Source organism: Typopeltis vanoorti, chromosome 21, assembly GCF_054136105.1.
Source record: "Typopeltis vanoorti isolate ZY-2024b chromosome 21, IOZ_Tvanoo_1.0, whole genome shotgun sequence".
Taxonomy (NCBI): domain Eukaryota; kingdom Metazoa; phylum Arthropoda; class Arachnida; order Uropygi; family Thelyphonidae; genus Typopeltis; species Typopeltis vanoorti.
The window spans coordinates 69607085-69669221 of NC_143569.1; the positions used below are offsets into that span (position 1 = coordinate 69607085).

At 34.3% G+C, this 62137-nt stretch overlaps 1 protein-coding gene across 5 annotated transcripts; it reads left to right on the plus strand.

Annotated features, from left to right (window-relative positions):
* The first annotated feature begins 19627 nt into the window (after positions 1 to 19627).
* Positions 19628 to 59544, plus strand: LOC150094954 (folate receptor gamma-like). Of its 5 annotated transcripts, none has more exons than XM_090411371.1 (6): positions 19628 to 19700; positions 33272 to 33435; positions 38401 to 38595; positions 45833 to 45968; positions 55460 to 55539; positions 59062 to 59544. In XM_090411371.1, exons 2-6 carry the CDS (start codon positions 33286 to 33288, stop codon positions 59257 to 59259), a joined length of 759 nt encoding a protein of 252 aa, XP_090267497.1. In that variant the 5' UTR covers positions 19628 to 19700; positions 33272 to 33285; the 3' UTR covers positions 59260 to 59544. The 5 variants fall into 5 exon arrangements, with proteins under 5 accessions (XP_090267497.1, XP_090267501.1, XP_090267499.1 ...); XM_090411375.1 differs by lacking the exon at positions 19628 to 19700 and adding an exon at positions 23706 to 23827; XM_090411373.1 differs by lacking the exon at positions 19628 to 19700 and adding an exon at positions 23888 to 23973.
* The last annotated feature ends 2593 nt before the right edge of the window (positions 59545 to 62137 follow it).

A 62137-nucleotide genomic window follows, 5' to 3' on the forward strand; every position in this document is an offset into this window, starting at 1 on the left:
TCCGAAGTCGGCTTTGTGTTAGCCAGATCAGCAGTTACAGAGGGGGAAGTGACTCATCTCGTTCTTTGAGACAGCACCAAAATTTATGGTGGATCACCTGTAAGTACAAACCAGGGGATGGCTGAGTTTTCTTGAAGCAGACGCTGAAATCTCGGATTGGCCATCAGGAAAGGAAGAAAATAAAAAAGAAAAAAGGATGCAGCACCTGAAGAAACGTCATCTGATTAAAAGGTGACGCCGTCGTGGCACCACTACTATGACCTTAATGGGCAGATGACCTGCCTGGTCGACGTGACAAGGTGAGCAAAATTACGGCCCTTTGTTCCGACAGCCCTGAGATCGATGATCATAGTAGAAATTAATGTTCAAGATGACACTTTGCAGCTACTCTTTAAAGCTTTTGTAAAAGTTGTTGCTAGAAGTAGGGGGTGAGGAAAAGACCTTGGGAGGGTTTCATTTACACGATGATCTTTGGAACTACCTGCATACACAGCAACTGCCACCTGACAACACAACCGCTCATATCTTTGGAGTGACGTTGAAGGTCGCTCGAAAGAGTGCATTATATACGTGACGAAAAAAAGAAAAAAACACCCTGTGATTGTAATTTTTATAGTTAATTACAGTCGCGTTGATAACACCTGAAAAAAGAAATCAATTGATGAAGTTAGTTGTCGATGTCTGGTTAGGTATGCTGATATTGAATACGTATAATTTGATTTGACGCCTTTATTGAGATATTTCAATTAAAAAAACAACAACTGTTTATTTAACGACGAGATATCTGTACGAATGTAAATATTTTGCAGCTATTTCGATCTGTTTATTGATGAACGAATATTTTATCCAATGAATATATTATAGTATTAATATATCAAGTTGTTTCGCTCCTCCATGTGGCGCCATCTATTGAAAAGCGTTGTTAATTCAATATTATCGCCCAATTTAACGTAAGAGAACTGATGATTTTAGTGGCGCCAAAATCGACTTGAATACTGTCTTGATAAATAAATATATATGTGCATAAATGAGTCAATCAATGAATAAAAATTATTTATAGCTTGACATTCAATAATAAGAAGAGTCTGATTCTGTAATTATCATCTACTTGTAGTGGACAGAAGAAATTTAAACTATTTATTACTGGCCCACACGAACTTTAACGTTTTAACTAAGGAATCACATGATCTTCAAGCGCAACAGTGTAATGCCTACTAGTATCATCTATATACAGATAGCGCTTTTCTAGTCAAATGGATTACCAGTAATTTTAAGTCATTTTACATATACTTTCTTTTGTCCTATTAAATGACATGAGTTAATGTAGCATTTTATGCTGAAGTTTAATTAAAGGCTGCTATGGGGGGGGGGAGTTCAAACAAATAACACTTTATAAGGAAATAAGAGGTGTAAGTAGATTTATTTTATTTTATTTATTTACTTATTATTATTGTTTTTTTTAAATATCAAGCTGGTTCTTTTGTAATAATAATTCTACTTTGAAATTGATTTTCGTATAAAAGAATCTTCGGAGGTTAATCTAGATACAGGATCTCATCTAATTTTCTTGTTTTATAAAAGTTTAAAATTGATTAGTCGATCTTAATTATTTTGATCTACTTTATTTATTTTTTTCCAGCCTTTGTTTTAAAATGTAATTCATGTATGTTCAATTACTTACACGAAATCTGCTTGTGACAATAACTGCACTGATTCTTTTTTAGTTTTACATTTCTTAAAGTTTCAACTTCCTATTTTTAAATATTAAAATTATAATTACTGATATACAGAGCCGAATGAATTTAATTTAGTATAAGTAAGAGGAAAGAATTGGGTATATTATGGATCCATTCATATTTTATAGATAAATATAGAAAGAATTATAAAAAAACTTTCGAAATTTAGCAGGAATATACTCTGCACTACTGTGTATTTTGAGTAGTGCAGAACAAAGCAATTCCAATTCCGAAGGTTAGATTCCTATACGCTCTTTGTTAAATTTTCCAAACTTTCTGAAGAACCTTTTTTAATTTAGCTATAAAATATGGATCGATCTATAATATTCTCTATAAGTACTTTATAAAAATATAAAATTATAAAATAATAATTTTTACCTGACCACAAGTAATCAAGTATGATTCAAATTTAAAAAAAAATTAAAATAATAATTTCACTGTATTTAATTAAAGAAAACACGCAGATGTATAAAGTAACGAATAACATTATATTTTTTATTGCAGTCTTTGAATAGTTTCATTAATTCGTAATAAAATTTTAATCATCGTCTATACTCGTTTTATTAAATTTAAAATTATAATAAATTAAACAAGTTTCGATTTCAAATGTATATTTGAAATCGAAATTTCAAATTTAAGGTCTCGAATCTAGAAATTTCCGGACACAGAAACCCTGGGGGAACTACGATGTAGATTATTTGCGTCAGTCTGACATTTATTAATGAGTCTAAATTAAACAAATTTAAGTTAATATTTGTGTAATAAGTTTATAGTTCAGGTTGTAAAATATAAACGTATTACTTCAAACATATTTTATGCAGAAAAAAGACAAGAAAGAATAAAAAGAGAAAAATATGCAAATCATTATTATTTAATATCTTTTATAAACGTTTATCATTAAAATGAAATATTTATTTTCTTTCTTTAAGCAATTTTACGAACGAATTATCATTTTGTTAAGGATATGAGTTATGGCAAAGCTGTGCGAATTTGTATGTTAAGAATGCTGTATTTTGAGAAATGTTGTAAACAAGTCCAAATGTTAATATATTTCATATGACTAATAACAGGTGATTAGGGTTAGAGTTATATTATTCGATATAGGTGTTATGTATTTTCATGCATTTGCTTTCTTTGTATATTTTAATACTTTAGTCTTAAAACGTGTTCATTTATTAATACTTTTTTATATTAATAAAAGACTGAGATAATAATTTGTAAAGGTGATTTAATGAAAGGTTTCAAGCACTAAAATGATTTCAAGATTGAGGTGGATGGCTGAAAACAATCGAATCACTATACAGTATAGGCAAAAATGACAAATCAAGGCATGCGTAACATCGTAATTAATTATAAAAAGCAAGCAAAAATAATTACATGTAAATACTTAACTGCAGAATTAACTGTTATATGCTAGAGCATCTGTACTTTTTTTTTATTTTTTATTTATTTTATATTGAAGCGATGAAAGAAAGTTCTCCTCTAGTTGGTGCATGGTATTTCAAACAATGGCGTGATGTGCAAGCATAAATTTTTATTCACTTCGTTCTATTAATCATTCTCTTCCACATCGCTGAGATATTCATTCTGTCTTATTTCAAAATTGCTGCTTGTCTGACCTATGTAGGTCAGACCGTAAGAACATGGAATTCTTATAAATATCCTGTGATCTAAGGCGGCTATGGATAGCTTGGATAGGCTTGCAAGAAATGACTTTGAAATTGTGCCTCTTAAGTAGATATTCTTTTGGGGAGATATTCTTAAAATATCCTGTATTGTATATCCGTTAATAAATTTCTTTTAATTTTTCATCTTTTAAAGTAGAAACTGCTTATTTTTACAGTGTGAATTATGCATATTTTTTGGATGTGGTGGTGAAGAGATGATTCAGAGAGGAAAAAGATTCGTTCCATTTCAAGAAGTTGGACTGAAGGCAGTTATTCAAGTTTTGTGACAAAATGTCATTGATAAGGCTCAATACCTTCGTCTATGGATCCATTGGTGAAAAGAGAGACTGTTTAAATTTATAAGGATGTAGAGATGCTGAATGACAAAATGGAAATATTTGGCAATTTCGGAACAAAATGGACTGAGTTCTTAATGAAAGAATATTCTGTTCGTTCATCAAAAACTCAGTTTGTTATTTGCTTTTTTTTAAAGTAATAATGTTTGGATGACAAATGAGTAGGTGAATCTATTCAACTATGAGTCTAAGAGGAATATCATTCGTGCGAGTCATATAATTTGGAACTCGTGGATGAATAGATTTCATCTTCCGTTTCGATCACGTTGACCAGTTCGGCATGTTGCGAAGCAAATTCTGTTGGGTCATGAAGAAACCATTGATTTCCTTTCTGCATGCTAAATTGGAATCCATTAGGATACCAGCAACGTTTTAAAACAGTTACACAAGTGCCGATAATGACAACAATACCAATACTAGATATTAACTCGATGCTCGGCTGAAATTAGGTCGTTCAGAAAATATTCCTCTACGACGTGAACAAAACTTTTAATGATCTTTCTTCTGAGGGGAGAGGGGGGGTCGATCTTCTATCAGTAACGTTGCCATATATAGACATTCACAATAATAAATAATAAATTGGGAATGACATGAATCGACCTTTACAAAAACGATCGAGGTTAGCCGATAAACATATTTGAAATATCTCAAACATATAAAATACAGATTCCGATATTCTGGAACATCTTTCAGTAAAGAAGTGATATTTCTTTCGTTAACTCATGCTTATACTTTAAATATTCTTTGTCCTTATTCAGTAATGAAAAACAAATTATTATTATTATTATTATTATTATTTTATTCACATAATTGATACACAGTCAAAACAAGATATTATATAAACAAAAATTTGACTGGTGATTCAGAACAATTCAGATTCTACCCAAGAATCTAAGAATAGTCTGTCAATAGCGTCGCAAAATATGGACTGTTCCAAGTAATGCTATTTTTTGTAGCTCATATGGGATCACGTTGTTGATGTTTAATTGCTGTAAATAGATGGATATGGATAGCTTCTTTGAAGTTGCACCAACTGCTCCGATAACTATTGGGATGACTTTGGTGTGTTTAAGCCACAGTCGGCCATCTTCGATGCCAGATCTCGATATTTAGTCATTTTTTCCAGTTCTTTGTTGTTGATGTTGTTATCAGTGGGTACTGCAATATCGATAATCCAAACCTGTCGATGTTCGATAATTGTGATGTCAGGTCTATTGTGTTCCAAATGCCGATCGGTTTGTATCCTAAAGTCCCAGAGAATTTTTCCTGTTTTGTTTTCCAGTACAGTCTCTATTTTATGCTGCCGCCAGTTATCAGAAGTAGGAAAGGCATATTTTTTGCATACATGCCAATGAATTATTTTGGCCACTTGATCATGGCGGTATTTATAGTCAGTTTGAGCTATCTTGCTTCAGGCACTGATTAGATGTTCTACAATCTCATCTTTCTGATCGCATAATCTGCATTTGCTATTATTATTGTTGTTCAAAATTTTAGTTTGTAATGCCTGTTCTTGAGCTGCTAGAATAAATCCTTCTGTTCTTTTTTAATATATCCATATGGTAGCCATTGCCACGTCTTGTTTACGTCAATTTTGTCCTCAGACTCGAAGAAATTGGCCATGCAAGGGTTTATTTTTCCAGCGCACCTGTCGGTTATTTTGTTATTTCTTTTTGTAATCGGAATTGTTTCCTGTTGCTTTTAGAAGGCCCGCTTGTGTAATTGCTTGAAGCATTTGATCAGAGCTATTCTCGATGTAACTTTTTAAACTAATTTCTTCTTCTTCTATAGTCTGTCTCACTTGCAGCAGACTCCTTCAACCTATTCTCCTTTGTAGGTATAACCGGTCAACATCACTTCGTAGATGTAATGCATGATGGACAAATTAGAAATTATTATTATTATTATTATTATTATTATTATTATTATTATTATTATTATTACATATGGACACCTCCATGAAGTCCATAGACTCATCGCGGGAGGTCTCCAATCCAAAAACATTAATTATCAATCATCAATAGCTCTCATATTTTGCACTGAATTCATTTACCAACAAAGCACACACAATTGACTCTGGCAATCTATTCCACTCATTCAGTATTTTCTAAGCAAAAAACTAGTCCTGACTTCCTTTCTAACTAGACTCTTCTCAATTTCCATGGATGACCTCCAGTTTTCTTCACATTATTCATGTACTGAAATATTTCCTCCATATCCATCCTATAAATCCCCTAAGCAACTTATGTGCCTATCATATCCTCCCTTATCTGTACCTCAACTAGCTTCTGTAACCCACAAGTCTTCAATCTCTCCTCATATCACACAGTCCTGCTACCATCTTGTTCTGAATCCACTGTTCTTCCACATCTCCAAGAAATCCACGCTACCCGATTTGTGCACAATAGTCCAGATGAGGCCTTATCAAATTATAAAGAAATCTAATAACAGTATCTCTGCAAGTCAAAGTGTTCTTCAATAATCAGGTAATCCTATGAGCTGTTTTAGCCACCTTTGCAAATGACCTCTGAACTTCAACTTCCTATCCACCAACATCTTCAAACCCCTGGCTTCATCAAGTTCCTGGAGTACAGTTCCATATGTACTCCATCAATATGGTACATAGCTGGTAATCTTTTCGCTCAAAAATATATGACCTTACACTTTGCCACATTAAATTGGTATAATCTTCTTTGCCCATACTGCCAGTCAATTTAAATCATCCTGTAGATTATCAAAATTGTTTTTATTGACTGTTGCGCTACCTAATTTTGCATCATCTGCAAAGAACTGAATATATTCCCTCAGATCATTTCCTGTATCGTTAATGACCAAATTAAATTGTAATGGCTCATGTACAGCGCTCTGTGGTACGCCACTGGTCACAGGCCTTCTACATGCTCCTGATTGCTCCTGTATAATCTATTGTCTGCTATCTTTCCAACAACCACCTATCAACAACACCAGATATTAATAAAACGAAACTAATAAATGGAAATGAAAATGTGTGGTAAAGTATAATTTCAGTTGCTAACGGATCCAGAAGTCTAATAAAATAATAAATAATACAATATAAACGTCATTGCATCTTTTATAACAGCTATTATTCGGACTATTTTTTCTGTATTGTAGATGGCGCATTTTATCTGTTATTACATCTCGTATTGGAGTATTTAAGCGCATGCGTCATCTGCGTTATTGGTAGTGATCTTTAACTAATTTATTAAGTTCGTAAAATGTAACTGACTGGTCATAACATAATATTATGATGGAAATAATATAATATAATATAATATAATATAATATAATATAATATAATATAATATAAACGTATCGGTAGTTGAATACGAAAATATACACTTTTAAGGCAGTCTACGATAAGAATAGTTCCCGAGTATGTTAATATGCTACGATGCAGCTATTCTCAACGGAGATTGTTAGTATTTTGCTATCACACATTGATAACAACGACGCTATTATCCGTTTCACAACTATCCAACATTTTTACAAGAACTACCGTCTGCACCACTTGTAAAATCAGCCGCTTTATATTCGTTAAATCTGCCGGTCAGGGATGCTTATTCTCGTGATCTTCGACTTTTGAATGTTTTTTTTTTTTCTTCTCTTCTCCTAATCTTACAGTTCCGATGTATGCGGGGTTCGAAAATGAGATCCCCTAGAGTTGTTCTTGTGGTAGTTTAAAGGAAACAATGACGTTAATACCTTCCTCAGAGGATTATGTTGCTTTTACATATATGGTCTCGGGATATTTACATGTTAAATGCAACGACAGCTTCTTCACTCGCTATATCGCCCCACCTCCAGAGAGATCTTAAGCTGGGTTCGGTGCTCACATGAAAACTAACAAAGCGAAGATGACTTGCTTCTAACGAGGACTACAGTGAAATACTACTGTCGCTAGTACTTATTCTAACCGTTAGATGGCGGCACAATTCACCCAATTAGAAGAGCCTAAATTCAGATCGCTGCATAACCACAAACCGTCGTATCTTAAAAAAAAAAAAAAGCGCCAGCACTTTACAATATTATCACAGTTTTAATACCATTGGGAACCCTTTTGCTAAAGGGACGTCGTTTATTCGAGACACTAACAATAAGAAGATATACATCTCAATTTAATGATTGACGGCTTTTCTTCTCGTTTTTTGCTTAATGCGATTTATATTTCCTGAGAAGTCTTAGTTATTTCTTGTATATACTTGTTGTTCATACAGTTCGATTTAAATGATGCATGCTTCATTGTTATAAGAAAAAAATGAGTATTCTAAATAAGCATTGGGAATTGGCTGGTACGTCGTAATATTCATTGAAATTTTTAAGCTACTAGAGGGGCAATATTAACTGATATTAATTAATGCCCAGTCATGACGAAGAAAATATTCTTTTTCATTATATTTACTGGGTGAGCTGATTGCATGAAGAATTGTTGTTGTTATGGTAACGGACTAAAGACAATATTGCCTACAGCATTTTGTTGTCTTTTACAAGTAGAAATTTTAAAATTGGAGGACTTTTTATTATTATTATTATTATTATTATTATTATTATTATTATTATTATTATTATTATTATTATTATTATTATTATTATTGTGTGTGTGTGTGTGTGTGTGTGTGTGTGTGTGTGTGTGTGTGTGTGTGTGTGTGTGTGTGTGTGTGTGTGTGTGTGTGTGTGTGTGTGTGTGTGTGTGTGTGTGTGTGTGTGTGTGTGTGTGTGTGTGTGTGTGTGTGTGTGTGTGTGAGTGCGCGCGCGCGAATTTCTCAATCATAGATTTCGTAGCTTCCCAACACAGCAAAAAAAAAAAAAAAACAATACGTAATAACCAACTGGTGTCATTTTCAGATAAGCTTACATATAAGCTTTGAGGATGAAAGCAAAGAAATTAGTTCTCATCCAAGATGTATCATATGTAACCAAATGCATGTAATGTACGTATCATGAAAACCAATGTATGTAACGTATGTATTATATGTAAACCAATGTACGTAATGTAAATATCACATGTAAACAAATGTAAGTAATGTATCATATGTAAACAAATGTATGTCATGTATATAATAACTGTAACAAATGTATGTAATGTAAAAAAAAAAAAATTATTTTAAAAGTAAATCATGAGTTTACACCGTATGTTTGTGAAAATAAGGACACATAATATTCAGATTGCATATCTGTAAATACTGTTGTATAATCACACCTTTTCAAACTTGAAAAAAAAATAGTAAACCACAACATGTAATATTATACAACTTATGTAACTCTGAACAATATAAGTGTAAATTATTATTATGTTTGTTATATATATAAAAAAAAAACTGTTATCATCATTACTACTATTTAAATCTCATTATATGTAGCACAAAGTGCTGAACCTTGTAAAATAATATATTGAATAGATGATCATTATACATATGTAAATATTTGAAAGAACAATAAAAAAAAAAAACATCCCATACATAAACTAGCAACAACACAAATAGTGAAGGCTAAATCCCACTCTCTTCATAAAAGCTAACCCAACCTTCGAAGTAGGTGGGATTAACTTGCCTCACGCATCTACAAGTAATCCTTATAAGCAAATGCAGAAATTTGTATGTATAATCATTCTTTCTCAAACTTAAAAAAAAAAATAAAAAATAAAATAAAAAAAAATAAAAAATTATACACATTTTTTATTTGTTGTAAATACATAATATAAAGGCAAAAAAGTATTATTAAAAATTTTCATTGAAATCCAATGTAGGAATTGCAGCACTTAGTGCTGAACTCTGTAAAATTATGAGATGCAAGGTCACACAAGATGTTTATTGTATGTATAAATATTTTAGCAATCAATAAATTATTATTATTATTAAAAATTATTATTATTATTATTATTAACCTTTATTAACATTATTATTAACCTATTATTAAACTTCTACATACCTGACATGATAAACAAACTGCCGTTCGACAACAGAAACCTAGGAACATACAGAGAGCTGAAACAGGCACTATATAAATATTATAGCGAGAATGAAAATTAGAGCAATTCCTGTTTCTCTCTCCCCCACCACACATACACACACACACAAACCACGACAACCCCCCCCCTCTCAAAAAACCACCACTACAAGAACACAAAGAAACAAACACACCATGTCTGAATCCAACCCTATTTGCACAAAAAAAAAAAAAGTTAAACTGTAATAGCAGTCGAAGTCTTTCAAGCACGTACCAACAAACAGTAAAATCAACACCTGGCTTGTGACCAGTATAGGAACACAACCATGAAACCACCACCCTCTGTCATCTATTATCTTCCTCAGATAAGCTCTGCTAAGCTTCGAGGAAGAAAATTACTAACTTGCAAGTATCTACTATACACACTTGTAATGCGTTATAAATATTATATACATATAATTACTACAGCAACTATGTATGCAATTCATCTGAGACATAAAAAAAAAAAAATTCTGTATAATCCTTATTGTAAATACAGTAAATATTATTATTGTATGTAACCTATACTGAGACATAATAAAATGTAAAAAAAAAAAAAAAAATTATTATTACTACTACGGGCAACTCCAATGAGTCCTCAGAATCTTCGAGGGAGGCCCTACATCATATCAAGAACAACTATTCGGCATTCGCACAGTATCTATCATACTTTGCTTTGAACTCATTCACAGTCATAGCACCCACAACAAACTCTGGGGTAGCTTATTCCACTCATTCAACACTCTCCAAGTAAAAAAACCTAGTTCTAACACCCTTGCTAACTAGACTCTTGCTCAGTTTCCATGGATGGCTCCTAGTTCTCCCATCACCAGACCTGTTCTCAAAAGTTTTCTCTGAATTAATCTTGTAAAAACCCTTCAGTAATTTGAATATCTCAATCATATCACTCCTTTATCGCCTATCAACCAATTTCTGTAACCCACAGATCTTCAACTTGTTCTCGTAAGGTTCATTCCATAAAATAGATACCATCTTGGTCACTCGCCTCTGGATCCTCTCCATCAAGAAGAAACCCAGGAACCCAGATATGGGCACAGTAGTCAAGATTGGGTCTTATCAAGGCGCGATCTTATCTCTGCTCGTCAAAATATTCTTCAATAACCAAGTGATCCGATGAGCTGATTTAGCTACTTTTGCTATGTGCTCCCTAAACTTCAACTCCCTATCCGCCAACACACCCAAATCTCTGGTGTCGTCAACTTCATGGAGTACAGTTCCACCAATGTGATATACTGCTACTAATTTTTCACCCCAAAATGCATAACCTACACTTTGCTTCATTAAACTGACATCCATTCTCATTAGTTCAGGCTGCCAATCTATCCAAATCATCCTGCAAAATTTTGACATCATGTGCATTCACTATTGCTCTACCCCACTTTGCATCATCAGCAAATAAATGAACAGTTCCTCTCAAATCCTTTCCTATATCATTAATAAACAAATTAAATAGCAGTGGTCCAAGAATAGAACCTTGTGGCACACCACTAGTAACAGGCCTTCTTTTGAACTCCGCTCCTGAATAAACTACTCTCTGATATCTCTCCATCAACCACCCTCCTATCCATCTCACCAACCCTATATATCCATCCCCATGTGCTGCAGTTTACTGATTAGAAATCCATGTGGTATTCTGTCAAAGGCCTTAGCAAAGTCCAGCAGTATCACTATAAATACATTACCCTTATCCAATTCACCTATCACTGTATTATAAAACGTGATCAAGTTACTGAGGCATGATCTATCCTTCACAAAACCATGCTGTCCTCCATACAGTATCCCCTTTTTATCTATCCATTCCTGTATTTGGCTCTTGACTAATATCTCCAAAACCATGACAACGACTACTGATATGCTGATCGGTCGGTAATTTGCAACAGCAGTCTTGGAACCTCCTTTATGCAATGGAACGATCTTCCCCTCTTCCAACCTCTTCGGAACTAACCCAGAGCTGAGACTTAAATTAAACAATATGATCAAGGGAACTGATAATTCCTTTGCCGCTTCACGTAAGATTCGAGCTGGATTGAATATACCATTGTGGTATATTGATCAGTAAATATATTTGTAAGTTTCTGAAAATAGAGAAAGTTTAATGTATATATAACATATAACAAGTAAGGTTCTGTAATATTCACCTCCATTTTATTCACTTCAATTCCTGTATCAGCCATTCGTTCTCTCATTCCTGCAATATCACAGCCTGGATGATATACTATTGGAAAGCGTCCTCTTAGTAATTCTACTATTTCAGCTGATTCAGTTACCTCCCTGCCATCAGCATTCCTCAGAATCATTTTGTCGTATACATTTTTTATTTTACTTGCAGCATATCGAAAGAACTGTTTGGGATTCACTTTAGCTTGCATTACTAATTTCCTTTCATAATCTGCTTTTGCTCTTCTTACCACACTGGTTACCCTTCTGGCCTGTGCTTTATACTTTTAGTGTGCCTGCAGGTCACCTTTCTCCTTAAATTCCCACACAGCTTCTGTAATATCCCACAGTTTCTTTTTTTGCAGCTCAAGCTTAATGTGTTATTCATCCATTTAACCCCTACTTGATTTACTATCCAGACTCTAGGTATACAGTCAGCCATTACCTCCTGCAAACCCTCCTTAACCACTTCCCATGCTCTATCAACATCCAGTCCTTGCAGTTTAACATGCCACGGCACTGATCCGAGCAATCTCCTAAGCTTGTCATACTTAACAGCCAGATAATTCCACATGCACCCTATCTTAGCTGAAAATTTCTCACATTTACCACTTCCCAGGTCAAGACTATATGATCACTCTCACCAATTGGTGGCAATATGATCATGTTCACCATAGTCAATTTCTCAGATGTCATTACTAGGTCAGGTACTCTCGAACCCCTAGTACACCATTACACGTTGTCTCAGTAAATGCATAAAATTCATTTCCTTCCTCCCATTTGTCCTCTTCTACCTCCAATCAATGTTACCATAGTTGAAATCCCCCATAATATTTACTTCTCCTCCATTCATTGGGTCCATTTGCTTATGCTTACTGTCTCCATCTGTCTCCATCATCTATTCCATCTCCTGGTCTATAGCAGCACCCAACTGTATATTTTGTTCTGCCAGTCTCAATCTCACACCAGATAGCCTCAAATGTGCTCTTTTCACTATCCTGAAGTTGAACTTCTATTCTCTTTGGCTGTAGCTAATCAGTTATCATCAATAACTCCTCCACCCCATTCTTTTCTCTCTGTCTTTCCTGAACAACTATACCTCTCACATTCTATCCCGCTAACTATATCATCTTCTGTTACCCATGTCTCACTAATGTCAATCACCTGTGGCCAGGAAGAACTAACAAGACCAAAAATTCCTCCTTCTTATTCCGAATACTCCTGGCATTAGTGTACATAAAATGCAGACGTCTCCTAGCCCCCAACCCTATTTTGACACCTTATACTAACAATCCCATTTTGGTTTGTTATCCTTCTTCCTAACTCAGGCATATTATACACATTCTTAAACTCAACTGTCTCACTGATATCTGCATGTCCACTTAACAGCATCCCTATCCTCCCTAAAAGCTCTAGTTTTCCTGATTCTGCACATCCACTTTCGCTTCATTCAGCAACAATTTTTCCAGTCTCCGAACACCAAATCCATTCAGATGCGAACTATCCTTCTTGCATAAGTCTTTTCACCCATCAAACTCACTCCACACATCCACAAACTCCACACCACTCCTCGTGCATAACCTACGCATAGAGACATTCGCAATTATGGCCCTCCTTCTCAATTCTGCTCTGTCATACCGCGGCCACAGACTAACTCTCTCACTCTTTCCTTTTGCTAGCTCTAGTAATTCTTTCAAGTCCTCTCTCATAGCAAATTTTTTCCACCTTTTAAATCATTCGTTCCGGCCACTACTATCATTTCTTTCACCTCATGCTAAATCATATTTTTAATCATATCATGTACTTGTTATTGCTTATTATAATTATAATAATAATAATAATAATTATTATTATTATTATTATTATTATTATTATTATTATTATTATTATTATTATTATTATTATTAAAGTGCATTATTGTTATAAGAAAAATATATTATTCTAAATAATCAATCATTATTATTCAAAATTTTATAATAATTTATAAATGTACTTACGAAGTACACACATGATATATACTTATGAACACGCACGCACACACACACACACACACACACACACACACACACACACACACACACACACACACACACACACACACACACACACACACACACACACACACACACACACACACGCACGCACGCACGCACGCACACACACACACACACACACACACACGCACGCGCACGCACGCATTATTTTATTTTGTTTTGTTTTATTTTATTTATTTATTATTTTGTTTCTGTGTCTTCTTTCCTTTGTTTTTGTGTCGACTCTTACTGTTGCAAGAGTCATTACGAAAGGTGTGTGTGTGTGTGTGTGTGTGTGTAAGTACATATCATAAACAGTTTACGAATATTACGTAAATATTCACGAAAGTACTAGATGCTTACGCTTTTAATTTTAAGAAATTGTCCTTTGGATCATTTAATTGGAATAAAACATGATGCTAGGATCACAGTAAATTCGCCTTTCAGGCGAATTTGCTGTGATCATAGATATATTAGAATTATATTAGAATCACATTTCTCTTCATAGACATTAGAATTATATTAGAACCATAATCATATTAGAATTATATTAGAATCATAATTCTAATAACATTAAATTATGATTAAAATCATAATTCTAATATGGTAACTGCTTTGACCAAATACTTAAGAGTAAAACCCTAGTTGATATGGCATTCGCTTGTAAGGTACTGACCTTAAAAACTCATAAATTAGTTCAGTTTGCGATTATTAGTTACCTCTACAGCTTATTTTTAGAAAACCATTTTTAATATCCTGTTTAATATTCCGAGGTTTATTGACTTGAAGTCGATGGTAGAATTTATTTTCTTCTCTTTGATTGATCCATATTTTTTTTTCCTTTATTTTCCTTTCAAAAAATCCTTAACCTATTCTCTTCTTCTTGGGATGGAATCCATGATTCATATCCATATGTTATTACTGGTCTAATAATTGATTTATAAATTTTTAGTTTACAATTCTTATCTATAACTTTACGAGGGTTGTTTGAAAAGTTTGGTTAAAAAATAAGTTAAACACATTTTTTTTTTGGAAAAACTCACCTTTATTTTTCAACATAACCTCCATCGAGGTCTATACATTTGGCCCAGCGAGTTTCCAATTTTTTCATCGCATCTAAAAAGTAGGATTTGTCAAATTGTGCAAAATAGTCATTGACAGCCTTGATGACATCCTCGTTCGAAGAAAATTTTTCCAACCGAACCAAATTTTTAAGCTTCGGAACAAGAAGTCACACGCGGCCAAGTCCAGAGAATACGGTCGATGTGGAACCAATTCGAACCTCAATTCGTGCAAGTTTGCCTTTGCGACGGCCGATGTGTGGGACAGTGCATTGCCTTGATGAAATGGCACTTTTTTTGTGTGCCAATCTTAGCCCCCCTTTTTTCTTTAGTTCTTCTTTTAAACGGTCAAATAATGACGCATAATAGACGCCTGTTATTGTCTTACCCTTTTCCAAATAGTCTATTATGATAATTCCTTGGAATCCCAAAAACCAGTGGCCATCACCTTCCCAGCTGACAAAACGGTCTTCACTTTTTTTGGTGCTCTTTCACCGGGCATTGTCCACTGTTTTGACTGCTGCTTGGACTCAGGTGTGTAGTGATGGATCGAAGTTTCGTCCACAGCCACGAATCGACGCAAAAAATCCCGCGAATTGCGATTAAACATCGCCAAACACTGCATTGAGATATCTTTTCGCATGCATTTTTGATCGACAGTCAACAATCGCGACACCTATCGTGCACACAGCTTTTTCATGTGCAATTTTTCGTGCAGGATATTACACAATGTTCAGTTCAGATGCCTACAATCTCAGCAATCTCACGCACATTCATTGGGCGGTCTTCCTTAACGATACCATTGATTTCGTCAATCATTTCCTTCGTAGTGACCTCAGCCGGGCGTTCGGAGCGCGCTTCATCTTCGATGGATTTACGACCACGTTTAAACTCATTTATCCAAAAATAAAGTCTTTAATGTCGGTGCAGAGTCCCCATGAACTGCATCTAACTCGACTTTGTTTAGTTTTTTGTTCCTTAATTTGTAAACCAACTTCTTTTGCATTTAAAACTAATTCTTTAAACTCACTTTCTAAATGTTTTTTGGTACGACTAATTAATGCAATATCATCAGCATATGCACAAATCTGTATAGATTTATGATTAATATAGCCTCTTATATTGAGTCTTCTTATATTCAAGTGTCAAATTAAAGAAACTTGCGGAGAGCATCTCTCTGTTCTCACGCCCGAACTTATTTCAAATGCTTCTGTTAACTCACCTTGTTTTTCAACCCTTGCCTTAGATCCTTCTAGTGTTATTTCAATCATTCTCACCAATTTTTTTTTTTTTTTTTTTTTTTTTGAGGGTGATTCCCAATCTTTTAAGACTATTAATGAATTTTTGTGTATTTATTTTTATCAAAAGCCTGTTTAAAATCCATATATAAATTATATAATTCTATATTATATTCCATATATTTTTCATGTATATTCCTTAATATAAATATATTATCAATGGTAGATCTCTTTGGTCTAAAGCCGGACTGGTAATCTCCAAATATTTCTTCGGTATATGGTGCGCATCTAATATTTATTAAACTTGACAAAATTTTATATGTTACATTTAGCAATGTGACTCCTCTATAATTACTACAGTTTAGTGTATCTCCCTTTTATATATTGGTTCTCCTATTTTCCATTCCTCTTCTGGTAATTTTTCTTCATTCCACATTTCAATCATTAATTGCCAGATTTTTCCCCATAATAGTTTTCCCGCATTCTTGATAAGCTCCCCTGTTATTCCATCTACACCTGGTGCCTTAAAGTTTTTTTATCTATTTTAGAATTTTAACTACTTATTCATAAGTTGTTTCGTTTATTTTTTCTTCATTTATTCTAAATTCACTGAAATTCTTCTCTTCATCTTTATTATCATTAATTTCTTCTTCTGATAACAATTCTTCAAAATACTCTTTCCATCTCTTCATGACGTCTTCTTTTTCAATTATTATTTCCCCTTCTTTATTCCCGTTTCCCATTATTTGAGGATTAAAAGTTTGTACTAGTGATTTAATTTCTTTATAATATTTTCTTATTTCTTTGTTTTTATTATATTCACTTATTAATTTTATTTTCCTCTTCATCATCTCTTTTTTCTGTTGATTTATTATTTTATTGGCTTTCTTTCTCTTTTCTTGATTTTTTTCTCTATTAGCTCTTGTATTTCTTTGTATATATTTCTTTCTTCCTTTATTTTTAATTTCTATTGCTTTCCTGCATTCATCATCCAACCATTCCGTTTTGATTATTTTATATTTACATATTATTTCTTCTGCTGAATTTAAGTTTTTTTAATTATCTTCCATTTATCTTCTATATTATTTTGATTTTCAAATTCTTTAATGTCGTCTTCTATTTTTTATTTGTAAATTTAATAGTATCTTTATTTGCGAAAGCTTCAGTGTTCTTTCTCAATTCTTTCTGCTTTCCTTCTGTTTATTATCGATATTCTTTGTCTCAATTTTGCACCAACCAGCCGAATATAGTAGAAACTATATAAAGTTCGACAATTCCAAGCGTAAGCAAATAGCTGGATACTGCAGCAACTGACCCTTAAGGTAGTGCAAGCTGAGGCAACTCATGTCAAAGTTGGAGCAAGCTCCGATCACTATTCTTGATATTTACCCATAATGTGAACTTAGCTCCTAATCTAATAATTCTTTGTCTCAATTTTGCACCAACCAATCAACATGTGGTCAGAATCGCGGTTTGCATTCTAAATGCACTTACATCAATAATTGATGTTGCCTATCTTTTTAGAAATCAAAACATGATTTATCTGGTTACACTCATTAGTAGCTGGAATAATCCATGTTCCTACATGTATCTTTTTATGTGGAAATTTGTGCTCATTACTCTTAATTGATTAGTCGTTGCAAGTCATCATGTTATTCATTATCGGTGTCCTTCTCAGCAAGTATATAATTGTATGTATGTTCATACAAAGTATTACACTCGCTATCTTCCTCTTCATAATTTTTTACTGCACATTTTACTGATTACGGATCTGTTGCTACTTGAATAATGGTGTCTCTCAGATCATTTCTACCAACCATCATAACTATTAAATGATCTACATTGACCTCTCTGGTCGTTCACTGTAGGTGTGCCATAGTGGATGGATGGATGGATGGATTCCGTTGGTATATTTCAATGGAGAGAGGACACCCCTATCGACACGTCAATGCCACCAAAATAGAGCCTTACCTTATTTCATGCAAGAAAGACCACTTCACATCCTCTTTGACAACATTTCACATCCTCTTTGATAATAGCTAGATTTCCACGAGAGATCACGTATATTTTCTTAGACTCTTAATCTTGGATCTTGGCATAAGCACAAGCATCTATAGACCCTTATACATCCAGAAAACTAGGTATAATTTTCTGTTCAAGACATTCTCCACCTGTACAACTCGTGAGTCAGTGCAAATAAAAAATCAGTCCTATCTTAGAATCAACGCCTTAGTGTGGTAAAACCCCTATTTAAAATAAATAAAAAAACCATTCCCTTCTTATGATATGGCGACTGAGGTGAGGATACCGCATTCCCTACCCACGCTAAGTCGTACTTAAAATATTATTCTAAGCACGATTTGGAATAGTTTTGTTTTATATGTAGACATCAGTGGCGAATGCTGGTCTTGAAATTCACGTTTGCTCTTGTTATCATTCAGGGAGTGAGGGGTGTGATTGAAGTCTAATTAGCGGAATAATGAATTACTGACCATTTAAAACTATATATTTAGAAATTTATGTACCTTTAATCATACAACTACAACATTTATTTTACAAATGATATTCTATCTTTTTCAATTTACTTGACCTACTTGAATACAAATTCTACCCAACGGTTCTTCTTTATGAACTGGTCAATAACATCGTCATAAAAAGTCGTTGTAACTTAATTTTTCCCAAGCAACACGCACAATTGTAAAGGCTGGCGGAAGCTCACTGGCTAGAGCTACTTTGACTGTGTATGGCTTGCGTTTAAGACGACGTGAAGGGAGCGGAAATGGCTATGCGCGCGCATGAAATCACAGTGCTACTGCGAGGACCTGGAAGCTCCTACAACCGAGCAAGCCAAGATAGCTTTGACTAGACGAGCAAGCATCGACCTTCGATACATAACGCAAAGCTCAATTATTGTCGCGCAAGCTTAAAACTACAAAAATAAAAACCTAAATGGAATGCTTATAAATGCATGCATTTATTATTAACAAATAAATATTACTTCTTTCTCAATTAATGAGCTTGCGCAGCAAGCATAGCAAGCATGGAGAATTCGCCCCTGGTAGAAATAATAATAATAATAATAATAATAATAATAATAATAATAATAATAAACATATCTATATGATAATGATTTGAATAAGTAAATATGTGTCACTGCTATAGTGTATAAATGTACTGCAATGCGCTTTCCTGAAAAAGTGAAAAAAACTCATACAGCAAAACGAAACATAATCCTTATCTATAAATTGTCTTACGATGAAGTACATTCTTATCTATGGAATGTTGTCTATCTTCTTGACCTTATCTATTGTTGTATGTTCGGATATGTTTTATGTTTGTCAGCATTTTATAAATAACTTAAGCGTCCATCAACACCCACTTCAACAGTGATGGCCTAAATATACATGCTGTTTTCTTGCGTGCGTAAGGTGAGGATGACATGTTTTTGTATTTATTTTATTCTCCGTTTGATTATTTTTCATTGAGAGAACAGGAAGAAATTAAAACATCTTAGAACTGATATTCATGGCAGAAAAGAAAAGTTCATATATATATGAAATTAATGAATTATATCTGAATTAATTATCAAAACTGATAATTTATGTTTTATAATTGCTGCCTTAAACTATCAGTTTAAGGCAGTAATTTGTACTGGATGCTCTACTGTTCCAGGCTATATGTCTAATAATAATATTATAATCTCCTGTCGCTAGAAAGAAATTACCCTTCCCTCCTTACTACTGGCATGTTCCTTCTAGTTAGAGTATCACAGTAGTTGATAATATTAAGCTAAAGTATAGGTACCAAGAGATTGCAACACTTGCTTGCGGGTTTCTTCATCGGTGGCTGCTTACAATTAGTGATAGAAATGGGCCAGCTGTCTCTGATTGGCTACTGATGGACATTGAACTGCCCACTTGGTCTCCAAAAGCTAGATAGGGTTTAAAGGCCTCTTCTATTCGCTATAAGGAAATAAAAGGCGTTAGCTTTATATATATATATATATATATATATATATGTATACATCATTCACAAATATCAATGCCACAGTAAGATATATAAAGGTTATCGTAACTGTTTGAATTCAATGACGAAGCAACTTAGGTTATGAGATCAGTGGATTATCTTTGAATGGAATTTATTCATCTGCTGATTTGTTTGCTTAGTAGGAGGAAAGACGTGGGTTTACGAAGATATACAGGGTGTCCCAAAATTCACGCAAGATTTAAATTTAGCGCCATTTGTGCGGTAAAGTGTTGCCAACGAGAAAAAAAAGACAGCGTGACAGCTGACAGTTCAGGGTTATTAAAAATGACCACACACAGCGAAGAGAGTTTGCTGAATGGATTATGGAACAACAACAAGTGGATGCTTATTTTTCGAACAAAATCATCTTCAGCGATGAGGCTCAGAAAATTTCTCAACAATCGAGTGATTGTTGAGAAACAAATGCATCCACAACGTGTCACTGTTTGGTGCGGATTTTGGGCTGGAGGCATCATCGGTCCATTCTTCTTCGAAAATGTGGCTGGTAAGGCAATAACAGTTAATGGTGCTCGCTATCGCGACATGATAATCCAGTTTTTTGTGCCTAAATTGCAAGATATGGATGTGGACGACATGTGGTTTCAACAAGACGGTACCACATGCCATATAGTCCTAGAAACAATTCAATTACAGCATGAGTCATTTCCTGATCGTGTAATTTCCCGTTCTGGTGATCAGAATTGGGCACCCAGATCATGTAACTTAACGCCGTTGGACTTTTTTCTTTGGGTTGTTTTGAAGTCTAGGGTTTATGCCAACACGCCCACGACCACCCAAGCCTTGAAGGAGGAAATTGAGCGCTGTATCAACGAAATTCAGCTACATTTATGCAAAACGGTCATAGAAAATTTCGACAAAAGAGTGCGTATGTGCCAGCAAAGCCGTGGAGGCCATTTACCCGATATGCTATTCCATGTATAACCCTATACTGTATACTTTATGAATCAATAAGAAATTACAATTTTTAATTAAAAACCTGTGTTTTCTATCAAAATTACTTCTTGCGTGAATTTTGGGACACCCTGTATATAATTAATGGAAATACAGAAATTGAGATAATAATAAATAATTAATGAAAAATATGTGAATGGATGAATTACTGGTTTGATGTCACAGAAAAGAGAATTATAACCGTAATATCTAGATTCGTTTCAAAGGTTGAATTGAGATATGGAAAAAAAAAAAGAGAGAGAAGGGAGTAAGTGATTTTCCAGAATTGTTCAGAGTATGGGCTCCAAAATTTGCAAAGTAGGTGATAAAAATATTGTACAAATGATTGGAGGTCTGGAAGTTTATTGTTTGGCTTGCTGAGCAGCATTTTCGGGATTACTAACTTTTCTACCCATAATGAAAAGACTATTTTACAACCTCTTGTAGTTGGAATTAGCATTAAAAAGCAATGAAGTAATTATAGGAAGTATATAATCTTCTTTGTAACTCATTCATAAGTAATCTATTACGTCTTCTGACTTTAAATTTTTCTTTAATTTTAAAATGCAAGTAAAACAGATGGTGAAGTGGAAGCGTGCTTGGCCGATCGAGCCACTCTCTAACATACCCATATCTCCAGGTTTGAGTATTGTCTTTTTTGACATTTACCAGAACTATTGCCTCCTGGTCATTCAATAAACTAGAATTCCTCTTTTGCTGAAGGTGTTATTACTTAACCTTATAGAAATCTCAAATCTGCCCAACTATCGAATATTATTCTCAAATTTGGAGCGGTTCTCTAAGTTCCTAAAAAGACCAGACTCAATACAGAAGACAACAATTAAGTTAATGAGTGACTCGTTTCTTACCAATTCACTCCACCATTTCACACATGCCTTTGGTTTCTACAGCATATACCTTCTACCAATAAAAACTTCCATGCCATCTGTTCATATGAATTCGAATCATTAATTCTCCACTCTATTAACTCTATTGAAACACAACCAGCAGCCACCGAAGACCATTCAGAGTTCAACTCCAAACTCTTAGTATTCTTGAAGAGGCTCCCCTCTTCTCTGTTTCCCAAAGAGTACAATCACAGGTCTTCAAATCAAACGTGAACAAGTTTCTCATTTCTTAATCATCCACAGTACTAATGTATTATAGGTTGACTAACCAACACTTCTATTGGATGGGATCAGCATAAAACATTGTGGTTTCCATAGCTCACAATGAAAAATATTAATAAACGAACTCGCAAGTACAATTCAAGTATTATACTTGAATATTTGATATAACTGGGGCCTGTGTAGCCTTGTCTAGTGTTTCAGTTTCCATAACCATTAGAAGAAAGACGATTATTATAGGTCTAGATTCTAGTCCCCAACAAGAAGAACTTTTCCTAAGCGAATTTTCCTCCGATTCCTGATTTAGTCAATCTTGAATGCAGGTAAGTACATCATTTTCCTCCTAAATTGGGGTTTTTAACCTTCCACAACTCTTCCCTTCGCCTCACACACACACACACACACACAATGAGCCGAAGGACACTCTCATTATTTCAGACAATAATATGAGTTAGGGTTTAGGATCATACGATAGCGGTAGTTGTCTGGTATGCTTACCCCACTGATGTCTTGAAAATCATCGGTAGCGATGAGCTCAGCTAAGGTGATGGCTAATGAATGAAAACGTTTATTGCTGATTTCCAAAAGGAAAGTTAAAAGAGTTCCGTGCTCCGTTTGGGAAATGAAAGAACGCCAGAAGAATGATATGATTGCAATATACTGTATATGTATATTGTTTGTATAAATATAGACGTGTGAATAAGTATAATATATTGATACAAAGCGATAAGCAAAGCTTTTATGATGTAAAGTTATACTATTTTTAGATATTAAGTCCTCATAACATATTGATATTTTAAAAATATAAATGAAACACTTTTACTGAATAATTTTTAATGGAATTTTTTTTATGGAACATTATAAAATTTTCTAATTCCTCTGATAGATCCACTTCTTTTCAATTGATGTTTCTTATGTTGCAAGTGCGTACTTCAATTCTCTTGAGAATTAATCGTTCCAGTAACCAACTGGAACGACTTTTTCTCTTGTTCGCCCTGATACGTTGGTGAAAATCGCAAGCAACTGCACCGATTTTCAGACGGCATAATGTATAATTATGTTTCACTGTTATAATATATAGTTTCGTTTCGTATATAACACTGTTTGATCATCTAAATCCAAAATCAGTTCGCTACATTCCTTAATGCAGTTCTACTCGTTTAGCTATGCTCGTATATGTGATTATTCCTTATCTATTGCATTATTTCAAAAATAGTAGCTTTCCTGTATTGTAATACAGTGTTACCCCATTTACTGTTGTTTTTGATGGTGAGATACGATGATATGATATGATAATACGATGAGATTAGATGAAACTGCAGGAGGAAAAACAGCCACTGTAAGAGTCCACGTAGTTGTCTAACCAACTTAGTCATAAGCATATGATTGAACTGTTATTTGATACTGAAATCGTCACAGTGCAATTGGATATTCTAAGCCTACTTTGTAAGGTAAGTTAAATCAGATATTGTAGCAAGGTGTGAAATATTACTCTTATGCTTCTGAATTTAGGAACCTGGATAGTATCCCCAAGCATGCACTGATTATAGAGGATAAGTTTGGAAGCAATTTTCTGCGAATTTAGCATATTATTTGTGTAAGTTAATATTATCCTATGTGTGAGTTATTAATATTATTCTAACACTTCCTTTAGCATGTTGACGTTGCTAGCAGGCTTCGGTTTTTCTGTAAAGGAAACAAATATTGCCTTGAGACTGAAATAATGGTAAATTTAGTGACTTTATTAATTAGCAGATTTAACTACAGTCAGGAACGTACTAAATTATGCGAAAATGGTCAATGAAGATTTTTTGAGTTATCGAGCTTTCAGATGTAGTAATTACATTGTATTATCTGTTTGGATAATTAATTATATTATTAGTTGTATTCAAGGTATTCACCAAATTAGCTACTTATCAGTGTGACTTTGGATGATAGTTACTTCGATAAATTGTGAATTGGCTTCCTTTAACATATTAATTTATTATTTACTTTTTAATTCTTTATTAAAATTTTATTATTGTTTTATTAATTTTAACATTTTATTGCTGGCGAGAATATATGTTACAAGTTATATTGTCAAAGTCAAAAGGCAGGAATTCTATAATACTGTATATACTTTTACAATGGTTACAGTGAATTTATAGAAGGGTCTGTTTCATATTATCGTATGGACAGAAAATCAGTCGTTACTTCAACATAATTGACCGGTTGTGAGTTAGGGTGTTGTCCCCCCCCCCCCAGTAGGACTATTGATTCCTAGCAGTTTTACAGTCTGTAGAACATTTATGTATTTTCATATATCATGCATACTGTGTGTGTGTGTGTGTGTGTGTGTGTGTGTGTGTGTGTGTGTGTGTGTGTGTGTGCGCGTGCGTGTGCGTGCACGCGCGCGTGCGCACAGTGTATTTGAATGCATTAGTCACATGCACATGACTCGTGATATATTTGAAGTATTACTGAAAGATAGTGTTTTAGTGGCTGAGGTTATATTATTATTATTATTATTATTATTATTATTATTATTATTATTATTATTATTATTATTATTATTATTATTATTATACGATATCAAGCATTTTGGAAATCAATGCTTTACATATAAATCGGAGATCTTTGTACTGTGTGCATTCAAGTGTCATATCTTTAATTACTGGTGCTGTTATTATATGATTGAGAGCTACTCTCCACTTTAAAAGCCAATAAAGATGACTTTTAAAGCCATTTTTATTGGCTTTTTACCTTAAATACATCTAGGTATGTACACATTTAATTCACACGACTCTTCATTGTTTCCTTTGGACATGAAGTCATTATTGACGATACCCATTGGGCAAAAAGATCTCGTTCGAATCCTATCTAGTCTTCAACTCAACTGTCATCAACAGTTGAAGGGATAGGGATAATCAGAAAGTTAGTTGGGACTGAAGTATCTCAGCCTGCTTTCTTTGGGAAATAAATTTGGGATTTATTTATTTATTTTGTATTTTTATATCAGGAAACATTTCTGTGAAAAGCCTGGTATACAGTCCTTCTCATGACTTCTGTATCAAGAAAATGGGTCCCTGAAGCAAACATAGCGTTAGCTTTGAGTCTCGATCACAGAGTCTAAGAAGAAGAATTTGATAGATCAAATTTCTGACTACGTCACTCAGATCGCTTACATGGACATCGTATTCCAAAACCAATAAAAAAATAATATTAATCGTAGAATTTTTTTTCACTTGTTTAGAAAGTACACTGTACTAGAGAAGAAATTATATTCTTGTTTTCAGTGGCGGATTACCCATTAAGGCAAAGAGGCACATGCCTAGGGGGGCCTCAAGCTTTGGTGGGCCCCCAAGCCAAGACATTTTCCTATAGTGTTTTAAAATAGATTAATATTTTCAGTAAACATCATAAAAAATCTTGATTATTTTAAGCGAAAAAATTTTCGAAACAATTATTACGTTTTAATACGTATTTTGAACAGTGCGCACTATCTACGCTTTAAATTAAACCGCATTACCAATGTCGGAGCACGGCGCTGTTGACAGCTTCGAGGTAACGAAAACTGATTGCATTGCCGAGATAGGAAGTTTTGCCTGGTTGCTCCTTAATTTCATTTGTTATTGAATCGTGTAAGAGTGAGGTGTTTGTTTCAAAAATAACTTTTTAGTGTGACTTTTCGTGTTTTCATTATTTGAGTGTAGTGCAAGTAAAAAAAAAAAACTTTGCAAAATTGTAAAATAAAACTGATAAAAAATTTAAAAAATAAATAAAAAGTTTTATTATTTATCATCCTTTCACCCTTTAACAGGCAGAAAAATCCAGAAGTTCCAAAAATTCAAAAGTACAAAATTTCATTTATTTGCCACTTAACTTTTATTTAAAAAAATTTTTTTTTTTTATTATTATTATTTTGGGAGCCCAAATATAATTTGCCTAGGGGACCCAACTATCCTTAATCCGCCACTGCTTGTTTTAACCGTTTACTCAGGCATAAGCAAAAGAAAAGTCTGTAAATGAAATGTCTTCAACGATTAGGCTACTTTGATTTCATATCATTTGCCTCAATATCTCATAATGTAAGCACATTTCCTTTCGGACTTTTATGTTACTATTTATCATCGTAGAATCACTACCTAGACCGGTTTGAACTTTCACTGAGATTTTATCGTTTGGAGCTAGACATGCGGAAATACTAAAATCGGATCTTCTGAAAAATATCGAGGGAAAATGTCGATTAATCTGATTTAAAAAAAAAAAAAAAATCCGACAATAGTAACTACTTTGTTGTTATATGGCATCCAGTCGTTTTCGGTGATCTCAGCAAAGGCTCTCTCCATCTCATGCGCCCTCTTTTTTTTTTTTTTTTTTTCCAGCAGTTGTAAGTTCAAGATGGTAATTTCCTTTATGCTGTCTTTTGTGGTTTTTCTCTCATTCTCCTGTTCTCAATCTTCTCCAACATAACAAAACAGTTATGTCTTGTTATGTTGATTCATCTACTCGCATAATATGCATAAATTACATTAATATCTGTTTAGCGATCATTGCCTGAAAGAAGCATTTTGTCTTTTTACTTTCCAAAACCTTCAGTAACCGTTATGAATGAAGACCAATTGCTTAAATGGAAGTAGCTTCACTGTGTGAGTGACTCACGCACTGGAGTTGCCGTTGTCCATATGTTCACTGGGCATCCACAGATGCCGTATGGTCACTCCGATGCTCGATGATGTGCCACACCAGGCCTCACCATGTAGTCCTGTTATATGCTTTTCTGGAGACTTCAACCTCTGAAGATCAGTCACTCCACACACACACACACACACACACACCACCACCACCACCATCCATTCATCTCATTGACGGTCCATCCCTTCATCTTTTCCAGGAACTTTACCTTTTCTTTATTATTGTTTTCAGAAGGTCTCCTTCCATCCTTTCAATGTGTCCAAAATATTCTAACATTTTTCTGTCAATATCCTTTAGGAGCCTTAAAGTTCTACTGATCTTTTTAACAGCCATTCATTTGTATGCCTTTCAGTATATGATATCCTCAACAGTCACATCTCAACATCTCATATCCATAAGTCGCTGTTGGAAAAACAACTACATCCAAAATCCTCAACTTTGTTCCCATGGAGATAGATCCATCCTTCCAGATTTTAGACAAGTCTCTGACTGTTGTTTTAGCCATTTCCTAATCTTCTTCTGAACAGTAATTCTTCACATTAATAATGGATCCCAGGTACTCAAACTTGCCGACTCCCTCAATTCTTTCTCCATTAAGGTACACTTGTTTCTCAAGAGCTTTCCTGTTGGTATTTCCTTTGAGGACCTTAATCTTTATCTTGCTAAGATTGAGTTGAAGTCCTCTGTTATTACTAATCTTGTTAACTTTATCAAGAAATTGTCTCCAAGTTCTTCCTTGTCATTACAAAGGAGTACTGTATCATCAGCATACCTCATATTAGTGATCAATCTACCACATATTCTAATTTCTGTCTTGAGCTCATCCAATGCTTCACGCATCATGTTCTCCCCATATATATTAAACAAATGAAGAGAAAGTAAACACCTTTTCCTAACTCCTTTTCCAACTTGAAGCCAATCAGTCCATCCACCACCTGTTCTTACCATGGCTTCTTGCTCCTTGTACAAGTTGGCTATCAGCCTGATAGTGTGTTGAGGAAAACCCATTCTTTTTATTATTTCCCACAGTTTCACATGCTGAACACAGTCAAAAGCTTTAGAGTAGTCTAAGAAACACACAGAAGGAGTTTGAATTCTTTATATTTTTCTATGACCTGTCTAAGGCAAAAGATTTGATCTCCGGTGCCCTTACCTTTCCTAAAACCTGCTTGTTCCTCGGGCCATTGCCGTTGGGGTGTCAGTAATTTAACTGCTCTCTTGGGATCTTAATCGGGCCTAGCGAATGTAATCTACCAGAGATCTTATCGCATTTATCTTTGTTTCTTTTTTTTCTTTTTTTTTTTGTATAGGTAAGAGTTGTCAAGTACCATATCTTAATATTACGAACATACATTTTAATTTCGTAACTTGTTAATCCTGCCAAGCTGTTCTTACTTCGGGATGGCTAGATTTCAACTAGAGTAGCACACTGATTTCTGTTATGAAATTGTTCCAGCTCTCTGATCTTTACTTCTCGTATTGCAATTGCACTGTTTCTTTTATACTCTATAACTGCTTTGATTGTTTTGGAATTTAACCATTTCTGGTAACTATCCTTTTTTGTTTTTATTATATTTTCCATTTCTTTGTTCCAGTCTTAGTCCTCTTTTCCTAATCCATTTGCACTTCATTCCTAAGGTTTCTGGCTGCTTTTGTGAGAATTTCTTTCAAAATTTCCCCTTCATCTTCTATGTCACTTGATTCATGTGTGGTTTCTGTTTTTAAGTTTGTGTATTTTTGATATTGTTGTCTAACTTGGGGATCCTGTAATGAAGAAATTTTGTAGCTTGCTTGGTAAGAATTTTCAATTTTATTTATTTTAGCCACTTTGGTTTAAATCGAATTTTTGCTGATACCATATAATGATCAGAGTTTAATTCAAAGCCTCCTTATGCTGTTAGGTCTAAAATTAACTCCGCAAATTTAAATTTGCGATAACGTAGTCAATTACTAATTTATATCCTCTGGCTGGCAAAGTATATTTATGTATTTCCTTATGTTTAAATACCGAATTCATTATTCTCATATTATTATAAATGACAAAATCGCGCTGTCTGCGACCATTTTGACCACATGCATCTTCGCCAAATTTACCTATGTTTATTTTGTATTTTTTGTTTCCTATTCTGGCATTTAAATCTCCTGCTAGTAGTAAGTAGTCAGTTTTGTTTGTTTTATCTATGGCATTCTGTTGTGTGGCCTCTCAATGTCTTGAGTCTAATTTCTATTTGTCTTTCATTCAAATAGTTGTAATATACAATATTGTTCTTAAGGGATTTATGTACCATAATCATTATGCCTGCTTTTGCTCTTTCTTGTTTTTTTACCCCACTGTAGATTTGTATATAGTTGTTTGTTTCTTTTGTACCTTTTTTGTTTTTTCTTTGTTTCTGCTACTATACATATCTTTATGTTAGCTTGGTTTAGTTGTTTATCAAGTTCTTCTTCTTTGTGTACAATGCTTCTCACATTCCATGTTGCAATCTTCATTATGTGTTCCTTTTTCCAGATTCGTTTACCATTTCCTGAATTGTGGTCTTTTACCTGATAATCCATCCGGCTTTTCTTTGGATGAGACTTGAAAGTATTTTGAATATTCCCAGGGCAGGTTACTAACCTGTCGCTGGGTAAGTCCAGTGGTAGGGCTGCTACCTAACGCCTCTGGACAGGCAGATCATTTACTCTGTTAGGGTTATACCGCCCATACTCGGTCGCCAGTGCTTCGTTTGTACTTTTAGAACAGGATGGACACGAGAAGGTGAGGGTGACATTTGAGTGAGAGAGGCTATGTATTGCGCTTCACCATCCCTTCCACCCCTATAGGACATTGTACATTACTCTATTTCCATCTTTGTTGTTTGGAATAATGAGCGAATTTACTAGGGCTAAGAAGACCACGTATTATGTTCTCTTGTGCATGTTCTAGTCTGTTTTGTGGGACGAAAAAATCCATATTTTCCGGAATGAAAAACTCTGCTATCTGTGTATAAAATCAACTCCCGTTCAACTGAAAACTATTATAAAGATTGGCATCTTAGACGGAATTTGAAGCCATGATTTCCAAACAAACGGCATCGTTGGTATCGACTGAGCAACGGAGACTCGTCACGTGATCACCGATGCATACGAAGCCACATCTGATATCTAATCTGCACCGGTTTACTTCCTTTAATAGATGGCGCTTCACGCCACAGAATTAATAAACACTGCTATATGAGCGTGCATGGTTATCATGTTGTGCTGCTTTCGCTTTTCAGTTACAGTTTCTCGGTAAGTTTTGCGAAATGCGCTGCAAAGGTTTTGCTGTCTGTTAAAATCGAGTATCACAATGATATTTTATTTGATAATTGTTTGATAAAAATTACAGGATTAGAAATCTAAAAGAAGATAATAGCCCGAATTTGTCGGAACAGTATAAATATTATTCAAATTAAGATAAGCCTGTTGAAATGCTGTCTGCCTCAGAGGAAAGAATATTTGCATAATGTTTTTTTTTCCTTGAATACTTGGATAAATTCAAAAAGTATAAGATCGGAATTTAGATTCGAGACAATCTTTATCACGCTTTGTCAAAATTTTCAGTAAACTAAGTCATGATTTCTCGTTAACATATTGATGTATGATGTAACACGTGTATGAATTGACCTCCAACGTGAGTCACTGGACTCTAGGTGAACAGTGGCTCTGGAGACACTTGACTATAATGATAATATAGATTACTGACCAGTCAGTTTCATAGCGTCTGCCGATGAACTCATTCTCCGCTCGATTGTGTGTGTGTGTTGTGGGGAGAAGTTTCATGTTAAATGGTTGGTAGAAATCTATTGTAATTAATTCTAGCATCATCGAATTAAAGATGTTTGCGGAGGGGGAACCATCCTCCTTTTGTGGTAAACATCGTACGTTTTCAGTTTTCAAATTATGTGAGAATGAAAAAGTTATACAAGAAACACTGATGTTAAATTGAATGTTAAAATTCTACGTAGACGATGCCCCCCCCCCCATACACACATGCATACCTTTTAAAAGAAACAATGGTATTTAGTAATTAAAGTGGTATTTAGTATTAAAAAAAAAAAAAAAAAAAACCATCTTTGCATCTAAGATGGTTTGTCTAAGATTAATTACTTATGTTAATTATATTAATGAAATATGTAAATTATATTTCGGATGACTTTAAATTTTTTTTTTTAAATGTTATTACATATCTAGAACAGCAACAGTTCTCATTTTGAGATTTATAGTTCAATTATATAGCTGTTCAGATTCTGATTAGAATATTTAACAATACCTGTTATACCATAAGTCTTAGAAAAACTATACACGCACATGAAATTTTTAAAGTATATTTTTAAATATATGTTAAAGAAATTTATTATTGTAGGAAAAGAAACATTTATTCAATATACATTTTTCTCTGAAAAATAGAAATAAAAGGTCTCTCACCAGGTTTTAAGAATGGATGGAAGTATGTGCTTATCTGGTCCTTGAATCTCCAGACCAGACATTAAATTCCTACATCTTTAATAATCTCGAGAAAAAAAAATGCAAATATACATTTCTTTCACACCACAAAAAATAAATAAAAAATAAATTAAAAAAACTTTAAATTCCATGCATGACCTTGAACAGAATTGGAAGAAAGTAACTTTATAGCTTTTCTGAGGCACACTAGATGCAAACCACCATATTCCATTTATAACTATTGTCAGGGCCATCACTAGATTAGATCGTGCCCTGAGGCAAACAATTAAATATTGCCTCTGATGGATTATAAGACAAAAATATAAGAATATCTAATTGCTATTTTCTTTTTATTACAAGAGAAACATTAATGCAAAAAACGATTACATAATATTAATTAAATGTCCATGGGGATATTGCACAATAAACCTGCTTATAAGCTCTTCTAAATTTAAATTATAAGCCATGTCTGCATCTATTGATATAGTTGCTAGACCAGTCAATCTTTCTTGGGTCATTGCTGTTTGCAAATAATTTTTAATCAGTTTAAGCTTGAAAAAACCTCTTTCCACAGTGCCTTTATTAAACCACCCCGTGAGGCAGGCTGCCTCTATGCTACACCCTGTCGACAGTACTGACTATTGTTGCTGTAGATGAATGTGATGTTTTGGTGCTTTAATGCTGAAAAAGTTAATCACAGTAGTGTCATTAACCAACTTGTAAAAATATTGACCTCACCAGTTTTTTTCCTCCAAAATCCTTAAATTTAAAAAATGTTAAATTTAAAATGAAGTTGAATATAATGTAAAGGAAAAAGTGACATGAATAGTCTGAAAGTAACCTTAAACTAGCTAGTTGTCTTTAGAAGATTGATAAAGATATGCAAGGGAATAACATTTTATTTAAAAAGCAAAGTAAATGGAAAATGGTAAAATATCTGAACTTAAGACTAGCATGAGTGATGGGATATACTCTGAACATATGGATTGTTAATTGTTTCTGAGCATAAGTTTGTTTTTTGAATATTCAGCTATTTTGGTTTTTTGTGGGGTGCATGTTTCAGTAATTAGTATATGTTGATATTCCTATTCAGGAATGTCAGCATTTACTAATACTAAATGACCTGAAGGATTCTCCCCATCCCAAATATGTAAATGGAAGACATCACAGTTCTTAAAACAGTCACTTTCCCATATTGATCTCCCACCATTGCCACTGTAAGTCACATCACAAACTGAGAGATGTAGATAGCAAGATTATATTAGATTGTAATTGGGTGAAAGTGCTGTAAAATTTTAATTGCTTAATTTACAGTTGGTAGTAAATACTAAATACAAAATACTAAATATTCTGAATTTTAAAGATATCTAAGGCATTTTAGATAGCTTTGTTACTTTGTTGCCAAACAGAGTTAATGCAAAGGCGCTCACCAGATGAAAGTGTAGGTGTTTTGTAGTTGATTGAAATCTGTAAGTCTTTGATACCTAGTGTTTCTCTAAGTCAGATCATACATAGTTGATAGCTTATAAATTTTTACTCCAAATTTGTAACTTGCTTTTCTTCTATTGAAGAAATATCAGTAAGGAAATTCAAATGTTACTGTTACTATATTAACTTTATTTAATCAGTTCTTTATTTCATTAATTGTAATTCTGTTTTATGTATCTTTTATGTGGGGAAAATATCAGCAGTATGTTACATTTAGATATGAAGCTGTTCTACACAATGTACTGAATAATGCGATCATTATTTTTTAGTTACTTGCTCTATCATGCAGTACATTGTAGTGAGCTTTCTTGTGCTCTGGTTAGATCTGGTTCTTTGCCAGCTCTCTAACAATAAGGATGATCTACTTAACTGGTGTCTTGATGCAAAAAACCATAAAAGTAAACCAGGAAAGGAAAGTTCTTTGTATCAACAGGTAAGAGAATTGGTAAATTTGTCACAGATTTTTCTGAAACTACATAACATTAAGTAATACAAATATTAGTTCAAGTGTTGCTCCTATTTTTCCTTTTTTGAAAAATAGGAGCAAAATTATAAACTTAAAATGTGTAACCCATTTTCTAAAAAAGTTCCAGATTTTGGTAGGATCTGTAAATTTTTATAATATTGCATGTTACAACAGTCAGAAACATGCAGCTCAAATTTTGGTTATTTGTAAATGGAATTTGTCACATGTGAACATGGAAAAGATTTTGATATTTCACTAGCACAGAGTTAATTTTTTTTTTTTTTTTTTTTAAAATAGAAAACTGTTTCAAAATAATTTAGTAAATTTAAGAGATGTGCTGTATGTCCTTTTTTGGTTGAAAATACCTGGGTTCAAGTCTTTAAAGTATCTTTATGATGACTTTTTTTAAAGTGAATTAACCCATATCATGGAAATTGCTGGGTTTCCTCCTAGAACTCCCTGCCACTAGCTGGAGAAAATATGCAGTTATCATATTAAAAAAAAAAAAAAAACTTATTGGGTGGTGTAATAAATATTTTTTACCAGCATTTCCATGAATCATTGGTACATCATGAAGATGCTGGTTATTAGTTAACCATCACTTTTACATTAACCAGTTCATGAAAGTAACATTTTTTTTAGAAAACTAATTAGCAAACACAGTAAATTATGCATTGTCTAAGTTTTGGCTCTGTGGCATAAACATCAACTCTGATATTTTCTTAAATTTATTCTATTATCAAAAGTTTCTCTGAACCATCCTGGTTATACTTTCATATAAAGTGAAAGGTAAAATGTTTATTTTGATTTAGCTGATTAGTCTTCATTTGAAAAGATGGAGACATGGTCTATATTAATGCTACAAGAATAGTAGGGTAATAAACAGGTGTCAGTTCAGTGTTAAGATATTTGCAGGGCTGCCTTATGGGTAAGAGGTGCCTTTTTGTTCAACATTCTATTTCAGTGCTCTCCATTAAATAGAATTTGCAAATTAAAATTAAATTAATTTCAAGAAATTTTTATTTATTTAGTATATAAATATAAGATACATGTATATAAAAATAGAAGCTCTATTTGAATTGGGTTAACAATCAACCCAATTCAAAACTGCTTTGCACCACTCATGAAGTGGTGCATCAAATCAAAGCAGCTGATCAGTTGTTGAATTTATTGTTAATTTTTTACCACTTTACTATTTATTTTAAGTCGTGCAATCTATGTAGTAAGTCTTACTTCATAAATAACAGCACATTGTATAAATATTTACTATTATTTATCATCTTGAAATGGCGTCCCTCCCGATCAGGTGCCTTTTGTGTGGGGGCATAACCTGCACACCTGCCTGACTGAACATTAATTTGGAACTGCACTTGTCATTTTATCTTGTTTTGTGTTTCTCATAATTTAGACTTAATATTAATGACTCTTCTAGTGAATATTACTGAACTATAAGTTGTGGTCAAGAAATTGATGCTAGTCTGTTATACACTCATTCTTGTCTTCATAAACAAAGACAGTTCAATGTGAGTGTCATGTGATTGGCTAAGTTACTTGCAGAGTTATCTAGCTATGCAATTAGTAACATCGAGAGCAAAAAAAAATGGTTGTTTTGACAGTGTAATCAAGTGAATGTTTTATTCATACTATCTATTACATGAATAATATAGTCACAGCATTTTGTCTGTCTTTTTTGCATTTGGCTGTGCTTCAATTCTTGCTTATGTGATCTATGAAGCTTGCATGGCTGGCAGTGGCTAGTATATAAACTCCCAAGCCAAGAGGATGAGAGTTCAAATCCTGCCATGGGCATGGATGATTGTGATTGTCCTAACTCTGCTTGGAAAGGACATTTGTAACCCTACCACTTATTCAAGCAGAAGACTTCACTTCCACAACTCGGAGTGACCATACAGCATCTACAGACATCAGATGTGAAAAATATCCATTAACAGATTCTCTTCCAAAGCCTTTATGCCTCTCTGCATAAAGCAAAAAGTCCCATTTAATATTTCCAGTTCTGATATCAGGTTTGATACCACTTTCATAATGGGATTCATAAAAATGATTATAAAAATGATTGTTAACGATTGTAAATTTTAACTTTTTAATATCAAAGGCACCTTCAGTATAGTAATAACAGAACACTGCTGACTATGATAACTTGTAGTTTGCCATCTATGAGTGGCAGGGCAGAGGCCGAAATGTTCTGATAAACACCTAGAACAAAAATGACTGATTTGTGCAACAAGGGACAGACTTTTTTCTCAGGATTGCAAATGATGTAGCAGCATTGTAACAAGTGTATAACACTTCTTGGGGAATATGTAGAATAATGTGTAAGTTACATGGTTCTACCTCAATTCCTTGATGTTGATTTATCACAACTTTTCAGTACACCCTTGTGTGTTAGGTAGCTGACAAGTTATGTCATTTGTCATACTAAATTTTGTCATAGACTACATGATAATTCATAGTCAATGCAGATATTTCAAATGGGGAACGGGAAGATTTGGCCTACTGAATAATTATAGTGAAATAAACTAAATATTGCTTACAAGAGAATTAGAGAAGTAATCAACAGAATATCCATAAGTGCAAAAATTGCAACACCAGAGTTTTACTGGCTGTTATATGGAGCTTGAGTGTTTATATTACTGGTTCAGATTCTAGGCTAGAAGAATGTGAGCATCCAACTAATTAGAAGTTGAGTGGCACCAAGGTTGCACTAAACATCAACGCAGTTATAAGACACTTACCTATTTTTTAATAGATGTAAACTAATTTTTCTTCAGGAACCAATATGAGAACGTGTGGCAAGATATCTCAATGGTATATATAAAAAGTATTTATCCATATTCCAGTTACAGGATTTCTACCTGTTACAGAATGTTTTCTGTCACCTAAGACACATTATATTTATATTGGAGCTAGTAAATCTGTTAATATTGCAATTCATTGAAGCTAAGAAATACTTGGCTCTATTTAAATATAAAAATTAATTTCCTTAGGAACTATATCAGCTTTTTGAGTATAATTATTCTTTGTATCTCATTTCTATAAGCATCTTAACTCTCATTAAAATTCAGTTTACTACTCAGCTGTTCTAGCTCTATCTTCTATTGCAAACAATAGAGATAAATTAATATATCAGGACTCCCTCTCACTCGATGAAATTTCTGTTTTATCCGAAGGTTAAAAGTATGCATTTGCCCATTATGGATTTTTCCATTTTATAGCACATATATACAGTTCTGAGACTGCCAAGTCTTTCAAACTGACATGATTCTCTTCAAAGTGAAACTACTTTTTTTTCTTAACACTTCCAGAATTAAAAGCTTTTAAATCTCTAAGCTTGTTATTACCAAAGCTGACAAATGGTAAAGCAGTAGTCATACAAGATAGGAAAGAATACTTTAGGAAGATTTCTTTAATGCTTTGTGATTTTTCTGTAATTGTTTGAACCTACTGCCAGTCAAATTAATAAATTGATAACATCTCTAGTTGGGATGAAGAATTAAAGGATTAAACATCTTGTGTTGATTTTCCCACATTGTAGTCTTATGGACTGAATATCAGCTTTATGAATCATTGGTATTCTCTTAATCCTGTAATAGATTGCATTGGCTACCTTATGTATAAGGTTCCTTAAGTACCTGTTTTATCTACCATCATTGGAAAATCTGCTTCATATTGAGAATGCTTTGGATTTTAAAAAGAAAACTATTTTTATTTAGACTCGACAGATATTATTCTAGATCTCTTTTCACTAATTCCTTCGACATACTATTAATTTACTTAAGATTTACTCTGGATGTCAAACTTCTTGATTTTGTTATTCATCTTGGTTATTTGTGTCCAGAATAAAATTAGATTGAAGGTACAATGATAGGAAATCCTTTTTTTTTTTTTCTATGCTTAACAACTACTTTATGGAGCATTTTGAAGATCATCTCTTTAATGATTTCTCCTAACTTAAAAAAATTGTTTTAACAAATGCTTTATTAATAAAGCATTTAAGAGTTTAGTCTCCCTGTCCAGGAAGAAATCTGGGATTTCTTACATTAAAAGAATATCTTAATGCTCTGAGGACTTAAAATACTGTGTCCTTTTTATCAAGAAGATCTCAACTTTCTTTACTCAAGCTTCTTCCACAGTACTTTATTTTTAAGCAGTCTCCAGAATGTTTTCCCCACATTCATATCTTGAATACTCTTACTATAGTTTTCACGACTTAACTACTTTTACACACATTTTTCTTAAGTTTATTTTTCAGAACATATATTTGACTGACTTGCTAGTTTTTTTTTTTTTTTACTTTCCTCTCTTTTAACTTCAATTTTTTTTTTCTTTTTCTATTCCACTATACAAAAAAATATCCTTGAACCATGCCTCAAGTTCATTCAGCTTCTGCACTTATGACACTCTTAGGCAATGCATTTTTTTTTCATGACATCTCTTAAACTTGTCTACCATGAAGCTGGAATTTTTCTGTTGCAAACAATCTTGCCATGTTTTTTTTTTTCTCTCTCTCTCTCTCTCTCTCTCTGGCTGAATTAGTTATCCCCCCCAAAGTCTGCCATAATTACTTATTAAAATCTTAACTGCAAGGTTCTGTTGGTTAAGATTTCAATAAAGTGTAATTATGTAAGCAGTGTAGTTTGTATGTATGTATGCTGATGGTATACCATAATCTACCATGAGTCTCTTTACTGTATCATGTTTTCCTTTTTATTTCCAAGAATTTTTGAACTTAGAATAGATTTTGATGGCATATATAATTAGTTTACAAAGAGTAACTACTACTTCTGGATTTAGTTTAATATCTCTTCTAAAGATGTCTTTTTATATGCTCTGAAATCCAGTATTTCTAATTTCTCTGGAAATAGTTAACTCTTGCATTTGTCTTATTACATGTTTTCTGTTTTCTTACAGTGCATTCCATGGAAGGACCATTCCTGCTGCACAGAAAACACCACATATGATGTGCACACCACTGACATGTACAATTTTGATTATAATCACTGTTCCCAAATGGGCAAAAATATGTCAAGTGCTTGCATGAGCCACTTTACTCAAGATCTCTGCTTTTATGAGTGTGAGCCGCATATTGGATTGTGGGTAGTTAAGGTGAAATTGCTTTTGGTTTTTAAAATTTATAATATGGATATGCATAATCATTAATTCTTAAGAAGAAATTTTCCTGCTTTTGTTATAAAGTAAATTATAATAGACAAGAATAATTTATATTTTTGTCTTATTTTCATTTCATTTGAATATTTTTGTCAAAATATTCAAATATTTTGTTCAAAATATTTTGAACCTTTACCAAAACAGTTTGCATGTGAACTATCTTCTTGACTAGTGTGGAGTGAGACTTTTTGTTCAAATAGACATTTTTGCTTTAATAATTAACTTATAAAACAATTTTACACTAAAAACATCCATGTTTTAATTATATCACTTAACCATTATCCTCCCCCTTCCATTTACAGTAAATGTGATGCATTTTTATTTTCTATTGGGAAATTTGTCAAAATTCACTTGTCTTTGTCTCCACAAGAAGAATAAATTGTTAATAAATCACTTTATAAAATCTTGAATTTGCTAAATTTAACAATTTAACAATACTTGATAAAATGAAGTTAAAAACTTCGGTAATGTTCATAATGGCAGCAGACAACAAAGAATGTTGACTGTTTTCAACAGCTGCATTTTTGGCTAACATATATCAAGAAATCAATTCAATAAAATCTTTTATTTAAATATGCTGAAACTGTATAATAAAACTTCTTTTTTTTTTCTTATCTTAAATTTATTTTGTTGAAAGTTTATTTTTCACTTGGTTAGAGTATAATAAATTTAGTTTAATCCTTTATCCAAGTGTGAGCAAACAAAGTTTGCACCTGAAAGTATCTTCAGGACTGGGGTAAGGTGGTACAACACCAGGGCACTCCTTGCAAAGGTGGAGCAAGCTACCAACACCCCTATCTCAGTATCTCCCATAATGCAAAACACATCTCCTTGCTGATATGTCTAATGTTATGCATTAAGGGAAGGGCCACAACCCAGACTAGTTTCGACCTTTATTGAGGTCTCTTCAGTGGGAGCTGAGCCCAAGTGGAGATACCATGCAGAAGCATTAGCAGGTCATCTCTACCTATAGGATTAAACTAAATTTATTAAATTTATTTTGTTTCATCATATCCATATGAGGAGAGTGGCATTGAGTTTAATGGGCAACTTCCAGCAAGAGTACATATGCACAAACATTCAGGGAGCTGCACAACTTGTAACAGCTGAAGTTTTGTTTTCATTATTATGGAGATTGGAATGAGATTGTGGGTTTTCTTTATACAAAGGAAAGTTTACAGGAATGGAATCTGAGAACTGATAGATTTATCTTCTATGATCTATGTGGATGATAAGGCTGAACGAACTCTTTCCACTTCTGTCTGTCCCTGGGAAGTCCAAACACTTCTATGCAGTTTGGTGTTGCTTGTTGTAATTTGGTTTTCAGGTTCTCTTTTATTTTGTCTATCCATCTAATTCTGGGCCAACCTTTGGATTGTTTACCTTACATCGTTGTATACAGGACTTTAGTTGGTAATCTTTCTGTTCCCATTCTGATCACATAGCCAAACCATCGCAGTCTTCTTTCTTGAATATTGTCTATTGTTATTTCTTGATTTTATCATTTCCTTATGTCTTTTGTTTCTTAGTCTATCCAGCAGAGATACTCTAAACACACACATTAACCACAGTGAAAATTATTTAATTGTAAATATTTCATTCCAAGTATCTTTAGGACATCATCAGTACAGTAGTTTAAACAATAATAGAAATAACATACGGTTAGGGTACATGATTATAATAGAATCTCAATAAGCGTGCGTGACATGTTACAGAAGTAAAAAAAAAAAAAAAAAAAAAAAAATTATTTTACACAATTTTGTATGACAATTTCCCATACTTTAGGAATAGTAAGAATGTCGTTGTAGTTTAAATTTGGCTTGTGTAGTAGGGCTTCAGCACTTTCTTTATATAAACGTTCATGTTTATATAAAGATCTATGTAAAAGTTTAGACTTTTCCCAATGGATCCTATGCTTGGATTTTCAGTTCCGTGTTGAGAGAGACCAGATTTCTGCGGTTTTGTTTATTTTGTTTCATTATTGTTTAAACTACTGTACTGATGATATCCTAAGATACTTGGGATGAAATATTTACAATTAAATAATTTTCACTGTGGTTAATATGCGTGTTTCTTGTAGTGATGAACTCGCCACAGGTTTCGTTATATAAGAAAGAGATACTCTAAGTAATCCTCTTAGCTAACCCATTTCAATAGCTAATTTTTCTCTTCAGCTTTTTTGAGATTCCAGCATTCACTTCCCTAGAGAAGTATTGGGAAGACCATTGTCTCATAGATTCTTACTTTTGTTACTTGTCTGTCTCTTGACTTCCATATTTTATTTAGTTCTCCAAAAGTTTTGGATGCTTGGCTAATTTGTCTGTTAATATCTTTTTATAAATGTAATTTCACCATTGTACTCAATTACTCCTCCAAGATAGGTGAAGTCTTCCACCTGCTTTAGATTATTACTATCAATTTCAATTTTCAGATTGGCGTTTCTTTTCCTATTTGCATAATTTTTGTTTTGTCTATATTTAGGTTTAATCCAAATTTCATAAAGGAGGAATATATTTTATCAGTCATTCGTTGTACATCTTCCGTGCTTGCAAGTAATGCAATGTTGTCTGCAAATTTTAAGTTTGTTATATTTTTCCCATATATTTTGATTCTGGAGTCTTCTTTGTTTAAGACTTACTGGTTGCTTCTTCCAGTGTAAGATTGAACAGGTCCAGTGACAAATTGCATCCCTGTCTTACTGCATTCTGTGTGGAACCAGTTGGTTAAGGTGTCCTCCACCTGTACTGCACTTTCAGATTTCTCATATAGATTCTTTATTATTCTTATAGTTTTGTTTGGGAATTCCAAATTCTTTCATAGTTTCCCATAGTTCTCTTCTACAGATTGAATCAAATGCCTGATGAAAGTTTATGAAATTTATATAGCAACTTTGGTTGTACTCGAGCGTCTTTTCTATTAGCTGCCTTAAGGTGGATAATTGATCAATTGTGCTTCGTTCCTGGTCTGAAAGCTGCTTGTTCTTCTCCTAATGCTAGTTCTTTATATGGCTTAATTTGTTTTTGAAGTACTTTCGTAAAACCCTTACTTGGAATACTGAGGAGACTAATGTCTCTGTACTTTTGTAGATCCTTTCAAATGTTTTTAATAGTTCCAGAAGTTGTTTCTTTCCTGCTTTTAAGAATTCTGCATGTTCTGATCAATATCTGATGATGCTTTCCTAGTTTTAAGTTTATCTATGCTGTGTGCTATTGTTTTTCTTTTGTAAAGATATTTGTTTCTTCTTCTATTTCAATAACTGGAATAACGCCCTGAGAGCTATCGTCTCTAAAGTATTCTTCCTATCTGGCCATTCTTTTTGTTTTACTTTCAATTAGTTGTCCCTCTTTGTTTTTGATCATTATCATTTGATATATTTGTTTATATAACCCATGGAGATGGTTTGCTTTTGATAGCTTCTCTGCCATTTTGCATTTTTCTTCTAACCAGTTCTTGTCTCTTTTAACTAGTTTTCTAATTTCTCTGGTTAATTTATTATATTCATTCCTATTATAGTTCTGTTTTAATGTCATGCTTTTCCTTTGGTTCACTTAACGTTTTTACCTCATTCGAGATCGAATCTTTTTACTTTCTCTTTCTGTGTAACCTATTGTATTTTCTGCTGATTTTAATATTTCCTTTAATTTGCACCCATGTTCTTTGATGGTTATATTCTGTTTTGGTAGTTCCTTCAAGTTTTTATCCAGTTCTAGTTAATATTTTCTTAGAATGTTATTGTCTTGTAGTTTATTTACATAGTCTCCTTTTGACTAAAAGTCCTTTCAGATTTTAACTTTATTTTTAGGTTTGCTAGTACTAGTTTATAGTCTGATCCACGATCTGCAGCAAAGGATTGGCAATTTAGAATACTTGATTTCCATCTTTTGGTTTACAGTAATAAAGTTGATCATATTCTTGGTTTGTCTGTATGGTGATATCCATGTCCATTTTCTTTGCGGGGTTTTGTTGTTTAAAGAATGATGGTTATTGTTAGTCTATTATTTGAGCAGAAGTTTAGCAGTCTTTGCCTACTTTTGCATTTGAGTCTCCCATTACAATTAAGAGATCTTGACTTGATGTTTGCTGTACTGCTTTTTGCAGTGCTGTATAACATCTCAATGTCTTCTTATGTTGAAGTTGGCAAGTATACTTGAATAATAGTCAGTGATCCAATTGATGTTTTAAATCTTGTTTTAATTATCCTAGGTGAGATAGGGTTATAAGACAATAGAGTTTTGAGCTTTGATTTTAATATAAGTACTACTCCCTCTTGGTGTTTGTCTTCCCTGCCTGAAGTTAAAATTTTGTACTGTCTCCTTTTTCCAGTCCATCTGGTTTCAGAGTTCAATCACTTCCCATCTGTAGTTGTCTAATTCATGCAGCAGTATTTCCAATGCTCCTTCCTGGTGAAGGGTTCTTACGTTCACTATGCTTATTTTTTCCTGTCTGCTGGGTGATGTTTTGTTCTAATAACATATTTTTCGCCTTCACTTTGTTTGACTGGGTGACGGTCGAGCTGGCATGCATCTTTAGGTTAGAGTTCATTCAGTTTCAGTGGTTAAGTTTCGTCAAGCAACAACCACCACTCCTTGACCTGAATTCAGTTGCTCCTAACATGGAACACAGATGCTGTTTGCAGCCGATTCACTGAATACAGCGCTACCAAGTGAGGGTAGCCATATCTGACTAACCTTACTTAGTTTAGCTTGTGGGTCGACAGTTTACCGAGGTGTGGCCACTACCAGTTTACAGTAGTTTGGAGCCATAAGTGAGAATTGGGTGTCTAGTGAGAGCCAATCCAGCTGAACCACAATTATGTGCAATCGTCCAGGTGGAGAGGTACTATCTTTCCTCTACATCCCCTTTATTATAATATTATTATTATTATCCACAGAGTTGATTGTGGTTCAGCTGGATTGGCTCTCACTAGAACCCAGTGGCCACACCCCGGTAAACTTTATCGACCCACAAGCTAAACTAAGTGAGGGTAGTCAGATATGGCTACCCTCACTTAGTAGCGACTGTATTCAGCGAATCAGCTGCAAACAGCATCTGTATTCCATGTTAGGAGCAACTGAATTCAAGGAGTGGTGGTTGACACTTGACGAAACTTAACCACTGAAACTGAATGAACTCTAACCAACCTAAAGATGCATGCCAGCTTGACCGTCACCCAGTCAAACAAGGGTCGTGTCCACTATTAGGAGACCAAGATAGCGAAGACAATGTTATTAGAACAAAACATCACCTAGCAGACAGGAAAAAATAAGCATAGGAACTTAAGAACCCTTCACCAGGAGGAGCATTGGAAATACTGCTGCATGAATTAGACAACTGCAGATGGGAAGTCATGTAAGTCTTTTTGCAGCTTCCAAGATGGCCTCTTGTTCTATATTTGTTTCTTTCCATTCTGATAAATCCCTCTCCACTTAATCTGGTAACAACCCTCACCAATTTGTCTAGATTATATCCCTCCCCTTTCCATTCACAAAGTTCTGCAAGCTGCATTCCTTCAATCTGTCCTTGTATCCCACATCCATCATATAGACCTGAAACAAACTTAGTTAACCTTTTCTGGATCCTCTTTAATATCCTCATCTCTTGAAAACAAGGCAACCAAATCCTTTCACAGTACAATTTTAGCAATATGATCCTTCAAGTCTGTCCACCTTAACTCTCAGATCTCATCTCTTCTACTCCTTAGAAAATTTCTCCATGTATTCTGCATCCCAACCTTCTTCCTACATTATGTTCTGCTTGGTGCAGAGTCTGCTGATGCATGATGTGACAAGCTGGTTGGGATCTTTTTTGGAAGATCACAACCAGCTTGATGCAGAGGCTGATGTTGGGATTCTGTATCCTAACCATCCCCAAAAATCAGGCAAATTAACCAGATAACATATGCATTTACAGAAGATGCTATTAGTGGGTGGTAAATGGGCTGAGCAGACGAATAGTGGCTTATGTAGACAAAGATTGAATAGTGAAGACAGAAGGTTGTATGGAATGGTGTGCTCTCTGCAAGGAGTACCATTCCTTGCAGAAGTGGTATTGACAAAAAACATGATCTTAAATGGCAAGCAGTTTCAAGTAGTGATGTAGGCAAACATTGGAATTGGACAATGAGACATTTGGGTGTATGGTCCAACAGAAGATTCTTAGAAGAAATGGAGGAATCTTTTGAGTTGTTAGAGCAGATAGCTGATGATGTTGCTTATTCTAAACAGCAGAGTAAGAAATTATTATTAGACATATAGAAATGTGTTGGGAGAATTTGGAGAAAAGAGCTAAGTAATAAATGTTCTGGATTTCTCTTTAGGACATCACTTGCACATTAAAAACATAATGTGCAAATATTCATGTGAAGAGATGACAAATATTGTTGATGGCAATACCTTTCAGCACTTGTTAGGATAGGAAATTTGAAATAAGAGTTATCAAGTTATCACTATTTAGCTTTAAGTAGGAAAAAAAATGTACAAAACTTAAAATGAATCAAAGTGGAGCAGCTTTTGGAGCTTAACTGTAGACTCAAATATACAAACATTTGAGAAGAAATTGAAAGTTTAAAAACAAGAACTAACACTTGAGTTAAACTTTAAGTGAATGCAATTTTATGGGTAGATTTAAATGACAAATATCCAAAAGTTTCAGAGGCGAATTATATTAACTTTCTCAACCACGTAGTGAATCGAGGATTTTTGGGCTATAGTGACAAACTACATATTGGAAGTATGTTGATGTGGAGACAGGTTTGAGACCATAGCTAACAACAAGCCTTAAAATAACTCAACTTATTATGAATGTTAAAGGATTTTTTTCTAAAATGAATGCTACGAATATTAAAGCTTATGGGAGATCCCTTTAGCAGTTCTATTTAGGGACATATAGGTAAGAAAATAATTGAACAAACGTTTGTTTTTGTATGAGCAATAAAGAATGCTCATATTACATTAATACAGAAAGCATATATGATGGTGTTTAAGTGTGTACCTGAAGGAAGATAGTTTTTCAAAATTATTGAAATAGTTTAGACAGTGAAAAAATATTAAACTCCTGTTCTAAAGAATTGACTAGAAATTTTGAATTATCTTTAAATAAGGTATTCATTTATGTAATTGACAGTTTTATTTTTAAACAAGTCACTTATATAGAATAATTTGCTTTATCTTTCTAGACTAACAGAAAGATAGCCAACGAAAGGTTCCAGAACGTGCCGCTTTGTGCAAGTGACTGTGAATCTTGGTGGCAAGCTTGCCGAAATGATTTCACTTGTGCTTATAACTGGCCACGCAACTTTAAGTTTGTTAAAGGTTAGTAGATATCTTTTTTCATTGAAACATTTCTGTTTTGGTTTCATGATTATCCTTTCCTTTCTGAGTTGATGTACAAGGGGCAAAAAATGTAAAAATGAAACTTCTAAGAGCATCTGTAGCTCAATCAGTATTGACAATGCTCTTCACTTGGAAAAACCTAGGCTCAAATTCATCTAGAATCCAAAGAATCTTTAACAGGGCTCTTCAAGCAAGGGTGAGTTAGCTGACTTCATATGGAGACTGTAGTGTTTTCCCTCGTAGGAACTTTCGTTTTTCATCTTGCAAAATAGGCAAACTACCTAGAAGAACATTATAATTTACAGCCATATGGCAGTTAATCCTATCTTAATTGTCTACTATTATAAACATTAAGCAGGTTTGTAAGAAGCCAACTTACTTGACTGTAATGACAGGCTATTGAACCTAACTTTAAAAGAGAAGACGGGATGGGAAATAAACTTCACGTGTCAACCAGCAATTTTTATTTCGTTGACTTCAACAGTAACCCAAACTGCTGTGATGATTGAAATTGTACATTCCTTTTATGACAAAGGAAAGGATTAATTTAATTACTGATAGTTGTTTTAAAATAACATTTTCTTTTAAACCGATAAGTCATTTCCTGATACGTATTCTCATGGATGCTATATTATTACCCAATTATTTTCCTATGAAGAATTTTCCTCCAAATTAGTCTCACTTGTCAGCACTCAATCTTATTTGTTTTCCATGGCATTTCTGACTATCAATCCATCTCTATCTTGATTTTCTTCTGGTATTTTTTCTACTATCTTGGCATCAAACATTTTGTTTTTAGCTAACCTCTCCTTTCCCATTTTAAGTGGCCATACTACCTATCTCTGCTCACACACTTTTGAATGCTAACACTGTCAAGCTTTCCTTCCTAATATCTTCATCATTAAGGATCCTGCTGTTGCCACCTGTTCACTCCCCTAGTTTTTCTCAAAACTAGGGGAGTTTTTCTCAAAACTCATCTGATCTTGTCTATTAAATTATTATATAATCTCTAACTCAACTCTCAGACCTAAAAGTTCAAATTGGTTTGAATCCTGTCTTATACTGCTCATTTAAAGTTTTGGCTAGTTTCGCTTATTCCATATAAAGTTATTCGGCATGTCTTTTCCATATTTAATTTGTCATCTTCACTAAAAATTGTCTTTAAATAGCTGAAATATTGTTTTACATTGAGAATGTAGTTGAAGTTTTCTATGTTCCTCTTTTCATAGTTTCTGGTCTTTTAATTGCTACTTTTCATGCGAAATCATAATTTAGTTAAACTGGCCACTTGACACTGGATTTGTTTAGAAGTACATCTGCATAAAGCAATGAGTTAAGTTTTATCTCTGATTCTAATATCAGGTTTAATCTCACTTTCTTTCATAATGTGATCAGTATAAATAACAGTGGAGATAATGCACCTTTGTCTTACACCTGATTTTGCATCAAACCACCTTTATTTCTAGTTGCTGACTTACTACTTAAATATAGACTATTGCTTTCCTATTTCCATTAGTTCTTTGACATCTTGAGTACATTTCAAGACTAACATAAAATAGATATAGAATAACCCTTGAAGGTTCAGCAGGCTGAACTGATTTAAGTGGACATCTGCTTTGCAGATGTGCTAACATACATTTACTTCCCAAAATGATCTAGATTAGAGGTTCCCAAACTTTCTCTGTTCGTAGCACTCTTAGCATCTAGGATAAAAGAAATACCTACTAATTCAATTTTATTAATTAGTTGGGTTCAAACTATTAAGTATTTGTCTTAAAAAATATACATAAGTTTGCTGTGGCACCCCTGTGCACAATTTGTGAACCACTGACTTATATAATTTATATAAAAATGCAGTACTGATTTTGTTGGCAGTTGACAACAGTAAACTGAAGTCTGAAAAAAAAAACAGGATATGTTAAGCCAAATGACCCCACTCTCAAAGTAAAATCTACTGTTATCTGGATCAGAAGTTTTCACAAATTTTCTTGGTTCACAGTGCCCTTAGTTTAGGCAGTGAAAAAGCCCAAAGATCTTTCTTTCCATAAAAGCCTAACCTAATATCTGGAAATTTCCAGACTTCATATTTAGAGCTCAGACCAAGAGGTGATACCAAGGTTGAAGCAATGTAGAACTCATATTTCCATATGCCAGTTGCCAAAAGTGTCGCACCTTATTATTAAAATTCTCTGGATTAGAGATAAGTTGATGGAAGTTTTTTCACTTGGCTATGCTACCAATTATATATTTGGTTTAATCCTTTATCCAAGTGTAAGCAAAACAAAGTTTGTGCCTGAAGTATCTTCAGGCACAAACTTTGTTTGTTTACACTTGGATAAAGGATTAAACTAAATATATAATTTAAAATCTAACCAAGTGGGGGGAAAACTTCCAACATCTTTCTCTAATCCAGAGTAATTTAATAATAAAATGTGATACCTTTTGGCATATGGAAATATGAGTTCTGCATTGCTTCAACCTTGGTATCACCTCTGGGTCTGGCTCCCACTGAAGAGACCTCAAAGGTAGAAACCGGTCTGGGTAGTGACCCTTCCCATAATGCATAGCATTATACATGTCTGCAAGGAGATGCGCTTTGCATTATGGGATACTAAGAAAGTGATGAGAACTTAGTGGCCACCTTTGCCACGAGCTTCCCCAGTCCTGAAGATACTTCAGGTGCAAACTTTGTTTGCTTATGCTTGGATAAAGGATTAGACTAAATATATAATTTAGTCTAACCAAGTGGGGGAAAAAAAAACTTCCAAAAAGCTTCAGGCTTACTCATTTTGAAAAGATTCTGGAGAAATTTGTAAGAACTCATACAGAATTCAGCAGATTAAGGTAATATTTATGCAGACCAGCATGAATCAGGGAGTAAGAAGCTTACATGTGGAGTTCCACAGGGTTTAATCCTGGACAATTGATGTTCAATCTTTGTCAATGATATTGTCATAGAACTCTAGGTTCAGTTGTTTGCAGATGTTGAAGTCCAGGAGAGTTATTAATAATAGTGCTGATATTTTGGCTCTTCAACAGGACTTGAATAACCTGGAAAGGTGGCAAATGAATGGGAATGTCAGTTTAATGGAACTAAATGTAAGGTTTTAAATTTGAGATCCATGGATGGGATGCTTCATACTCACTTGGAGTTATATTAGAAGCCAAAGGAAGCAAGGGATCTTTGGGCAATTGTGGATAGAGATTTGAAGTTTTGAGGACATATTATAAAGGTTGAAAACATCTTGGAAAATTGTGGCAATGTTGAGAACATTGCCATGAGCGATAAGCATGCTGTTTATCAATATAGAATGAGACCAGGGTCTCATTTTATAAAGCTTTGATCAGACTACATCTGGATTTCTGTGCACAGATCTGGTCATATAGAATTTGAAGGGGGATGAAGTAAGTTTGGACAGAGTGCAGAGACAAATAACAAAAATATCAGGACCGTATAATGTCGATTATGAGGATAGTGAGACTGCAGAGTTTGGTGGATAGAAGGCAAAGGGGGAGGTTTGGATATTTAAACTCTTGAAGGGTTATTGTATTAACACTGATTTTTCATATGGCAGAATGAGGGAAACAGCATTTTCTTTTTCCAGCTCATGCTTAATGATATTACTCATCCATCTAATTCCTGCCTAATTAACCCTCCTCATCCTTGGTTTACAATTTAATACTGCTTCCTCTAGATAACCCTTAACTATATCCCATGCAGTCACATAGCTACAGCTTTTACCACCTGGGGTGGTCCCTGAGTTTGCCACCCACTCTCAATATACACCAAAAATACTAAAAAAAAGTCAATGATGTATAGGGAAATAAATTAAAGCACTATTTATTTTTGAAGTAAAATTTTAATTTCAATATTCTAAAATGTCATTTTTCTTGCTTGTCTGTTAGCAAAATTGTCAATGACGTTGACAGTCTATTTCAAATTAATGTAGGTAATTCTTAATCAATTTTATTTAGAAAAACTCCTCTCGCAACACTAACAGCAGTCATCTTCCTTATACCCTCTTTTACCTTGCGGTGTTGAGGGTCCATTGATCATCGGACCTCACTCAGTTTACAGGTTAAGGTGGTCAGCCTTATACCCCGGTGTATCCTATGGCCTGTAATGTTGAGTTCTCAAGGCCCGTTTGCCTGCTTTGCGGGATGAAAAACCCCAGAATAAACTGGGGAAAAAACCCTGCTGTCCGTGCCCAAGACTGGCTAACTTGGCTATGGCTGAGGAAGATCCTTCAGCTCCTCACGTCACTGACGGGAATCAAACCTAGGACACTCCTTCCCCAGGCATATGGTTGCGAAGCACATAGCCACTAGGCTAACCACGCGGACCCACTAAAAGCAATTGTGAGGAAAATTTGCAGTGGTATTACAATATTTGGAACTGAGTTCTCGAGACTGTATTTTAGAATTAACTGCAAAAGTTCAAAAAGGTTCCAAGTGCTGCCTGGGGATAGACCCCCCCCCCACCTTAGCTACGCCACTGATCCCATGCACTACTAACATCCTTACCCTGCAGTGTTTTAAGCAATGGTACATATTTAAGCTTCTTCCTAAACATGCCTTATAGTTCCACAAATATCTCTAAATATCTTTTCTTCGTAGAAGATTCCTCATGTTTTACAATTTCCCAAGCCAATTGGAGGCAGTGTTGTCAACTTGGTTATGGATAGCTCTACTCAGCAGATGTATAAATTCTATTTCCTTTTTGCCATTGAGCTTTCTTCCTTCTAGTCTAACTCCATAGTTGAAGTCCCCCCCCCATAATAACTAGACCTGTACTCATTGTACTAATTTGGTGACGCATGTCTTCCAGATCATCTGTGGAATTCCCTGGCCTATAGCAATGACCAACTGTATATTTTGTCTTACTGTCCTTAATCTCACACCAGATGGCTTCAAATGAACAGCCGCCCTCCCACCTGTCTCCTGTTCTTTTTGGTTGCAATTCATCTGCTATCATCAACAGTACTCCCCACCCTCTGTAATCCTATCTTCTCTGAAAATACTAAACCCTTTACATTCAATCCCTGTAACTATATCATCTGTTGTTAGCCAAGTGTCACTAATGCCTATAACTTTTGGTGAAGTTGACTAACTGATTCAATACTTTTGCTTGAGAGACTAGATTCATCACTTGGTCATTTTCACACTCACTTGCTTCATGGTTGCCTTCACATAAACTCCCTTGCTTCCACCTTAAGTAAGTTTCCCTGAATTTGTACATCAGCATGTTCAGTGAACAAAGCTCTCTTCAGACATCTAACACCAAAACCATTCAGATGTAGTCCATCCGCATTGTATAAATCTTTTTGTCAGACTACAGATCCACAAATTCTACATCTCTTTTGCACTATCTCTGTTATAGACTCATTGACTATCATCGCACTTCCTCAGAGAAGAGGCAAAATCTTCAGTTTTGCCTCTTCTAACAACTCCTTTACATCCTCCCTCATAGAATACTTCTTGTGTCCCAAATCATTGGTACCAACCAATCATTTCCTTTGACTTACCTCTTTTGCATCTGGATGACTTGGCTAAAGCCAAATTTTTGCACCCAGGAAACACAATTTTGAAATACTTTAGTTAAGTACTCCCCTGATTATTTGTCTCCATACATAATTTTTTCCTCTACTTGTTTTTCTTGCTTATTTGGTTGGTTTTTATTATTCTTTCAGATCACCTTCTTTCTTTTTTCAGCCTTTTTAACTCTTGCCACTTCTGCAGTTTTTCAATTTTGTGCTTTGTCCTATGAAGGATAACATTTAAGTGCACTTTTTCTCTGATATCCATTCTAGTCTATTTCCACAGCTGCATGTTCAATGTTATTAACATTTTCCATCTTATCAGTATTTGTTGCATTCTCATCACCTAACAGACACTTAAAACACTTAATACATATTCTCTCTCTCTCTCTAGTTTCAACTTCTTTCACGTATTCTTTAATTTTCTCAACACATTTGGCACACACTGCACTGAATAATATCCTGAAAATTGAAATAGCCGGACAACATGGTCTTTGCCCTCATTATTCATTGCATTGGTGCCATGCTGAAAATATCAATAAAAATTATTATTACACCCTCCATGGAATTGACAGACTCATCTTGGGAGGTTCATTCATCTGACAACATTTATCATATAGAATCTTAAAATCCTTAGCACTTCTTACATTAACAATTGTCAGTTCCATTCACTGACAGTTCTCCATGTAAAAAAAAAAAAAAATCTACTCCTCACACCCCTCTTCATCACACTTTTGCATAACTTCCAGGAATGACCTCTGGTCATTCCTGGAAGTTATATAAAAATGTAGTTATCCTTTGACAGGGGAAAAGTGTGAAATGTAGAAGTGTGGCTCCCCTTTTATTAATCTGATAAAATCCTTTCACTAACTTTAATATCTGTCATATCACCTCTCTTCCTCCTAACAAAACTCTGCAATCCACATTTCTTCAACCTCTCTCCATAGCAGGCATTCCAAACTCCTGATATTGTCTTAATCACTCATCTCTGGATCCTCTCCAATGTCTCCATCACATTGAAAACCAGGTGACCAGATCTGAGCACAATAGTCAAAGTGTGGTCTGACCAGTCGTAAAATGTAAAATAATTGTTTTGTTATTCGTTTTTCTTTAGCTACCTAAGTCTTTACTTAAATTTAGTTTTGTCCCCCTCCCCTTTTTCTGCAGTTAGTTAGATCTAGTGTAGTAAGCCCTTCTAATGCAGCAGTTTTCCCAAACATTCGCACAATGTCAATTAAAAATTTTATTTTCATAATGACTGCGCCACTTAATTGACCTTCTATTGCTTGAAAGTTAGGGTGAGAAGATAACAAAATTAAATTAATGTGTGCACAATTTCTTTACATGCAAGTCGTGGCTAGTTATTTTATACTATTCCCGCAGGTTCGCTAAATTGTTCGGGATAGTGCTGTTAGCTAAGGAATAAGAACCAGGTAATTACAAAACAAAAACCTTTATTTTCAATCTAAAGGAAATGGTACAGAGCACATAAAAGTTGCTTTCAATCTAAAGCTCTTTAACTCACAAAACAATTTGCTATCTAAGCAACAGAACTTAGTGCGTTCACTTTCAGAAACCTTATTGTACTTTGTCATAAAAGTGTCTCCTATGACACAACTTAGCTTACAAGCAAGCACTTTGTTCAGCAACATGCAATACTTAATTAGCACTAATTCTGATGCTATCACAAGCAACCTGTGAATTAAACACACTTAACAGTACATAATCTTCCCTTAATTCAGATTCAATTTAACCGCCAGTTAACAAATAACCGCCCACAATCACGATTTAGCGTTATATTCTCATAACATAATACAATAAAATAATGGCTTACTTGCTAACAATAAGAGTAGAAAGTCTGATTTACATTCTGCAACATACATAGAGACTGGAACATCTTCCGTCTGGTCAGTCCTCGAGTTTTCCTTCGTCGGACTCGCTGGGGTTCTGCCGTAGCTACCTAGAGAGAGAGCTGGCGGCAGAGAAACATCTGGCATCGGCAGTACGAAGGACAATCCTCCTGGACCAAGGGAAGGAGCCCCCGTAGAAGTCGAAGGTGTAGAGCCAAGAAAAAGACCTTGAATCAAGCACTGCATTCTCTTTTATTCCATTTTCAGTCCTTTGTTCTCAGTTAAGAGTATCCCGGGATTAGCCAGAAGCAAGGAAGAAAATTGCCGTCATCGCTGGCCACTTGACTATTTGGATGGAATTCAGCGCTAATTTGGCTTAATTCCTACTAAGCTTTTACCAACAGGTCTAAAGTGCAGGTGCATTCTGACAGCAAATTTTTCTTTTATATTTTAGCATTTTATTAAGCACATTTTTTTTTCTTTATAAATTCAAACAAAAAAAACTGAAAATCTTTAGCGAAAACTCTCTTGAAAACTTAATTTCTCGCGAGATTTTACACAGTGCCTTATACAATGGCATGACTTCTTTATCCTCGCATGCTAGAGTACTTATCATTGCAGCACTCCAATGTGTGTGCAGCCTTCGTAACACTAGCAAAATGCCCTCTGAACTTCAGTGTACTGTCAACCATCACTCCCAAATCTCTAATCTCGTCACTTCCTCAGTACGGCACCATTGATATAGTACACAGCCTTATATTTCTGAACTCTAAAATGCAACACTTTGCACTTATTGATATTAAAACTACAACCCACTCTTTTGTCCAAGTAAAGTCTATTCAAATCTTCCTGAAGGGATTTAACATCAGCAGTGCTCCTTAATTCTTCCCAACTTTGCATCATCAGCAAATAACTGATCCCCAGTCACTTCAAATGATATATCGTTTACAAATAAGTTAAACAGCAGGGGGGGCCCAAGAACAGAACCCTAGGGCATGTCACTGGTCTCCCTCCTTTTGGGAGATACTGCTCCATCATACACAACCTGCTGGTATTATTCAGCAAGCCAATCTCTGATCCATCTAACCAATATACTATCTGTTCCCATCCTCTGCAGATTGTACACCAACTTTTGTGGTAATCTATCAAATGCTTTTGCAAAGTCTAAGAATATCATTTGTATATGATTTTCCGTTATCTGATATACTTGTCACATTATGCTGACCATCATAAAGATTGTCCATACACAATTTTGTATTCTATTCCTTAATAATCTTTCCAACACCTTGACCACAACCTCAATTATACAGGCTGCCTTATAATTGGAGACTTTTCTTAGAACCATGCTTATGGAGTTGTACTATTTTGCATTCTTTTTTACTCCTTAGGAATCCTACCCACTGCAAGACTTGCATTAAATAACAAGGTCAAGGGCAACTATGGTGCACACTTATATTGCACCAGATCATTTACACCAGTATGATATATGCTGATAAAGTGCTCATTCAATAATTCCACTAAACCTTTTGCAGCTGTTAATCTGCTGCCGTGACTATCCACCATTGTTAATCTGCCATAATTATTCTTCCTCTTGCTTTCCATGTAATGGAAAAATTCCTCAAGTTAACTTTGGCCTGACCAGCCAATCTCCTCTCATACTGCACCTTTTCTTTCTTTACCGTGCTCATCACCCTTCTAGCCTGCACTGTACTCTTCATGGATCTGATCACCGCAAACTGCTTTGTATCTCCTCCATAACATGTTATTCTTTATACACTAATACTCTAAAAACGCAAATCTACACTAATACTCTAAAAACGCAAATCTACACTAATACTCTAAAAACACAAATATACTATAAACCTCAAATTTTCTGGTGAGGTGAAAAAAAAAAAAAAAAAAAATTGCAAATTTCACACAAGCACTAAATTAAATGACCACTCGCAGTATAACCCCAAATCTCATATTTGTTTCATAGAATCTAATGCTACTAAATTCTGTAAATTCCAGAAATATTTAATGATTTCATTAGTTAATATGTACAATATGAATCAACTTATTTATACTTTGTAATTTCCCATAGGACGTAACCAGTGTCGTGAAGGAGCACAGTGTGCAAGTTTTGAAGACGTCTATAAAACTGCCCAAGTTTTTTGTGAAAATGTATGTATATTCTTGAGAATATCTTATAATTTGTATTTAATAATACATAGTGGATCATTTAAGGCTAAAAGCAAGAATTGATAGTTCAGGCTCTTTGTGGACTGCATTTACTCTTACTAAATACACGTAAATTTATACTAAAATAAAGAGCCAAAGGCTTTATTTCGGCGATGCAAAATTATATAAATTAAGTGGCTATTAAATCCAACATCATTTCAAAGCTGAACACAAACTATAAAAGTTTCATGCGAAAATTGACCACAGAGCTTGCGGAAATACACTGCTGGCATACTATAAGTTGCCCTAGTCGAACCTAATAGGAAAAGCTAGGGCAACTTGTAGTATGGTAGCGGTGTATTCCCGCGAGCTCTGCTCAATTTTCACATGAAACTTTTATAGTTTCTATGTTCAGCTTTGAAATGCTGTTAGATTTTATATTCACTTAATTTATGTAAATTCATAATTTAATACTTTTACTAGCATATGAGTGTACACGCTTTGACATATTCCATAAATACTGTTAATCTTGGCACATTGTCTTTCCATTGTGTGCTGGGTTTATGTAATAAAATGCTGAAATACTTAACATTCCTTTTACAAATGTAACAAGCATCCAAATGCCCCCAGTTAACACTAATAAGAATAAACATTAGTGGTATCAGACAAAAAAAAAAAAAAAAAAAAAAACCTAGTTCAATGTACTATAGGTTTCCAGCCTTGAACTAGGGATACTTTTTCTTCAATGTTGTATTTTTATTACGTTTTTTTTTTACATAATCATAATCTAGTTCTCTTTATTTTCTATTTATTGTATTCACTTTCATAAACTTCTTTATATGATTTGCATTTCATAGTCATCTATTCCTGAATAATGTTCTTGAAATAACTTTTGTCAGGTTTCTGAAAAACAGTTAAAATTGTCTCTTTAAAAGCAGTTTAACTGCTAAATAGTTGAATTTTTTTCTTAACTACATCATAAATATGGATGACATATCTCTTCATATGCATGATATTTCAGTGTAATATCAATGGTATTACAATTTTAATAGACATTTGACATGTATACATGTCAAGGCTGGTTGGGTGGTTAAACAAGAATCTAAATCTCAGATGGACAATTGGCTGTATATTCAAGTGTCTGCTGACTGTACCTGTTTTTTGCAGATTGTATAGATATTGAAGAATTATGAAATTGAATGATTTCATCGGTTCTAGATACACGAGGGTGGTCTGAAAAGTTCTCAGCCTCAACCATAGATGGCGACACTATCGGAAAGATTTTTTTTCCCTAAGTTGGTACATCTGTCATAAGCATTCATGTAAAATTGCAAGTCATTCTATCAAGTAGTTTGTTTTATACAGCTGCCTGAAGCAAAAGTGTTTTTATCCCTTGAAATGGATAAAATTGAGTATCATGCAGTTATAAAATTCTTTGTAAAAGAAGATTTAACGGCAAAAGAAATTCATTTGAAGTTCATAAAAATTTATGGGCATTCTTCTCCTTTGTTTTCGACAATTAAGAAATGGGCTGCTGAGTTTAAACGTGACCGTACCAGCCTTGAAGATGATCCACGTGAAGAACATCCAAAAAGTGTAACACCTGAAATTATTGATCAAGTGCACGATATGGTATTTGATTACCGGTGAGTCAAAGTGCGTGAAATTGCTGAGACTACACACATTTCAAAAGAATGTGTAGGATATATTTTGCATGAAGAATTGCAAATGAAAAAGCTTTGTGCAAGATGGGTGCCATGCTTGCTCACAGTAGATCAAAAATGCACTTACATCAAAATTTCTGAACAGTGCTTGGAGCATTTTAACAAGAATAAAACTGATTTTGTGCATCTATTTATTGGATTCACCATTACACGAAAATCCAAACAGCGGACAGCAGCCAGTTCTTCAGTGCAAGAAGACGATCCTTTCCATCAGCAGGAAAGGTCATGGCATCGGTGTTGTGGGATGCTAAAGGCAAGGGTATAAAAAAAAGGTGAAATACTATTCTGATCTTTTAACCAGACTGGATGAGAAAGATCCAGTTTGCAGAAGAAAAAAAATCATCTTCCATCAGGACAATGCACCTGCCCTCAAAGGTGTTTTGGCAATGGCAAAATTAAGGGATCTGTATTATGAATTGTTGGAACATCCACCCTATTCTCCAGATTTGGCTCCCTCTGACTCAGTGGCGGCCGGTGAAATTTTAAATGCTGCAAAAAAAAAAAAAAAAAAAAAAAAAAACTTTTTTTCCTAATCAGTAACGAATTTATTAATAAATAAATTTACATATTAAAAATATTTCATCCTCACCAAGAACAAACACCAATAATAAGTTGCATATCAATAGCAATGACAAGCGCAAACGAATATCGGCGTTAGATCACAGTGCATTTGTTTCGTAATCTAAAGCATTAAAATCGAGCAATTCCAATTATTAACTATTCAATCAATGTCAGAACATAAGCTGTAACCTTTAACATGTTGTATTGCATTTATATAATGTTGTAAGCATTGTTATTATTTATAAACACAAACAAAATTTAATTTCATTTTTTCCTTGGGGGGTGCTGCAGTGTTGCAGTGCTTATGTACTGGCTGCCACTGCTGACTTCTTTCTCTTCCCAAAATCAACTTTCTCACTGGTTAGCATTTTTCTTCAAATCAAGAGGTGATTGCAGTTGTAGAGGGGTATTTTGCAGATTTTACTCAGAACCACTACAGAGAATGGATAATGGTGCTGGAGCATTGCTGGAATAAATGTATTAGTCTTGAGGGAGATTATGTTGAAAAATAAAAAAATTTTGAAATTATAAATTAGTTTTTTCATTGTTAGGCTGAGAACTTTTCAGACCATCCTTGTACTACATCTGATTTTATCAGCTATCTCACAAGTAGACCAGTTGGGAAGAGTGATATTGGAAACTAGTTATCAGGTTCTTGATATGCACCCTCAGTGTGTATAAGATATTATTACATGAAAGTTTACATCATTACTTTCTGTTGACAGTTCCCCTCCAAATTAATCTGTGACTCATCAGATCTTATATTTTGGTCCTCTAAGGCTCTTCTTACCACATCTGTCCAATTAATCTTTGTTTTTCTCTGGGTCTTTCCTCTTCTGACAAAATTGTTTTGCTAACCTTTCATCTCCCATTCTGCTTAAGTTACCATACCACCTGAGAATAGTTCTACTAACACATTAAAAATCTAACCTAATTATTAGGTTGGATTTGTAGTGCTTGATCACAAAAAAATTCCATGTACCATTTGCCTCACTTGATCTGTCCTGCATTTATTTTGAAAATGCTCTATAAATGGAATTGAAGATATTCTCCTTGCAAGAGAATCATCTTGCTCTTTAATATCACCCACCCCTACAATCTTGTATGTCTGATTCTCAGCTTTTGTGGGGGGGGGGGGGCATGGGAAGAATGATAATCTGTATAATTTAGCATAATTCTTCTATGATTTTAAGACTTCCTAAAATTAAGTGAATTGACATAACCTTCTCTTTGTTTTAAGGTCTGGGATCATTCATGGAAATATGTACCAGATGAACAGCCCTGTATGAGAATTTGGTTTAATGGCTCATTAGGAAACCCTAATCGACAAGTAGCAGAGCACTATGTTGATAAGCACTTATCTGGGTCAAGCAGGAAGACACTACAATGGATGGCATTATTTACTAGCATAGTCATAGTAATATACATGGTGTCTTAATTATGACCATTTTGCTTATTCATCTGAAAAGTTTTTTTTTTAATTGATGCACATTATGTAATTGATCTGTTAGATTCTTTATTGAAATGTTTTAGTGTTCAGCGACAAAATACCGAAGAGAGATTTTTGGAGCACATAAGTTATATTAGTTATATTTTTTTATTCATGTTACTGGCTTGTGATAGAAACTAAAGGAATTAAGAGGTTATACAATTTTCTAATTAAAATGTTGTTAGAATATTTTTGTATTTAAAATGTTAATAAAGAAATTTAATTTGTTTTTAACTTTAATCTTGTGAACTTTATTTCCATAAAAGTGCCAAAGTTATAGTTCTTTAAGAGTTAAAATAATGAATAAGAGGTAGATGTTTTTTTATTTTAAATTCATGACATCAACTTTTCCTACTGGCACCTATTGTTTTTCTCACACACAAAGCATTGGTCTACACAATTTCTTTTCATACTGTCTTCTGTATAATACTTGTGCTTGCACTCTATTTTGTTTTAACTCCTTTCCTCCTTATTCTCAGTGTTCTTTATAGATCTCTTGTTTCATCCATTTCACACCCACCTTATTTGCTCTAGAAACTTCAGGGACACATTCAGATACTGCATCTTTTCAGTACTTCATATGCACTGCTGATATCCTTCCCATTCAATAACTGACGCCATCAGATGGAACATGGTATTATTCTGAGTTTGTCAATTGGCAACCTTTTAATTCAGCATGCAACTCTTCTTAATTGGAGCATCCATATACCTCTACTTCCCAGGTCAATATGGCATGATCACTGTCACCAAGTGGTGGTCAAACAGTCGCATCTTTTACTGACACCCCTTCTGATGCTATAGTGAAATTAATACTCTCTAATCTAGAGTTCCTTCTTTCACAGTGGCTTGAGCAAGTTTTCTTGCAACAGGTCAAATTCTTCATTCTTACAAGTTTTCTCTAATCCAATGTCTGGTCACATGATGGTTACTCATTTAGTACCCATCAGGAGGATAATTTGGCAATTCATTTCATAATGCCCTAGCAACTGAATCACCTGGTCTGCAACAATACTCATTCAGCCTCAAACTTGCTACTACATACATTACTTTCATGAGTTTTTACTCTAACTGGTCTCAAATCACTTATCATTGCTAGTACCACTGCTCCTTGTTCTGTCTTTCCTGAACATACTGTACCCTTTACACTTAGTTTCATCTGACCCATGCCAGGTCTTGCTAATGTCAACAATCTAATGTGACCAATTAGTTCCTGATACTACTAGCATTTGTATATAGATATGTTGCCTGCCAAGTTTTATGTACATAGTACACTTAAATCTGCAATCTGCTTGGGTAACTTTCTTTCCCAAACTCACTTGGAACATCCCTCGCTGAGTCTGTAGACTCCTTGGAGTTGCCCAGAATAATAATAATATTTGATGGTTTACTGTTTACGCTCATTATGCTCATTCGCATATTCTGTTTGCATGTCTTTGTTTAATGGCAAACCTATCATTAGATTGCCAATGACAATACACTTCATTTTTCCTTTTTATTTGACAAACCTGGTAGTGCTAAAGTATTAGAATCCTCGAGATCTACCATAACCAGTGACCTGAACTCAGATCTCCTAGCTCAGGTCATCCTAGTGGGGCAAGTTCAACCTTGTAAGCTTCAATGCCACCAAAACTCAGCCCTGTCTGATCTCTCACAAGAAAGAACTCTCATCCTTCTCCCTTACCTTCAGTAATACTGAGATCTCGAACATGATCAGATTTCTGTACTCAGACTGACCTGCAGTCTTTCTTGGCACAATCACATTTCAACTATAGCTTCTGCAGTCACCAAAAAAAAAAAAAAAGTGTGTGTGTGTATATATATATTTTTTTTTGGTGAAAATATATTTTATATATATATATATATATATATACAGGGTGTTCGGGATAAATTTGACAGTTTCGTAAGGAAAAAGAAAATCTTCTTTGTATCTATTAAATTTAATGAATTGACAAAAAAAACATTACAGGCAGAGTTAATTACAATACTATCAACAAGATTTACTCAAAATAACCACCATTAGCATCGATCACAGCTTCAATTCTGCTTCGGAACCTCGAACAAGCTGATGCTACAGTCTCCCTGGGAAGGGCTGCAAAAACTGTTTTAATTTTATCCATTAACTGGGCTTTTGTATTACTGGAAGTGCGATTGGTGTCTTTTTCAACTGCGCCCCATACAAAATAATCCATGGGGTTAAGGTCTGGGGAGTTTGGAGGCCAAACATTTGGACTGGTGAAGTCGTAGAAATTTTCAGACAACCATTTTTGACTTTTCCCAGAGGTGTGGCAAGGGGCCGAATCCTGCTGCCATACATACGGCCTACCATTGGCTACCCTTGTTATCCAGGGCTTGACTACAGTTAGCAACTCCACGAACAAAGCCCGAATTCCAATGCCAGGGTTCTTCAACACCTGTTCCTGCAGATTTGCGAGGAATTCTGCTGTACGAACGCAATCAGATCGTCTGCTAGGGATCTTTCTTCTTGCTACATCCTCGTAGTCACCATTGCAAGTCTCTAGTTCATGCCTGATTGTTTTTACTGTATTCAGGGAGCATTGGGCAGCAGTCGTAATATCCTTATTTTGATGGCGGGCACGAATCATGATACAAGTTATTCTCTTCCATGATTCAGGTGGGTTCCAGCTATCCATCCTTTCTGACATCTTGTATATGAATGAAGAAGGGTCCAAACTTTTAAATGAAGAGAAGTGCGTGTTAATACATGTAACTTACGGAAAAATATAATTAATTATAAATATGTCAAATTTATCCCGAACACCCTGTGTGTGTGTGTGTATGTGTGTGTGTGTGTGTATATATATGTATA

What these genes read in the sequence shown, in the direction of transcription:
- LOC150094954 (XM_090411371.1), top strand. Translation starts at nt 33,286, where the DNA reads ATGCAGTACATTGTAGTGAGCTTTCTTGTGCTCTGGTTAGATCTGGTT. An exon ending in AAAGTTCTTTGTATCAACAG is followed by an intron (nt 33,436 to 38,400) that starts GTAAGAGAATTG and finishes GTTTTCTTACAG; the next exon opens with TGCATTCCATGGAAGGACCA. An exon ending in CCCAAGTTTTTTGTGAAAAT is followed by an intron (nt 55,540 to 59,061) that starts GTATGTATATTC and finishes CTTTGTTTTAAG; the next exon opens with GTCTGGGATCATTCATGGAA.